Source organism: Thunnus thynnus, chromosome 3 (assembly GCF_963924715.1).
Source record: "Thunnus thynnus chromosome 3, fThuThy2.1, whole genome shotgun sequence".
NCBI lineage: Eukaryota > Metazoa > Chordata > Actinopteri > Scombriformes > Scombridae > Thunnus > Thunnus thynnus.
In genome coordinates this window covers 4,875,186-4,943,283 of record NC_089519.1, presented here as the reverse complement: position 1 = coordinate 4,943,283, position 68,098 = coordinate 4,875,186, and the positions used below count along the sequence as shown (strand labels likewise).

At 40.5% G+C, this 68,098-nt stretch overlaps 2 protein-coding genes and 1 long non-coding RNA gene across 3 annotated transcripts in view; all 3 read right to left on the bottom strand.

The window, feature by feature from the left end:
- LOC137175951 (uncharacterized) overlaps window positions 1-2,350 on the bottom strand; it is a 4,070-nt gene extending 1,720 nt beyond the window's left edge. The window contains exons 1-2 of the long non-coding RNA XR_010925759.1: window positions 2,242-2,350; window positions 1,924-2,003 (exon numbers count right to left, since the gene is read on the bottom strand). This is a non-coding gene — a long non-coding RNA (uncharacterized lncRNA). The remainder of the gene's footprint in view (window positions 1-1,923; window positions 2,004-2,241) is intronic.
- Window positions 2,351-7,546: 5,196 nt separating this feature from the next.
- smc3 (structural maintenance of chromosomes 3) lies at window positions 7,547-35,512 on the bottom strand. The gene is made up of 29 exons (XM_067581862.1): window positions 35,314-35,512; window positions 34,721-34,796; window positions 34,159-34,197; window positions 34,003-34,070; window positions 33,692-33,763; window positions 32,780-32,859; window positions 32,595-32,673; window positions 32,194-32,311; window positions 31,667-31,842; window positions 31,013-31,093; window positions 30,301-30,465; window positions 27,355-27,476; window positions 26,730-26,943; window positions 26,328-26,431; window positions 25,075-25,174; window positions 23,817-23,977; window positions 21,879-22,020; window positions 21,329-21,479; window positions 20,807-20,957; window positions 18,272-18,425; window positions 17,973-18,131; window positions 15,587-15,694; window positions 15,231-15,339; window positions 13,665-13,912; window positions 10,833-11,045; window positions 10,181-10,372; window positions 9,916-10,093; window positions 9,649-9,755; window positions 7,547-8,709 (listed from the first exon to the last, which is right to left on the bottom strand). Exons 1-29 carry the CDS (start codon window positions 35,326-35,328, stop codon window positions 8,638-8,640), a joined length of 3,654 nt encoding a protein of 1,217 aa, XP_067437963.1. The 5' UTR covers window positions 35,329-35,512; the 3' UTR covers window positions 7,547-8,637.
- Window positions 35,513-36,644: 1,132 nt separating this feature from the next.
- dusp5 (dual specificity phosphatase 5) lies at window positions 36,645-41,867 on the bottom strand. Its single transcript, XM_067581851.1, has 4 exons — window positions 41,433-41,867; window positions 40,412-40,551; window positions 39,502-39,721; window positions 36,645-37,073 (listed from the first exon to the last, which is right to left on the bottom strand). Exons 1-4 carry the CDS (start codon window positions 41,794-41,796, stop codon window positions 36,667-36,669), a joined length of 1,131 nt encoding a protein of 376 aa, XP_067437952.1. The 5' UTR covers window positions 41,797-41,867; the 3' UTR covers window positions 36,645-36,666.
- Between the last annotated feature and the right edge of the window lie 26,231 nt (window positions 41,868-68,098).

Sequence of the window (68,098 nt, the reverse complement as noted above, 5' to 3'; positions counted from 1 at the left end):
TGGTCTTGGATCAGCCGAGATCAAATAAACCTGCATCTAACGACCCTCCTCAGACGCTGGCTGGGCTTTCATGACCTGGCATGGCTATCAGGAAGGAAATCATTTCGATGATACCAACATTTAAACGTCATTTAACCAACTCGCTGAATAAAAGCAAGGGAGAGAGGGAGAAAGAGGTGAAATTTGTCCTATTCAATGTAATTCTCAGATTAGGAAATGATATATTTTTGCATGTTCATAGATTCTGGATTTTTCAATGAGGGAGAATGAGTAATCTAGATGTAATTTTAAGAATATAGCTACTTATAACTAGGTAATCAAACTTTTTTGTGGAAAAACCCTATCAGATACAAAATATTGTTCAAGGCAGAGTATTTGTATATGCTTTAAAATATGTCCTGCATGAGAAAAATCATACTTAAGTAAAAGTACATAAATGTTAGCAGCAAAATGTAGCATTAAAGTAAACTAGTGCAGTGCCCGTTCAAAACACGCCTGTTCGGAACAGGCTGATAGCTTATTATTTCTCTATATATATATATATATATGTATCTAGTGACAAGCGTATCAATTAAAATGATACGGATTTAATAAATTAAATGGTTTTAATCCAGGCAGAAACTTCACCAGTGAGACTAAACTGATGTTGAACCATAGAGGCAACCGCATATATATGCAATTATATCAATTAAAACGATGTGGATTTTGTAAATTATATTGCTGTGATGTGACGGTGTTTATATCAAACAGCCCACGCTGCACTGAGACACAAAGCTGAGCTGCTTGCTGTTCGCTTGTTCATTCTAAGTTTATACATATTAAACGTGTGTCATCCCCATAACTCTCATGGCAGGCTTGTACAGCTCTGATCATCAAGTGCAGGCAGAGCCCAGAAGCCCCAGCCTGCTGCTGCAGAGCGGAGCAGCTCGCTGACTGCTTGCTTATTCCAAGTTTATTAATATTGAACGTATCGCATGTCCCAATTGCACCAAACTCAACACTGCACTCCCCTGCGTCCCCAGCAATGCACCCGCCAAGTGTGAAGTAGATCGGATGAACGGTTCAAGAGATATGCAAAGGACAAACATACATAGATATATACATACAGACATACAGACAGACAGATAGATATACCTTGCTTTATATGGAAAGTGGTGGTTTGGTCCCTCTGACTGATGTATCAGTATATGCGACATCATCAGATTATTAATAGTGAAGCATCAGTGTTTCAGCAGCATGTTACAGTTGAGGCTGCTGGAGGTGGAGCTAGTTTGATCTACTTTATGTACATTTAGCTAGTTTAGTCCAGTGGTTCTCAACCTATGGGTCGGGCCCCTCCAAAGGGTCAGCAGATAAATCTGAGTGGTCGTGAGATGAGTAATGGGAGAGGAAAGAAGAAAAAACAAAGTTCTGATGCACAAATCTGTTTTCAGTTTTTGGACTTTTTCTCTAATAATTTATGTTTGGTGAAATATTGGATCATTTGAACATTTATTGAAAGGAAACCATATCAGAAGTTTAGAGGGAAAAATCACTGTTTGGTGCAGCTGTTAACAACTCATAGACATGTGAAATGTGACCCCAACTACACACTGCTTTTTGTAAGACGTCAAAAGCCAAAAAGGTTGGAAACCACTGGTTTCATCTTTAACAATGTGTTATATTTTAAAAGCTTGTTATATTATCCATTGTGTCAAATCGTCATCTGATAAGTAACTAAAGCTGTCAAATAAATGTAGTGGAGTAGAAAGTACAATATTTCCCTCTGAAATGTAGTGGAGTGGAAAGATAAAGTCGCATAAAAGGGAAATACTCAAGTAAAGTACAAATACCTCAAGTACAGTACTACTAAATGTACTTAGTTACTTTCCACCACTGCTGGAATGTGAGTTTGACTGTTGTTATTGAAATCTTGTAACTTACTGCTGAGCATGGATTCCTTCTTGAGTCTCTTCTTTGGGAAGCAAACACTTCACTTGATGACTTATTAAGATTATTTGAGGCTGCAGAGTCAAAAATAGTAACAACATGTTTTATGGTCAACCAGTAGCTGCATTTGTTAGTCAGAGATATCACGTTAGCTCACATTTGTTGATAAGCTAGCCATCTGCCATGGTAACGTGATATTAGCAACAAGTTAGCTAACGTTAGCTAACTATCACTACTAGCAGAGGTGCTGTGAATAAAAATGTTAACCTGAACGAGAAGAACAAATTGGGGCTTTATGGCAGATGTACTCACCGAAGTTATTTAAATATAATAAGTAGAGACTTCAGTTTTCTTGTCAATCGTACAAATTTTAACGTCGATGTCGAGACGTTATTTAGCCGTTGAAAGTGAGATGCTGCATTCACAGGACCACGGTCGTTTGTGTTTTTCATGTAGCAACATATTTTACCACATATTTTATCATACAGCTTGACACTGTGTAAGGACATAGAGCAAATAATCTTATAAATAATCTTGAAATATCTTTGTCAATTACTGTCCCTCTCTTTCTTACAGTGTTATTTTTTGTGTTTGTGTTTATTGGTTAATGTTCATGTTTATTGCATTTTCTGTTGACATATGGACCACATTTAATTCCCTGTAATTGCTAATTGACGAATAAATCTGATTCTCCTGAGTCTAAAGTAATCTGTAATCTAAAGTTTTATAAATTAAATAAATAAATATGTAAGTAAAATAAAAAATATTTATATGTTAAAGAAGTAAACATATATATTAAAGTAAATATATATATATGTGTGTGTGTGAGAGAGAGTGTGTGTGTGAGTGTGTGTGTGTGTGTGTGTGTGTGTGTCTCCAGATAATATTAGAGGTTAGTTAATAACTGACTTTAGATGACTTCAGAATCAGAAGAATCAGATTTATTCGCCTTGTAGCAATTACAGGGAATTAAATGTGGTCCATATGTCAACAGAAAGTGCAATAAACATGAACATTAAACATAAACATAAACCCAAAAATAAAACTGCAAGAAAGAGAGGGACAGTAACTTGCAAAGATTATTAAATATTATTTAAATATTATTTAGATTATTTAGAAGATTATTTATGTCCTTATGCAGTGTCATGCTGTATGATAAAATATGTAATAATAAAATTTTGTTTACATGAGAAACACAAATGTCCGTGGTCCTTTGAATGCAGCATCTCACTTTCGCTGGGTAAATAAGGCTCGACATCGAGGTTAAAGTTAGCACGACTGACAATAAAACTGAGGTGTGAGCTAACGTGATATATCTGACTAAAAAATGCAGCTACTGGTTGGCTACAGGCTACTGTTTCTGGAATATGAAAAAAAAAATTTAATGCTTTGCACTTACATTTGATTTACTTCTTTTTAATTCAAGAAAGATTTGGTGATGGGTTATAACTCCCCACAGCTCCTCGTCTTTCATCCCAAATGGTCACACTTCCCTCACATCATCATCACATTCACTTTTCACCAAGTTCTCAAAAAATTCACACTAATCATTGAATTTATCTAACCCGGCAATTCTACCACATTACCACAAGTTACTGTGTATGAGGGAGATCATTAGATGATAATGCAAGGAAAACAATTTAACATATGGTGATCAAACAACAAAAAGAAAAAAAAAACTTTAAAAACTAATTTCCCCCTTGGTGATGATTTGGGGGGGGAGGGCGGAGCTGTTCTCTTATATCATCCCCATCTGCTCAACACACATACACACACGAACACAGCAAACCCTAAACTCCTAACTTAATGAGTCAGATTATTTCTCCCCAGAGCACAACATGCTTGTAAAACCATAACTCCCATCAGTGGTCCTTTGTTTGGCAGGCTGCAACTCATCTCTCACCACTTTCGGGCTTCAGCGCAGGCTTTCGGACAGTAACATGTTTATATAGCATAGGAAACCCTAACACAACCCAGAATCACATGTCTGTGATAGGGAAAAGTCAGAGAGTCAAGCGTCGACAGATGACGGACAGACTGATCATCTGACAAACAGATAAAACAGACGGATATGGAGATGACTTTGGAACAGCAGAGAGAGAGAGAGAGAGCCAGTCACTCCGTCCGTCAGGCCTGCATGGCAGATGGACCACCATGAAGTGCAAGGACACAGCCAATCTGTTCACAGGGCTCACTCCTCCTCCTCCTCCTCCTCCTCCTCCTCCTCCTCTTTCTCCTACCCTCCACCGCAGTTAATAAGCACCTGTTAGACAACAAATTAACTTGTTGACTGTAAAAACCAGGACAGCTTTATGCCTGTTTTTATGATAAGGAGCTTATGGGTGCTGGTATTATCTGTTCATTACCGTGCCCCACGTCCTTATAGGGCAGGACGGACGGTTGAAAAGATAGGGTGTTTATTGTCTGAACATGGAGAGAAGAATACCAGGAGTGAAAGCAAGCAGGAGAGAGTGGTGGATTAGGTAGAGGAGGAATCGGTATCGACGAGAGAAGAGAAGGCATCATTATTCAAAACCACAACGTACAAAACATCTAACATGAACAGATTTCCAATAAAAATCAAGCTTGATGGAAACATAGTCCTGAATGATGCCCTGATGTATGCTTTTAATTTGCTTGATCATCCTACATTAACCTTATTTTATTGACCTCATTGTCTTCATGTAACAGCTGATTGATAAAAACCAATTTAGCTTTTAATCTCTGCAATAGCTGCAACAGTTGTCTTAATCTTTAAAGTTATTTACTACAGTGGCACTTGAAAAAATATATGGCAACAGTGGGGCAAATTTCCTGTAAGTGCGGCCATAATTCCCTCAGGATTGTTAAGACCAATTTGTTTCTAAATAACCTTGAATAGACCTTTTTCATGTAAGTAATAAAATAAGTAGTGGCTGGTAGTTTGTGCGCTGGCTCACTGTCACACCGTCATGACTTATAGGACACTTTGTACAGTGGAGCCATGGTTGAAATTAAAAAATAAATAGATTTAAGGTAAGAGGAGGGGCGAGCAAAGGAGACAGGAGCCGAGAGTAGACGAGACGAGAGGAGACGATAGGAGACGAGACGAGACGAGAGGAGACGAGACATGGATGGAAGGAAATTGAAATCTGCAGGAGATGAGTTTGGGGACGATGGCATGACCAGACAGACGGCAATATGAAGCGTAGGCCTTCCTGATCCTCCTCATCATCTGTCAGCTGACTTGGCGACAGATAGGGTGCAGGGTTGTTAAAATCTGGCAAGCGGAGCCACAGATCTGCTCTCTAGCGGCAGGCCCTGGCACAGAGAGGTGAGGTGTGCTGTCAATGTCACACCGGGCTCACTGACATGTCGGCGTCTGCTTTCTGACCAATGGACGTCGAGGTCAGCACGGTTCACATGTAGAGACAGAGTCAAAAACATGAAGTGCAGAATGTAAAAACTTGGTTGTTACAGAACGTTCTCGTATACAAAATACAAGAAGATTCATAAAATCCTTTAAATAACATCTCCTCCTTCTCCCTCATTAAATACACAGAAGCTACAAGTATTGTTCATTTCAAAAATTTGATGAAAACTCTTCCTCTTACCTAAAATCACTGTTCACTCTCAGTGTTTGTGTGCTGGAGGCCTCACATTTCCACACCACACTTGTTGTAAGTTACATACAAATGGACCACGATTGTTGTGATGTCACGAATCGTGCTCGTAAGTACTCGCCTTAAACTCAGATTTAAGGTGAGCACAGGAAAACTTTCCCCCTTCAGCAGATAAATGTGAAAACGGTCTTCAGACGTCATTTTTGCACAGTGAAGCTCAAACATCCAGCTGTAGGAAAAGGAGGAAAAACTGATTTTTTTCAACAGACAACGTTTGTGTAGCTAAATACATCCTGTATATCATTATCTCCTTTCTTGAGTTCATGTTTTAATCTTTTTTTGCTCAAAGATTAAGTTAAAAAATGGATACTAATATTCACTCGGCCTTCGTTAGATTCTGACACGTCTTGTAAAACCACCTTCTTGTCGCTCTACTGTGTACAAATGATCTTGCTAAAATGTACGCAGTTTTTAGCATAAGAAAAAATGATTTGAATATATTTCCACAGCTAAAGTCTCTCTTTGAACTGGAAAGTCTTGCATTGCAGTAATATCATTAACTGGTTACTGGTGCTCACTACCATACAGGCCTACTGGTCTCGGTTTGTTTTGTTCACCACAATTCATCCCCTTTCCTTCCTCTACTTTAATTTTAATTCTTTTAAAATCCTTACTTCACGTCGTTTTACATGTTCTGTAAAAGCACTCAGAATTGCCTCGTTATTGAAAGGTGCTGTGTAAATACACTTGCTTTGCCTCTCTCTCAGTCCTTCTGGTGTCTCTCTACTCTCAGCTAAAGGGCAAGTCTGAAATCCTGTAGTTCAGGTAGTTAAAAAATAGTGCCGTTGTGCAATAAACTAGAAGGGAAAGGAGCCATATAAATATCTAAGTGAGTGTTTTTCACAGTCTGGAGTTTAAGAAATGAAAATGAATGTTCTTTAAATTAGACACACAGTAGAGAAAAAAAATCTGAGAAATAAAAGCTTAGGAGTGAAATGGTGTGCGGGGTTGTTATTTCTATTTTTCACTCCAGAAGTGTTAATAAGTGTGAGTAGTGAAAGACGCTGTAGGAGAGCAGTACACCGGAGAGTTTGTGATGTTAAGCTGTGAGTCTCAAGATACAGTCGAAGCAGGGAGTCTTCAGCAAAATATCAAATTGTTTCGCCTCATCTCGCAGAAGCTGACAACTAAAATGACAAAATACAGTCTGTTTTTCCTTTTAAGATTTCACTTTGATCAGTTATTTGCCTCCCAGCAGTCGGCCAGAGACGTATTTCTGCTTTAGATCATGTCTAACAACAGCGCAATGACTACAAAATCGCTGTTGTGGGCATCCTGTTCTCAGAAGTTCAAAACCTCTGACGTACAGGACCATGCGAGTCCTGGCGACTGCTGTGGAGCGAGATACTCGGGAAGTCTGCGGTATTACAACAGGGGTCCACGAATCCATCTCAGGAGGTCACGACCTTTCAGATCCACTGCCAGTGCATGGTGATGTTACACTAGAATGGTAACTACGCATGTGTGACACGCGGGATCTCCCCTGGCAGACTGCGATTCAACAGGATCACTGATAGAACAAACAGAATATAACACAGGTGTAAGGGCTGAGTAATGTGTGGCAGATTCCTACCTTGATCCCAGACAGTTGCTCATGTCCACTGTGACCCAACACTCAATCTACAGTCTCCTTCCTTATCAAGAAGAGATATTACTGATCCAGTGAGGAATAATTGTAAACATGTATGCATGAAAATGTATAATTGTATATTCAGCTATACAGATATTAATGTTCAGAATAATAGGAGTAACTACATTATAATCTTTGCATCTTATTTTCATAAATGTAATGTTTGCAAGACATGTTGAACCAGTTAAAATACTCCAATCATGTGTAGCTGTGATCCTTTTTTGAAAAATGCATCATTTTGTGCCACCTGACTGTTATTTCTCTGTATAAATGCTGCTTTAACCGTGTGAGAAGAACATCAGTAGCGCAGCACCACCTAGTGGCCTTTTATTTTAAAATCCTTTATTATTTTTTGGAGTTTTCTAATTACATAAAAAGGAACAAAAACATGTAAAAAGCGTTGCAGATTTGAAACTAGGTACAAGATATGATGAGTTTCATTCCAAACAACATATCCACTGAAGAAATGAACAAATGATAAATTACAACTTAAAGAAAAAGCACAACATGGTTTAACTATCGAGTCACTTCAGGACTCAAATAGATATGGATGTTTTTTTTGTTTTTGTTTTTAATGTTGGAATTGTTGATTTCCAAAATAGATAATGCGTTTTGGAATTAAAACTTTCATATATTTAAATGACCTAAAACAGGGAATTACACAATACAGTAACAACCATAAAAAGGAACCACAACCTTTAAACATTTTAAACCATATGGCTGGTTATGACTGATACAAGTTAGCATTGTTTTCTCAGTACAAAGAGTTTACATTACAGAAACCTCAGAGTGAACACACTCCTTTTCCAAAAACAACAAAAATCCAGATCAGTTGAAGACTCTCATCTCCACAGAGCTTTAAGGTTTCACTTTAACAATCTTCATGTAAGTCATATCAAAACAGTCTGAACTGTACACAGGATGAGGTGCTTTCTGACGGTTCGTTGCCTTTAAGAGCGCCTCGGGCACTTCTCGTTTCAAATGAAAAAATTCCTCACAATAACACAAAAGGAAATGAGTGCTCTCTTCAGACAAAATGAGTTTCTGTCTGTGTAAAAAGACCTACACCTGTGTTAGTTTTACCAAATCCGGTGCCATTGATACATACAGAGGCATGGTTACACAGGAAGGGCGACATAATAAATTCATCTCTTCTTATGAAACCATGAAATGATGTCAGAAGTGAACTGTAAATATCAGTGATTTTGAACAAGGGGGGGTTTGTCTGTTTTTACTAGAACATGTCCAATTCAGAGATGGTCCAAGAAGCTTCAACTCGCTGCCCTGTTTATGTGTAACAGGACGACTAGAAGAGGCTGGCGGACTGAGGGAGACGTTTCTGTCTTTGGGCTCTGTGGCGAAAGGCTTTGAGCTACGCAGTGCACTGTAGAGGGGGGGTGGTGGGGGCAAAGACTATTAACCATGGGTGGTGTCATCCTCCACAAAGTCTTTGGCCTGCTCTGCTGTGATCACGTCGATGTGACTCACCTAAAAAGAAAAACACACACACACACAGTCAGTTATGTGACCAATCAATGCCTCCACTTAAGCCATTCTGACTAAGCAGTAATCACGGTTACTTATGAAACCTCAAAAGCTTGATTTACAAGAAGTAATCAGTTTCCTGTGAGCACGGTGGTCTCTTAGATAACAAATCAATAACAGAATTGTTCAATATTTACAGAAAGAGATGGAAAAAAAACTGTCTCTGACGTAAATCCTGATTTATTTTTTTCACACTTCTCCAGAAGGACGAGGATGACAATGCATGGGCAGAAATCTGAGCAGAACCTGGACTGTTCTATTTCGGGTTTCACAGTCATATCAAGCAAACATTGTTATGACTAAAGATCTTCGTTCCCTTTCACTCGATGTCTCATGACTGTGTTTGGGTTTGGTTCGTGTTGAATAATGCTGTGTAGTTTATTTTTAAACAAAATCTGCGACTGCATCTCTGGAGAGAAGTGGTGGGTCGAGCAGATGTAATGCTCAGGAATGTGTTATGCAGAATGTCAGTGAATGCAACAATATGGCTTTTAAAGTTTTTAGTTTTCTTTCTCTATAATGACACTCGCACAACTCACAATGACATCCTGTTGCCCCCAAAAGTTGATGGTTTTATACAGAATAAACTACATATTGCTCTCATAAAACCTAAAGTGAAGCAAACAGTCTCAACCTTCTTGTGTGCTGTGAGATTTTCATGTTCAGTTGGATATTTTGTGCAGCATATGCACTGTTAAACTTATTCTGAAACATCAGCTCAATCTGCAAAATGTGTAGAAATAAAAAGAGCGTTTCATTTTTGGAGAAACATCACAGCACTGTTAAAATCCTCCCACAGCCTGTGTGTGAGAAAAACCTCAGATAAGATCAAACTTGAGTGAGCCTTTAACAGAACTGGAAGACTTAAAGGGAAAACCTCACCTTGTTTCTGAATTTGACACCGTAGAACTTGTCAGCTGACTCCAGCAGCTCAGGCCTGAAGGTGGTGGTGATGAACTGGGCGTGTCCTGCCAGCTCAACAATCATGTCTGAAACGGACATGAAGCGACATGAAGATGAAGAACTGAAATCACAATTTTCTGCCAAGATTACCTCACTGACACAATGTCAACAGACCCCGTCATGTTGAGCCTCACCACTCAGTTCAATGTATTAATGTATGTTATGTATTTATGCTAACGCTTTTACCCGAGACAGCCTTCCTGTGCTGGGCGTCGAGGGCCTGGTCGATCTCATCAAACAGGTAGAAAGGGGCGGGGTCACACTTCTGGATGGCAAATATGAGGGCCAGAGCCACCAGAGATTTCTGACCTCCAGACAGCTGCTGCATCTCTCTCATCTCACCCTGCTTCCCTGTGAACGACACCTACACAGAACAGAGGAGGTCGAGTATCAGACCTGAGGCAGAAGTGTCCGGACACATCCATCAAGTTCAGTTACAACAAACTCTTACCCTGATGCCGACTCCAGTGAACTGGTCCACAGAAGGAACGCTGCTCTGTGAGCCGGAGCCCCTCTCGCTGTCTGCACCGCCCTCACCCTCATCCTGGGACTGGCTGCCTTCAGCGTCGCCCTTTTTCATCACCAACGTGGCTTTGCCTCCGGGCACCAGCTTCTGGAAAACCTCGCTGAAGTTCTTCGACACCTGGGAGGTTAGAAAATATGAGCGAGAGTGACGTTACTCAGATGTTCGTTAAGTGTGCGTCTACAGATTTATGTATTTAATAATCATTAAGTATATAAAAAAAGCTGAAATACAAAAATCTGATCATCTAAAACTTCAAAAAGGGTAAATAAAATGTTGCATATCAGCAGGCATCTGGTAAAATATTTAGAGAAGAAGCTTCAACTTGCTGTAATGTTATATTTCTGTTATATTATTAGATTGAGACAGAAGCACTTTTGGGAACTCAGTCATGAACAGGACATCTGGTACCAACTAGAAAACACTGCTGTGCCTTCAAAATATCAACTACAGGTAACAAGCTGCACTTATGGTCCTTCAAAACTCGGCCTGTCTGTAACACCCGTCAGCTGGCTGATACGTCCAACACTGGTTAAGTCAGTGAAACTGGATGTTCCCTTGAGTCTCAGGTGTAACGTACCTGTTTGAAGGTGAGCTGGATGGCCTCGTACTTGCGCAGCTCCAGGACATTCATGAGCTCCATGATGGATTTGTAGCCACGGTCCAACTCATCCTGACGCTTGATGAGCTTTTCCTTCTGCTCGGAAAAGTTGACAAACTGGTCCAGAGCTTTCTTGTTGACATGACTGTACTTCTTCAGCTCCGTGTTGCACTGCTCCAGTTTACGGAACAACTGTAGCGCAGAGGTGGGTGGGAGGGGAGACAAAACAAAACAGGAAAGATTAAATCATTGTTAGTCAGGCAGTCCATGAGTATCTTTATTTCTTTATCTTAAGCAAACTACTGTTCTGAGCCTTGTCTAAAATCTGCTTTTTACTGTTTTTTGTGATAATCATTTATTTCTTTCATTGTTATCTATGTTCATATGACAATTTTGTCTGTTTCAATAATATACTTTAAAAACTAAGATGAACTTGCAATCTCAATCTTTAAAACATGGACGGGAAGTCCTTTAAATGCTCAGAAAAGTTAAACATCTACAATCATCTGCTTAGGATGACCATGTGACCCAGCTCCACTGTGAGATTTGTCAATTATAATAATCAACTATTAAATTCTTTAAGGTAGACACAAGGAGCGGCATGACTATGTAGGAAAGAGGTCTGCACGTGTGCATGTTTAGTTGAACCACACGTTTATTTTGTACAAAGTGAGAAAATCTTCCAGCAAAATATGCAACATAAACCTGCAGAGCTGGAAACTTTCCTTAAACCTGCTAATATATGCAAAGTGTATTGATACCACTTATTGACTAAATTCAGATATATTCTGTATTTCAAGTATTTAAAAGCGTCTTTCCAGATTCTATAATATCTGAAGATGACATGACCTGATTAATTAGGAAACAGCTTAGTCTGGCTCAAAAGTGACACGCACTCTACAAACTCTTGAACTATAAACTCGTCCATCTGAATCACTAATGACCACAGGAACATGAGCAAGTGCCATTATTACTCGGCCCTCTCATCCACTTCTGCAATCAATGGCACCATCTTGCCCCCGAGCAGTGTCCCGCGGAGAAAGATTAACTATGTAGAGTGTTTATGAGAAAGTGTGAGGCTATTTTCAGCATTGTCAAGGGGGAGGGGAAGTGGAGGGGGGGGTGGGGGGGGCGCAAAGACACACACACACAGTACATGCTCAGACACTTATGAAAGATGCAGCCAGGTCCACTCAACTCTCAGTCTGAGCTCCCAGTGGCAGCTGGCTAAAAAAATCAGAGACAGAGCACTAACCAGTGTCTGAGTCACTGGTGAGTGGGTGGGATGTGATGGGCTCAAGCCTTATTCCTTAGGGACGCTGGGTCTATCTGTGTGTGTGTATGTGTGCACACTCATGGGTGTGACTCAGACTACGTCCACACTAAGCAGTCTCTGTCCACAGAGAAACACCTGAACAATAAAAGGCGGATAAAATCTCTTCTTCTGCGTTTTCCTTTCAGTCGGCAAACGACAAAACTGCACATCGCAGCCGACATCTGTGAGGAACGGGACAAACAGCCCTGACAAAACAGCTGTGTGATCGGCTGTAACGACATTTAAAATGAGTGATAACAGACAGAGTTAGATGGCAGGAAGTTGTCTTCTTTACTTCACTGCCACACAGCGGACTGTGACTGTTCAGCTACAGACTCAGCTGGTTAAACCTCTGTTCAGTCCTCTCTGGATCTCTGGGATCAGCTATACTGTGTTTAATACAGACTAATTAATAATATAGTAGTTTTCTTAATATTTACACATGTTTCTATTCTATTTCTACATGTTGCTCTACAGTTTTGGGATGGGGTTTAATAGCATTTATCAAATTCAAATCCACTTATCAAAACTGAATCCCTTACTGAATCTTATTAGGTTTTAACCTTTCCACATTTGCAAGTAACTAAAGGCTAAAATAACTCCAACTCAAAGATGTCAAAGGCAGCTGAATGCTAAAGTGTTTAGAAGCAGCCTAATTAATGTTCATAACCTGCATCTACAACCTGAAAATTAGATAAGAAGCATATTAAAGGAGGTGTTAATTATATGGATCTGACACATCCAATTAACAGCTGTACTATTAAGCTGATCAGATTAAAATGTTCATTTGATATGAATCAAAGTTTAACTGGAAGACGTTTCTCAAGAGAAGAGTTGCCTCCGTGTGAAACTACACAAACACACAATCCACTCGTGCAGGTGGTGTTACAGAGAACAGCCAAGCTTCATATTTTGGCTGTTATAGTATTAACAACATTTGATCTAATCTGCTGTTAGTGATTGCTGTTATTTTAACCAGTGACAGCAACAGTCGGCTGAAAATGATAAAACCAGCTACCTAAATGTTTTCTAAAAAAGAATGAGGAAAGATAAAATGTTCCACAAGAGATTCACCAGCATCTGGGGTTTAATAAATCCGGGTGTTTTGCTCATCGGGAATGAGATCCACAATGCAACCGGCTATCAGAACTCATCCCTACAGCAGACAAGTCAAAGTTAGTAACTAGCTGGTGAACACAGAGGAGCACTGAGCTGCTGAAGATCTCAGGAGTTTCTGGAGACCAAATCAGAGCCAAAAGCAAAGTGAATACTGGACTTCATTTGAACTGCTGCTCTGTGTCTGCTGGATGTGTAAATATTGTATTCAGGGTTGTTTTTAAACTTGTCCTGCTGCCCCCAAGTGTCCAAAAACAAAATAACAATTTACTTATTGCTGCTTTAAGCGTGTGATATTTTGACTTCTATATGAGGATGGATTTACGGTCTATAGTATGAGATGTTAGTATATGAGGCTGTGTGTGTGTTCCTGTGTGTACCTGTTTGAGTGTGAGGGTCTGGTACTTCTCAAAGGCCTCCTGAGGCAGAGAGCCCAACTCTCTGATCTTCTTCATACACTCCTCCTTCTTCTTGAGCAGCATGCCCTGCCTGTTGGTCATCTTCTCCAGCTCTTTAGTGTCGTGGTTGATCGCGTCATTCTGCTCCTTCTCGATATTCTTCCAGCGCTCCATGCTCTTTATGTGGTCCTTGATCTCCGCCTCTGTCTTGTCGATCATAGAATCCAGATCTGGGGATAGACATTAGAAGAGGAGGTGATTGATGAGACGTTTCAGTCCAAATGAGATATTATTGCATACATATTGTGGCTTAGTCCCTGGTTCAGAAAAAGCCCATCATAGTCTTAAAAGTTACTGAAATAAACTTTTCCAAAGTAGACCACGAAAAAACAGTCAATGCTACTTATAAAACGGTGTGGGTTTCATCTTCGTCGAGGAGCCGCAATTACTCCTTCGTCTACTAATACGGAGGCTATTTCTCTCACTTTGTTAAAAGAGAGAGACAAAAGAAAATCTGATGATTTTCTGAATCATATATGAAAATGACATGCAAAGAGTTTCCAACAAAAGGACTGAATATAATATTCACTTAAGAAGGTCATGCTGTGAATGTGTCATTAATAAGTTAGTGAGAATGATCAAATATGAATCCATGCAAATTAATTCTATTCAGGAACAAGTGCTTGCTGACAACTGCATTCTGTCCGCCTCATCTGAGTCACAGCTAGAACATTTATACAACTGTGCGGCCAGGCTGTCTCTAGAAGAACATATTATACAAAGCGTGAGTCAAACGCATCTCAGCGATTCTCACCATCTGCTGGACGTACCGACCTGAAGAGGCAGTCTGCAGTTTTGTCGATTGAGATTATCGACTTACGGCAAGTTTTGGGCCCCGACAGATATTATTAAAGATAACAGACAAAATTGTTAAGCTTTGTTTTGTTAGTTTCCTGAAAAGTTACCTAATAATGTGGTATTAACAGGTACTTAAAAGGCTGCTACATACAATCCAAAAATCATTATATTTGCCTCTGTTCAACACATTTTGATTGTTTTTCCCAGCCTTCATGTAAGTATTAGTATAAATCATAAGTTACTGAGCTTGTACTCATTTTGCCAAAGATGAACCCAATGCATTATGGGTAGAATGCAGTGACTGATCTGTGAAAGCTGAAAAGTGACTGATACATATTAGGTTCAACCAGAGCTTGAAAACAAAAATCATATGTACTCCAAATAGTTTTTCAGGTTTTTGGTGATGTCAGTGTGTTGACCCAAAAATCAAACTGTATTTATTTGATCTGCAAAACAAACCAAACTGAAAGTGTGATTACTTAAGAGTATGAATAAACAACTCCAAATATGTTTGGTGTCGACTCACTCTCTTGTTACAGCTTGCTGATTTTTGACTAATTCATGACGCATTTGCATTTAACTTAGACATACACTTAAGACTCTGAGCTACCACCAACCATGAAAGTGTGTGTGTGTGTGTTTCTCTAAACTTTAGGTAACCACCACCTCACTGTTTTGTCTAATGCGTACCTTCTGATCGAGACAAAGTATCTTTGACACGTTTGTTGATGCCGTCCAGCTCAGATGTTGTGGCTGTGAGCACTGTGCCTCCTTCAGTCTCTCGCAGCTCGTTTAGCTCCTGCGTTAATGCAAATTAGGTCACATCACAAAAAAAAAAAAATAAAGAGGGTCATGCAAATGCAAACACCCCCTTCGTGACATGCATGAATCAAAACACCCACAGTACACGATGTCAACACATTACTATGTTTTTTTTTCATTGAATCAGTTTGAGAATTCAAACAAAGTGCAAGATACTACACGATTCTTTCAGTAGATTATATAAAAAAAAACTTATTTCTAAGGAGTTTAAAGGGACAGCGTACCTGCTCCACTTGGTCAAGACGCTTCCTTAAGTTCTCATTGAGATACGTCTCCACTCTGGTCATGATGCCCTCCAGCTTGATCCTCTCATTCAGCAGCTGTCTGTTGTCCTGTGGATGGATAACGGGGTCAACACAACACACTGAAACTAATGCTCATGTAACACACTAGTACATTTTACAGCTACTCAGTATTTACAAGCTCTTGACAGTTTTCTTATTTACTGTGTATCAGAGGGAAGAACCTGCCACACAGAATGACGATGGCAGAGTGATAGAGAATTTCAAATGTTAGTAAGGAAATATAAAAAGCCAATTTTGAATAATGTTTCTCCCATTGATACCACCAGACAACATGTGGACTGCCCTAGTGTGACGAAAACATCCACCTTCTGCTCTACATGGAATAAAACAGCTACTAAGAATTATAATTACTTTAATTAATATCTGATACATCTGTAATTATTCACTGTGATGCTGTCTTTGCCCAAACATGGTACACAAAAATCCCCTGTGTGTGCATTCACACTTGTCCTGGCAAATGCCACAATAACATTAAGGCAATAAGGCCCTGTTCACACCTGGCATTCACATGCGTCCTGAGTGATCTGATCACAAGAGGACAGTACGTCAGTTCACACCTGGCATTAAAATGCATCTCCACATGTGTCTCGAGTGACCACTTGTGATTGGATCTCACGTCCTGCTCTATATGCAAATAAACACAGACATCACTTTTGTTTGCAAATGAGTTTTTAAACCAGCAGGAGGCAGCAATGCACTTTCCGTGCTTGGTCTGCTGGAAATTAAAAGAAGAAGAAGTTTGCAGAGACCTTGGCGCACAGGCAAAATCAAAACTCTTCGGCCTCAATGGAAACCAGACACATGTTTCGTGTGTACTCCATCCACGAGACCTTCTTCTTGTTGCTTCACACTTGAATATAACGCCGTTGGCACGTGAATAAGTACGTACTTCCACTTACGCATAGGACATCAGTCCAGTAGGCGGTCTTTCAGTGTGGCCCAGAACACATTCACGTATACACCACTAAAAGAATGTGGCCATACGCAGCCTAGACCACCTCCGAATGAGGTCTGAGTGATCGGATCTCAATGCTTCCTCAATGTGTTCACACTAGACTCAGTGTTAAAACTGGGTGGAAACAATTCGAGACTTAAAAAAACAAAAACAAAACAACAACCCAGCATTACAGAACCAATCCAAAGCCTTTAGGGCGGCCCTTCAGATCGGGGCGGTGACATGCAGTTCACTACGGAGGAGAATGGGTGGAGAGCATCATTTCCTGTTAGGCGTGTCCTTGACAAAACGTGAGGGATGTAGGTTTGTTAGCGGCCGTTCTCACTGCCCTTCAAGCAACTAGCTTGCATTTAGAAACCCCCAGACGATCGGTAGAAGGGAAGCTCATTCACACCTGTACTTAGAGCTGTCCACTTGACCCAACACACACACATATGTGAATGCCAAGTGTGAACAGAGCCTAACTCATAAACACAAAACCAAGTGTTATGTTGCGAGCGATATAAAAATTCAACAACTGCCAGCACTGCAGAACCATACATGAAAGGCTCCATGTTGTGGGGGCGGAGTTGTTGTGCAACCATAGCGGGAATAGCTGAGAGTTCATTGAGGTGAGAGCTGAGAGCAGCTGGCAGTGAAAGAGAAAGAGGGGGCAACGCTGGATCACAGGAACATCCCACACACAGCTGCTGCCTGCTACTCTCACCTCAGTCAAGTCATTTGAATACACTAGCAAGAGGCGGGGGGTGGAGGGAGGGGTGGGGGTCAAACAGAAACAACACAATGTAGGTAAAAGCTGCATTCTCTGAACTACATATGAGCATGTGGAGGGATGTGTACGCACCAACTATTTCAGCTCAACACTGTGTTTTCTAAAAAGGTTTCTGATCCGATCTGTGGTGTCTGAGATACCGTGTGTAATGAAAGAAGGAACAAACAGAAAGGACACATCCATCAATCATGTCCCACACTGAACATTATATTTTATCGTCCCTCCAACAAACTGTAATGTGATACAGCTAAATTGGATTTTGTTATTCGATCGAGTCACAGAGCGAACGTTTATTGGCTGCTGCTGATCTTTTGTCATTTCAGCCCACTGCTCGCTAGCTACAAAGAAATCTGAAAGTTACTATCTACAGTTCCATTTAAATACATTCGCCTTGATGATCTAAACATACGTATGTAGCACTTCTCCTTAATAGAGAAACTAGATCATAAAAAATCATTCCAAATGCAGCAGCTTATATTGATCAGTTAGTATAAACTGTGCCACAAATCCTGTGTTTAACAGACACAGATCATACGTCTCAGCCCCTTCCTCCTCCTCCTCCTCCTCCTCCTCCTGACCTGCTGGAGCTGACGGATCTCATCGTTGAGGTCGTCGACACGCCTCTGGTCCTCCAGGCTGAGCTGAGAGAGCAGATCTGTACCCAGCTCGGCCTTCAGCGACTCCCTGGTGGACTCCATGGCGTGAAGGCTGGCCTCCAGACTTTGGAGACTGCGTTGCTGGAGAGGAAGAGGAGGGAGAGAAGATAAGACGGTCAGTGGAAAGCAGAGAGGTGAGCTAGAAACAAGCTGAACCTTGATATTAGATCACACAAATAAATACAAATTAGGATATTGTGATAATATCGGCGCATGATCACCTTGGGCATGAACGTCTTCTCCGACTGCTGCCTCTTCTCCTTCAGCATCTTCATCTCTGACAGAATACTGTCTCTGGACGCCTTAAACTTCCTCTGTTGTGTCTCGATCTGCTGCATCTGGTTCATCAGTTGGTCGATCTCATTGTTAATACGTAGAGGTGGCCGTTAAGGAAATTAATATGATACAGTGTCTACAGGCTACAGCTGTCTGTTGTACATTGCATTTACCTCATGCAAGGCTCATATAGCTGAAATTGTGCATATTATAAATCATGCCAAGTACAGACTACAACAAAACAGCATTACACACCAATAAACAAAAACAGAAGCAGAAAAGAGACTGGCTTTTGTTGAGGCTCTTCCCGTTAACAAATAAAAAGTCATGGGCTTTTTTTTTTGTTAGAAGTGAAAACAAAAGGGCTTCAATGATGTGACTGGGTTTCCAGGGGAAGTCTGTGTCATCACTGATATCAAGGCGGAGGATTAAGGAGGGCTGCACATACTCATCATTAAGCTAATTTAACAGACAGGTTTATTGATCCTCTAGGACTGCAACTCTCCTCTGGCCCCTTTGAGGTTTAACAGGACACTGAGGCAAATCAATCCGCTGGTGGTTTTATCGATTTAAAAAAGGGGCCACCGAAAGTCAGAGGACTGCCCTGCTTCGTCCGGATCAGACTGAGAAAACAAGACGATTTGAGACCTTCTGATCGTTTTTCTTGAATGGGAGCGGCTGACATCAGGTTACCCGTTTCCCCTGACTTAAATGATTTTTTAAAAATAGATGACCACTTTAACTCCTATGAATAAAATATAAAAACAGATGCATTACACATAACCAAGTCGATAAGAGTCGTGGCAGTTATGAGCAATCACAGCACAAGTGCACTTACTGCATTACCTCAACACCGTGGTGCTGGTGGCAAAATGAAGATGGCGACTTAAAATAGAAAGGATGGGTTGAGGTGCATCAGCGTAATCTCATGCTTATCGACAGGGGCAAAAGGTAGAGAGTGAAAAACAAGAGGCTTTTAAATAATTGATCTGTTCTGTGACTCATTGCTGCAGGAGTGAAGGACGAGCGCCGTGTCATCGGCTCAGTCATCCGTTTCCCTTGCCTACTCACACACGTACGTAATCGCCAGGTGCACATATTCACCCGCACACACAGTACCTGCTGTGAGAAGTGCACACACAATCACACAGGTATGCAAACACAGATAATCATACCGGAAGTGACCGTATCTATAAACATGCGGTACATGCAAGCACAAATCCTCTCTCACCCCCCCCCCCCTGTTCTTCCTTCGTGGGCTGTCCTGCTCTGACACATGTGAGTCATGGCTCTGTCCAATATGACCCGACATCCTCTAATCCTTCTTGACCTGCTAACACCCTCTCATAGCAACCGAGTCAGCCTCCTGCCGGCTTTGAGGTAGCTACATAACCCAGATGTGTTTAATCCATCTCTAAAATACAGACTCAGCCGTGTGACATCACCCTGTAATTGAGTGAGGGCGGCACTCAAGGGCGTTTTAACTGTTCAAACAGAGTTCCTAGATGGAGAAAACGCTGCTATGAACTGCAGGGTAGTGTGTGAATTAAAACATATTTCTACCAACAGAAGAGGATGTCTGAAGGGTTTTTCTATACGATATTGATCCGTGCATGTACATGATGTTTCCTCCTCAATCTCTCCAAGGGAGGAAACGCCTTCCTGGAGCTGTTGCACAAGCATTTTTACAAAATTAATGTCAATATTTCATATGGTGAATTCTTCCTTTCTCAAATGTTGAAACATTTCCATCAATGTCCTTCTTCCTGTATACCCCATGAGGTGAACACTAACAAAACCCAAGAGACTTTCTTATTTACTAACTGTCTGGTTTTCATATGTGACTCAACCCATTTTGTTATAATCAATACGTAGCCCCACGTCTGACCTCTGCGCTCCCTACATTACACCGTGACTCAGACTTCTCACTGCAAAACTTAGGGGAGAAATACAAACATAATTTTTTTCTACCTGTTGTCTGGGAGCGGTTTGCATCTACAAAATATTCTTGTGATCTAAAAAGGTGTTTACTGTCTGCGCAGGATGAGAACATCTTTCCTCGAGGCAAAACAAACATTTGAATCCAGTATTTCCACAGACTTTGCTCACCTTTTCATCAACAGCACTACAAACGCAGCTCCGCTGTACTGAGCTACGCAGTCTGTGGATATCCTGAATTTAAACATTAGTTGCACCCTGAGGAAAGATGTTCTCATCTCAGGGATGCTTTTCAAATACCTTTGAAGATGCAACCTGCTGGATAACAGGTAAAAAAAAAAAAAGATAACGTTTTTATTGCCCCCCTTAGCTTTTCCCTGAAAAATGTGAGTAACATACGGAGTGTCTGCAGCACAGCTATCCATACAGAAACTTATCTTAACTCTGATGCTCTGACCTCTCAATAGAGAGCATGTGGAACCAACATTTAACACTTAATAAACAAACCGATTATACAGCATCTTATAGTAGACAGGATATGTTCGATGTTCCTGCGCAGATTCTCGTTGAGTTTGGCCTCCAGCTCACCCAGCTCCTCCTCAGCCTTCCTCATGTCCTTCTGCAGCTCCAGGCGAGACTTTCTGGTATCGTAATAGCCTCCTGTCAGAGCTCCACGGTGGCTCACCTGGTCACCTGAAAGTTCACACACACACAATGTAGCATATGTAAGAGATAAAAGGCTACTGCAACACTAGTATTACATACAGTCCTAAAAATAAAACCTGTGCTATGTAGAAAAGGCACAAAGATGCAGAAAGTTCCGTGTTACAAAGGCAAGAAACACAAAACCTCAATCAAGTGACAACTCTCAAGATGCAAATAACTAGTAACAGATATCCTTTCATAAATATTTTTGTTTATCCATATTAGCAGATGTTCATCGATTCACTTTTGGTCTCAAACTCTCATCATTTTTGTGACGAGAACTGTCCCTCCTCCCCCCTGTTGCTCATTTTATTTTTCAGTGGTATATATACTGTAGTGTGTATTTCAGGTGGGCTTACCCTCCAGGGTTATGCAGTCCATGGTGAACGCTCTGGCCAGCTGGGTGGAAACCTCCATGCTGCGACAAATCAGGGTTTTACCAAACACGTGCTTGAAGGCTTTGTCAAAGTTGGGGCTGTAGCGCAGCTTGCTAATCATGGGAATGGCGTCCTTAGGGGGGCAAAAACAGGTTGATATGAACATAGAATCAAATACTACACACTGTATTGTCAAACAAGAACTAGCTGTAGTAGAACGGGGAAAAGTAGAATTTATCTATGTTGTGATGATGAAAATTTAGTTTGCATGATTGTTACTCATCTGTATGTTTTAAAGTGTAATGAGTGCACCTATCGAGTAGTAAATGCAAATAAATATTGTCCCTAACAGATAAACCAGAGAGGGTCACCAGCCACAGCAGCTGGTAACTGTTGACAATGTAACATTTATAGCACCTAATTGAGTTATATCCGGTATAAATACATTTATATTAAACCTCATAACTATGCCTCAAAATGCTCTCTAATATTCTGAACGATGCAGATGATGTTATATACACAAAGTCCTCACATTGGTCTCAGGGTAGGCGGTGTCTCTGACGTCCAGCTTGCTGAGGGGCAGGAATGTAACTTCTCCGGGGAGGTTCATTTTGTTGAACTCCATCAGGATTTTGGTGCTGACTTCGTCAGTCTCCACAATGTGGTAGAAGAGTCTGGAAAAACATCACATCATGAAGATCATGAAAATAAAGAATGGATGGGTTTGCAACAGTGTTCATTTAGTCCTGTGTCAAATATTCTTGTTAGTTTTTAATCATATTTAGTCAACCTCATCCTGTTTTTTCTAGTCAAGTTTAGTTGTCTGGACATTTTAGTCTTTTTAGCCTTCAGATTATATGGAACATTTCAGTCAATCTTGTCGAACCAAAACCAATATATGTTTTTGTCATTTTAGTCAAACTTATTTCAAGATTTGATCTTATTATTATCTGATGAAAATGATTGACTGATTGAGAATGCGGCTGGTCTGATGGGATCAATTTAAGGAACAATACATCCAGACATGGAACACGTTCTGATTTGCATATTTATTTTGAACCGATATGATTCAACAACTGCGGCCAAATACTCTCTGTAAAACTACTATAAAACAATGAGAGCTGAACATAAAATAAAACATTTTGAAACCAATTTTTTGGTTGCCCGAAGTACAAACTTACCTTTCTGTTCTGAACAACAGAAATAAAAGTAGTTAGCCTAATAAAATTGATAAGAAATAAAAAAAGAAAAAAAATGTGCCCCATGGACTTCATAACAAAACAACAAACAAAACTGCTGTCTAGCAAGCTAGTTTACATGGCATGGTTTGCTAGAATAACAACAACAACCATGATAAGGAAAGGTAATGTTATACACTGCTATTTTTATCAATACAGCTGTCCACAGAGACCATGTAATGGCTCGCGTTTCACTTGGACTATATACACGTAAACGTGACCTGAAGTCTATTTTCCTCCATAAACATAGATGACCTACACTCCACACTGCACCTGAACGCCTCCAGTGTAAACACACAGAGCACTCATTACTGCTGCTGCTGCTCTGTTAACACCTCCTGAGAGTCTATTTTATTTTGTCAATGAAAATAAAGAGAAGCTTTGGTTAAGTTTTTATTTTTTTAAGCAGCATTTTAGTCTCGTCCTTTTTCATCAACAATATTGCATATTGATACTCGTCATCATCTCGTCTTAGTCATGAAAAAAAAGGTTGTTGTCGAACATATTTCCAGGAAAAAAAACCTTATATTCAGACCAATATTGTTAACTTTTCAGATGCATTTATTCCTGTAGTAGTTCTTTTCTTCACAGCCTCTGCAGTCTAAATGTCTGTCTTTATGTCTTAGCACATCATTCTTTATGTCAAGCCTGAGAGGATAATTAATGTCCTATCTCTTGAGCCGCTCACTCAGCGGTGATCAGCTAGACTCTGTGGTGGGCGTGATGTGATTGTGTTACCGTGGTAATGTGGTAACCGCAGCAGCTCTATATGCAAGTACATTCAAACTGGTCTGTTAACTTACAGTTCAGCATAGAGCTGTGTGAATGCAAGTGTTGTTTTGAATTGATGTCCCTTATGTTGATGTCTTTGAACTGTTTGTTGTACAATCTAATGATACTTTAATTTTTGTGTGCTTTCATATGTATTTTTATTGCTTCTATTGTTCTTATATGTTGATGATGATACTGTAACTTTCGTGTGCCTTTATATGTACTGTATTCAGGGCGTCCTTGTAAAAGAGAGCTTGCTCTCAATGGTCCTTCCTGTTTAAGTTAAGGTTGACATAGGACAGCTTTGTGTTAGCTTGCAGCATGTGAGCAGTGGAGGTAACGGCCACTGTTGGTGCAAAATGTTCACACCCACCACAAATGTTTGTTAGTCACATTTTTATTGAAAACAACAACAACAACAACAACAACAACAACAACAAAAAAAGAAAATCAGTCCTCACCTGGTACCAGCGGTCACCTCCACGCAGGTGTAAAAGGCGGGCTCGCACTCAAAGTTATTCATGACGATGCCGTGGTAACCGTTGATGACATGCTGGTTGATGCCCTTCCGACGGAAATGCTCGAGGACTTTGTTGATGCTGTCGATACCGTTCAGAATGGCCTGGAGGAAGAGGAGGAATACTGAGCACTTTATTTAAAAAACAAACAAACAAACAAAAAGCTAAAAAGCACCTACACTTGATCTTATTTATTTACTGACATGAAGGATATATAACTGAAACTGCAATTGTGAAAATCTCAAAATGCACTACAGCATTTTATCAACTAACATAATTGTGTTTTAATGTTATTTAGATTTTTTTCACATAAACAGTCACGACTTCTTCTAAAGCAGAACACTGCTGCAGCGGGAAATAAGTTTTTCCACTTGCTGCCTTTTATGGTACTTCCTATTGAGAGGCATTGGACAAATACAGAGAGAGAAATCTTTTTCTATTTTGACAATATTGTGCAACACTATAAACTGTACACTATGAATTTAAAATATGAGAGAGGGCAGACAGAGCCCATCAAAGGCTGGAGACAGGATGAGTCAGCTGGGACCAATGAAAGAAAAATAAATGCGGGACATTTGTCCATGAAGCCACAAACAGCAGCCTTTCATCTCAGCAGAAATTATTCAGAAGTGATATTTGATTGATGCATCTGCCCAGAAGAAACGACTGGCAGTTACTGGATGGGGCAGTGAGGAGTGAGTCATATGTAAATTTAGCCAGCTATGATAAGGTGCCAGTAGCGAGGCAGATGAATGATTCCATTTGATATACCTATCCTGACAACTGGCTGAGTCACAAAGTGAGTCTTTCGCAGTATTCAGGTGGGCTCAGAGAGAGTGAGGCACTTTTTCACTCGGCGGGTTTGATTTATCTTCATTTCCTGCCTATTTCCTGTCTCACAGTATTTCAGCAAGTTAAGTGCATGTATGAAGGTTTAATAGACGGGTAGCATGACAGGCTACTTCTGAGTGCCATCCACAGAAAAGACTGGTGAGTATGTATACATGAGCGTGCTAGTAAAAGGATTAGTGAGTTACCAATCATTTATCACAGCTTTCAACCATCATCATCGACAAAAAAAAGGGGAATTTATGTGTCTGTGCACACATACAAAGACAAATACTGCAGACGGAAGGGTTAGGTATCCCGTAGTTCCGTTATGCAAGTCAATAATTATGCAATCATGCACAAAGACACGGACCTTGCCGGTGGCCGCTCGAAGGAGCTGCTGTTTCTTCTCCAGGTCCTCTCGTTTGGCTGCCAGGGCCTGCTGCTCTGCGTTCTCCTCACGCCACAGGTAGCTGGACAGACACAGACAGTCACACACTGTTACACTTATGTCACCCGAAACACAAAAAGTCAACTGCAGCCATGATACTGACAGGAACAGGAGTCAGTCAGTGATAAAAAAACAAACACATGCATGAAAAAAGGGGAGGTGCACTCTACTAAAATTGTAACATCTTCTTGAATATTTTCATGTAAATAATGAATGAATAAATAAATACAAACAAAAAAGAAAAGAATGAAAATCTCAGGTTTAAAATCATGTTGATTTTTTGACTAATATTGACACAGCTAGCTTTTTATCCTCACAAATAAAAACTAAATATCTTAATTCTTGTTAAATAATCAAATTTAAATAATTGCAACAATTAAACTGCCAAAGCAGTCTCCCTCTTGTTTCAATTAGGGTAATTTCTTCATAATTTTAGATGATACATTACTAACAGCTTGCAGCTGTGGTGTCTGCATGTTGTGTTCCATCTATTAAAGCCGTCATTATGCTGCCTTTTCACCCACTACACCCAAACAATGGATCACAGTGGAGGCTGCAGACAATCATATAACATATTCATGAAAATCACTCACTGAATTAGTTTTACTTAGTGATGATAATGAATGTTTTTTTTCATTGGATTTAATGGAATTCAGTTTTTTAAAAAAAGATCATGACCTCTTTTTTTATACTAAAATGAAAACACACATTTTCCCTCGAGTGTGTTACCTCATATAATACTCGGACAGACCTGAATAGAAATGCTCCGTTTGTCGTGTTTCAAGAAGCAGGGAAGCATCTCTCTTGACTGTCATTTCACTACTAACCTGGAAGACGTTTTAAAAGCAAAAAAGTGTCCGGCAGCAGAGGCCTGAGGCATCCTCCTCCTCTGCATTATATAAATACACCTCACTGTTTGAGTGGACATGGAAAGCCCGGTGACATTCACAGCAGACAATACTGTGGTATGTAAATAAAGGTTGCTAGGCAGACATGGCATATTGACTTAAAGGGAGGGTGGACAATTTAACCTTTCAGTTTAATGCAAGATGCCGGCATGACTCACCTAGAGATATAAATCAAGTGATGCTATACTATGGAGCTAGTAAAAAAAAAAAAAAAAAAAGCATGAGCAAAGGTTGAAATTTAAATGTAATTAAGTCAAAGTGGCTTACTTTCTTTCGCTCTGCAGCTCATCTTTCCTGTTCTTCACTTCATAGTACTTTTTGTCCAGCTCCTCGACGCGGGTCTTGACCTCGTTTAGATCTTGATCGAGTTTCTAAAAGAGAGATGAGTTGAAAGTGGGTCAGACATGCTCGGGGGTTAAATCAAAACAGCAGAAAGCTTTTACAGTGATTGCATGAAAAATACAAAACATCACAGCATCTCAAAGTCCAGTTTTTACAACCCACAACAGCAACCTCGTGTCATTTTGATAGCACGTACTAGCAGCAGTAATAATGAAAGTAATAGCTACAAAAAATACCTACTTTAACCAAACTAATCCCCCCAATCTACAAATCATCCAAGTATTAAACTGAACAGTGGAGAACAAGTGCTGTGGTTCCTCCTCTTACATTGTACTGCTCCAGGTTCTTCTCCTTGTTGGTCTCTGTGTCCTCCAGGTCTTTGTGGATGGCTGCGATCTGTCTCTTTTTATCATTGATGGCCTGGTCCAGAGACTTCAGCTCCTTCTTGATCCACTTGTCTCTTTCCTCTTTGGAAGTGAACTGACTGCCGCGACCCTGCTTGGCGTACAGGTCTGTTCTCTCCTGCGTAGCCTGGGCCAGTCTGAAAGTAGATGGCAACAAAGAAAGAGTGAAGATTTTGTGAACTAAACCACAAGTTCACACAGGAAGCCACATCAATAAGTCACCTTTTTTTTCTATTCATTTCCTGAGAAATTACGCGTCTAAATATGTGCACGGTTAAATCTCGTCAGTCAACAGTTATATTTCCGTGATTTTGACGCATCTGCATGCTTCAAAGGAACTCAGTGTCCCCTCCTTGCAAATCAGGCTTCAAAATGTTTGTAGCACATCTGCACCAAAGTACTTTAAGAGAATCTATATATATCTTATGTGCATTCACCTCTTGATCTCTCACTATCAGAATGTATTCATAATGTGATGACTGACTCATCAAGTTATCGCTAGTCACCAGCTGCTCAAGGGACCGTAGCTGTGAGTGAGTCATCCCTACCTGGAGATGCCCCGCTCCTCTTTTTCTTTCACCATGTTGAATTTGGGCTCCGTCTCCTGCAGCTCCTTTTGCTTCTCCTCGATTTTCTCCAGCAGCTTCTGACGCTCCTTCAGCAGGCGTTTCTAGAGGAGCGAAAACAGGCAATTTTACGGCACATCTTCAAAATGTAGAACTTAAAAGAGATAAGGAGGGCAAGGAAAGCAGAGAAACAGAAAGTGAAGATGAAACAAAGTAGGTTAAGTCAAGACAGAAGGTATCGAGGAGGGCAAGTGCTAAAAAAGACTTTTGAACAAAACTCACTGTCAAAAGATATAAGGTGCTCTGATCACCTTTGTACAGTGTGACCTATATTTATTTGTAGTTTATACCCATATCTATTCATTACATTTGCTCACGCTACCTTATCTTACTCTACTTGATGGTGAAATGTAAAAGGTTGAGTTTCTGCACAATGTGTGGGCTACAAATAATCTTGAAACAAAATTATTATTGGAAATACGGTGGACATGTCCTGTACTGCTCAGATGTCAATCAGTTTAAATCTTAATTACAATTCAAAAATGTTGTACTAAAGCTGAGAGCAGATCCCATAAAATCTCAGGGTACTGAACGGTGCAGGCTACGTATACATTCAGGAGAAAAGGAGTGTGGAGATTCACTAATGTACGTTTTTTTTAAAAAACCCATTAGTATTATTAGTATGTATTTACAGTGTGTATATACATATATATATATATATATATATATATATATATATATATACACACACACACACACACACACACACACACACACACACACACACACACACACACACAGTCACATCGTATGTATAAAGCATAATATGTAACAATGTACTCAAAATTCCAGTCCCTACTGAAGCTGATTACACCGTCAAGCCATTAGGAACCTACAATCTATTTGGGACGAGTGCAACACTCACTCAATAATAACAGGCTGTGAATCAAGGAAAAATATGGCTATAGCAGAGTGTAAGCAAAAGTAACAGGGGTGAAAATTTGGGAATCTTGCGATTCATTTCAATTCCGATTCTCGGTGTCTGAATTGATTCAGAATCGATTCAAAACCAATTCTACATATAATGAATAAAAAAGGGGGCAATATTCTAAGTCTCTTGCTCCAGTATACTGTGCACCAAACCATTCACTGGTCTCCTTGGTCCACTGAAATACAATATGAAACATAACTGGCAGTTAAGATAAACAGTTAGGAGCCTTTTCATTTTAAAAAGTAAACTGCATTAATTAATGAATTTATGAATCTGGTCTCCTGCCTGTATGTGAATAACAAAGTGGGAGGAGGAGTGCTCCGCTGTGTTGTTATTAAGGTTATGTCTCCAGCAGTGGAGAGCAGCCTCTCTGTTGCACCTTTAGCTCCAGAGAAAGACATCATTGTCCAAGATGCTGAGTGGCCACAGGGTTTTTGAACTGAAACGCACTGTTCAGATTTTTACTTTAGTGCTGGAGTTCACTGCTCCACTCCACTAACGTTAGTCTCTGGGTGATGGCGTAGAAAATCCACAATATATTTCATATTCGTTTCGCAAAAGGTAATTATTGAGTCATTAAATCACAACAACGTCTGCCTTTTTTGAAGATTAACTAGGAGATAACTGCATGTTGGCGCTGTAGACTGTCCAGGTGAGTTCCTCCTTTTTCACTCCATCAACATCACATTATTAACTAACATCTAGAAAATCAGTTTTTGACATTTGAGAATTGATTCAGAATCATTGCAGATAAGAATCAAGATTTCGACCCCTAAAAACTTTCACTGTGTAGAATTCACCCATTATGAAACATTCATGCCTACTTTGTCTCAAGATTTTAAAAGATATTTTTGAACCCTTCTGCTGAACTTCATTAGATAAGTACATCGTTATAGACACCGATAGAGATCACCTCAACAGCAGAGCTGCCCACCGGCGACAGACTGTGACAGTCAAGGCCGCCTCGAACCTGATCAAACTACTATCAGCAGATAGTGACGCACTTCTGCTTTCCTTGCTTTTCATTTTGCTCCAATAACTTTTGGTTGATGCTGTTCCAGTTTCAGCCAGGTGGACTTAATCCAACCAGCAGCCAGCATGCTGCCTTGGACCCATCATGGTCCTCACACAGACTGAGCCAATAAAGCTGTTCTGTATGATTATTCATACTCACACGTGCACACAAACACACACTGAACACGAGGCCATACGGACAGCGAGCCCTGCCAGCTCTGTACACACAAGCTCATGCCAGGAGTGATGTATAGTGGGACTGCTGGCAAGAGTCTGATACGCAGGCTGGTGCTTCCTCTGTTTTGGTTCGTCATCCCAGTATTGGACCAGCAAATGGTTCTACTTAAAAATTCAGCACTAAAACTGTTAAGTACATTTGGCCATACTTCTAGTTTTAGAGGGGAATGGGACAAAAAAACCCCACACAGCTTTTAGGATCTGTGCTTTTTGATTAGACGGTGAATCTACTGAGACAATCAACAAAAAAATGAATCAGTGACACTTTTGTAAATGAAATAAAATAAACATTTGCTGTCATATATTTTAGGATTTTCCTGACATTCTGTGTTTTTATATGACTGTAAACCGAATACCCTGGATTTTATTTACCGTTCAGTCAGAGAAAACTATTTTAAGCCATCCCTTTGGGCTCTGGTCATTTGTTTTCTTTTATTTATTTATTTTTTTACTACAAAGACTAACAATTAGGGGCTACAGAAGACTATACTATATATTATTCTTGCTGAGTTATTTGAAAAGTGAATAATTGTCAACATTTACCCAACTTTCAAACGGATTTGAGCGGATGGGTGCAAAGAGAAAACGACTACCGTCCCTCTATGTACAGTGCTGTAAGGGGAAGGGGGAGTGTTGTTGGTACAGCATCACGAGTGCAGAGTGACGCAGATGGGAGGCTTCCGTACCCTCTGCTCGCTGTTGCCTGCCAGCTCATCCTGCAGGTCCTTGGCCTTCAACTCGAGCTTGGTCCTCTGCTTGATCTGCTCCTGGCGCTCGGCCGACAGCTGCTCTCTCTCCTCCTTCATGGCGGAGATCTTGGACTTCAGCTCCCGCACAACACGCTCCGTCTCCTACGGAACAAGAGCCAAAAGGGAGAAACAGGCCGTGAGATTTAATTCAAAACTACGACAGCTTATTTCCACGTCAGTGAATAAATGACTATCCGTTTATTTATATTCAGATCCACGACATGTCAGAGCGGTTGGGAACATTAGCGGTCTCAAAATGTTTTAATTGTATTCGTTTTCGATGCTCACTACAAGAAATATTAACAAAGATCTCAATGACACTATGCAAATTTAATATCACTCAAGTAGTTTCTGTATTCTATTTCTGTTTTCTCATGCCTGACATTTTGTGATTCACTGCTTGCGTAATGAGTACATTAAGTCTTACTATGATCACAGTCACAGTGTGAGATATTCAGAATAATCAGGTTTTGAAAAACGACTAAATTCTACGGTATAAATGCGACATTTTACTATATGATTTTACATACTGTATTTCAGTGCATATTGTAACACCTCGTTAGAGGATGATGCTGTGATTATCATTTTGTCAATGTTCATTTTCATGCACCCTTAATCACAGCTTTACATCTGTGATGGGTTTCTTTACCTCGACTTTGTCTCGGGCATCTTGCTGAGCATCACGCAGCTGTCTGGATTTGTCTCCGCAGGTCTCTCTTTTGGAGGACAGCTGGGGGAAAAAAACAACAACACACACACATAAAATACAAAAGGCTTGGTTTTGAAGCTGTATGCAACAGAAGAAGTACCTAAATGCTCGGTGCACAGGCCGCAGTGACCTAATTCTCACTTTCATTCATAACTGAACAAGATTCACTCACTTCTTCTAACATTTTTTAAATGTCTCATATATGAAAATGCTCCTATTTACATATGTGTGCCATGTATGAAATGCTCATTAGACAAGCAGACAGTCGAGCCCACCCGTCTTTATGATCGTTGCCATAGGGACAGCGCTCAAGTAAACAATCTTAAAGCAATGTTGTGACTATGGATGAGGTCACCTGGACGCTGCCTGAATAACAGAGTGGTTCAACTCTTTTCCTTCAGATTTGTTGTGGCACTTTGAATTATGACTACTATCTCCTCGGTTGATCAACTTTGTGTTTGTCAATAAACCTTTTTGCATGAGACATCTGTATCTCCTCGAGTTTCTGGATTTACATGCTCAAGATTTCTATAACACCTGTGATCAAAATGCTACTGGAGTGGATAAATTCAGATTTTTGTAGGACTCTTTTACCTCATCCAGCTTGGCGCGGGTTTCGTTCAGCTCCTGGTTGTAGATGGTGTACTCCAGGGCTCTTCTCATCTTGTCCCACTTCTGGTACTGAGCCAACTCCTCCTTCTCATCCTCCAGGGTGTGCAGACGCTCTTCAATGTACTTCAACAGCTCATTGATCTTCTCTCTCTTCCCCTCTGCCAAACATACACAACAGGTTGGGTTGTTTTTCCAAATGCAAACAAGAGATGATTTAACAGCTGTATGTAATTGTGTGTTGTTCACTATCATGTACACTGAAGATGGAATAATAAAGACAATAACATCATTAAGACTTGTTTTTAAATGACATTATTTTTCAAATTAACCACCTCAGGTGCTTTTTGTTACTGTGCAGTGCAGTGTGCACTATTTACACTGTACTTACTTAGCCTGCAGCTCATGAAACTTACTGAGTAAATATAGAAAAACAGTGTGAAACTTTTTCACGAACACTTCAGTTTAGTCAAAATCAAGTAGACAGTATTTTTCAAGTGGAAAGCTCTTACCCGTCTCCTTCATGAGCGAAATACTCTCCTCTTTGCGCTCATCATACACTCGTGTTCCTGCCACCTCTCTCAGCAGCTTCAGACGCTGGGAGTCGGGCGCTGTAGCCATTTGGTTGATCTGCATGAACCATCGCAATAACGAGTGAGACAGAATACCTTGCTGTTCGGGTTCCCTACTTGACACAATACACTTCACATTTAGTGGATGTTCATTTCTGATTTTACAAATTAACACCAATCCTTCTATCAGCTGATGTTGTACTGATGTGATTTTAACAGGACAGGCCAGCTAAAGACATCCAGCACTCTGGTCCTAAGCCCTGCTTGCATATTACAAAGCACAAACCAAAAAAAATGGTGTGTTAAACAACTGTGAGGTTATGCAACCACTCCTTTCTCACCTTTCCTTGCTTGACAATGTAGTAGGGGTTACTGCGGGAGAAGCCGGCACTCTCCAGAAGGTTCATGACATCATTCTTACTGCAACAATCACAGACGCCATCAAACAAGTGATTACATGGATTCACAGAGTTGTCATTTCCTGTGATTACAGGGACATGGACAGTCGGTCCACAGCAATACTTACGTCACCATCTTCTTGTCTAAAAAGTACTGGTCCTTCTTTGCACCAATGACACGACGAAGGGAGACTTCTTCTTTGTCGATCTGGAGGGAGAGACATTTATTACTGGTCAGGAGGAGAATCACACACTGCGGCAGAATTGGCTGGTTATGTCACAGTGTTAGTCAGCTGCATGATTACAGTTTCACACCTAGTTATAACCAATCTTTGGATTTCTAGAGTAGAACAAACATCCTGCCTGTCAAAATAATAAGCACAGCATGCACTGAAGCAGGCTGACCGTATTCAGAGGTCATAACCGCTGTCAGCAATTTAGGACGACAGTTCAACATGACATGTGTAATACTGTGCTGCGTCAGCGGGTAGCCTCGGCTAAGGATGCACATAAAAGCAGTTGTGAAGGCAATATGAATGTCTGGTACTTTGCCACATTTATTGACTGTACTGATGTGTACTGTTATGAGAGTCTTGGTATAAATGCAGTTGTAAAATAGGCTATGCTAAAGGCCTCTCTTAAAAGTTTTTCCCCTGTGGATAATTTGGTGGGTTTGTTAGGTGTTAAGTCCACTTGTTATCATGTTGTTAATTTGGCATTTGTAGGTGTTGTACCAGAGCCAGGGATCAGCAGTATAAAATTATATTGGACAGACAACACCATGAACTTTTAAGATTACAGGCCAGATGGCATGCCAAATACACCAGTGCACTTCCGGCCTGAGTTTATAATGACAGCAAAAATAAAACAACCAAGTATTTATCACATTCACAGGCAGGAAAGCCTCCTGCTAACACAGGAGACAGAGTATTATTTGAGAGGCTTATTGAAAGGTTTCAACAACACCAAAGGGGCAGGGGTCAATCCTTTTGTCAGACATTACAGTAATAGGATCAGAATGAAATTTTTGTCATTCCTACCGGCAGCCGGTTGTCAGAGTTGTCAAATATAATCTCCACAAAAGCCGAAATGACACGAGGACCAGTTCCCTCCTACAGTGACAGGGAAGTGAAATTCATGTACATGTTAAGATAATGAATATGAAGATATATGTTAATAACAGATACAGTATGTAACTAATGCAATTAAGACTGTTGTAATCCAGCAGTTATTAGGAATTTACACAGGTTACATGAGCAAAAAGTTCAGTATTTTACAACCAATGTGTCAGAAAGCCATTTTCATAACAGTAGCCAAATCTGTTGCGTGTCTGTCATTTGCCTGTACTTACATGGAGCAAGGCCAGGCGCTGCTCGGGTCGAAGGTGGCTGAACTCATCACTGAGCACAAACTGGATGGCTAAAGAAACAGATGGGAGTCATGATATTAGACAATGAACTTAACAAGAGAAGATAATGTTTGACTGCTGTCATTAAGGCTCACTTACCATAGAAAAAGTTACTTTTTCCTGACCCATTTCTTCCAACTGTAACGGGAAAAAAAAAAAGCAGAAAATGAGGACATGACGACATACAATATCTTCACAGCCACCCACATGAAATTTTGGCTCACTATCTTTTTCTGGCAGCTCATATAGGTGTCTTCATCCAAAGTGCACACCCAAGCACATGAACGCTATAACACATAGTCAAGTCTATTTTATTTGTATAGCACATATAGCATATATAGCATGCACAGTGGCAGTTCAAGGCACTTAGCATCAGCATAAAAAACAATTGATCAACATGATAAAATTATTGAAAAGCAGAGTTTAAATATACAGAAACCTACTATATGTATATAAAGTAACATGTCTTTTTTATTTTTATTTTTTACCATTTATTATTTATCTCGGCGCACCTTGCATTCTTCACTTCTTTGCACTATTTACAGAAAGTTTCCCTTCTGTATAGAACTAAAGTGAGTGGATCTTATTCTGGGGTAAGTTACAGGTAAACGATAAGCAAGTAACATAAGCAATAAGCATGTGAGGAAAAGTTGATACTCACCGATGACATTGTGCTTTGGACTGAACGGGTCCACCACAGTTTGGTCCCTGTAACTTCTGAACCCCTGGATGATGACCTGCACAGGACCCCGGAGACAACCGTGAATACACAGTCCGTAACACCGTCATAACCACACACGAGTTTATATGTTACTACCACTTCTCCCCTACACAGACACAGGGCCTTGACTGGCGGTCACCGTTTGGGGATCATTTCATACACATAAACCATTAGTTAGACAGCCACAATAACGTCAGAGCGTATCTTTAAATACGAGAAAGCAAGTTAACTACATGATGCCGGTGCAATATTGACACAGAAACGACTAAATCAGCTAACGTTAACCTCACGTTAGCTTGTAGCATTAGCCTAGCCTCTTAAAAAGGGGGACGGGCAATTCAATTCAAGATTAATCCACGTAGCGCTAGTTAGCGTTAGTGAGCTATATATTTAGCTTATGCATGATCTTACTTAACTCTGCGATTCAATTAAAGCTATATTCCGTGCTGAAACTGTGTATTGTGAGCACAATTATCACGTTAAGCTAGCCTCATTAGGCCAGTCTGTAAGTAACTACGGTGTCGCTCGCTTACCTGTTTGATGTACATGGCTGTCTAAGTAGGCCGTCTCCTTGGCTGAATTTGGAGATAAACTCCCCCTCCACTAAACTGGAGAAGCCAGGAAGTTAATAACGCAAACTTATCAGAAAATATAAGAAATCTTTGCATTCAAAATTGGTGAAACACTGTGCGGCAAAACAGAGAATAACATGGAAAATGGCGGCGGGGGCGGGATGTTATGGATCATACCATGATGTGAAAACAGGGTGGTAGAAATAAGCATATACTAGATAATGTATGGTTGTAATAGAAATTAGGTGGCATTTGAGAAGGAAACTATACCGTGTATTAAAGAGCGATATGTTAAATCTTTTTTAATTGTGTTTTGTGCGTGAACATAAGGTTTGGCACATTTGCTGTTTACATGCCTCCCTATTTCTACAGTTGGTACAGTCTATCTGTCTGTCTTCTGGGCGCCAAAGACCGAAAAGAGCGTCAACAGCGTTATGCCATGTTGACTGAATTATAAAGTATAAACTGAACTTCTGAATGAATTAAAACCGCCGCATGTCAATATTAATAATAATCAATGTATATGATTTTCTTATGCCGTCTTCAATACAAAATATCACTTAACTTATAACACTCAAGTGGGCATTTTGACTTAATTTCTTTAATGGTTGCACTGGGTCACAATAACTTGATGACCTAGATTGACTATAAAATGACCTATAACTATGACACATAATATAAGCAATGCTGTGCTTATCTAAACCTGCTCCCTGTCACCAAAGGCCAACTCAAAGTCACTGTAGGTGTCACTGTTGCGTCTTCTTTATGTTGTCCTGCCCTGCCAGAAATTAAACTCTAATAAATACATTTTTAATTTATATTGATGTTTGTGATATTGACTTATCCACTCGAAGACCCCATTTGATTTTTCAGTTATACTATGCACATGAGTCAAATGATTGCATGACAACAACTTTATTTTGGAGGTGAAAACATTTATTAAACACATATTAACATCCACATTATTGAAAAAAATCAGACAGACTGTAATTTTCAAATAAATTAGGTTTAAATGCCTGACTGTATTTGTGAATAGGCAAATAAATCACAATATCAACCTAAGGCATGTATATTGCAGTTTATCACTGTGCTGTGTTGTTTCATCACTGCAGTTCAGACGACAGGAAAACAGCATCGACGTGAGGCCCACATATTTCATTGACCTCAATGTCCCATGAAATGAATACTACAACTCTTCTGTTGCTGATCTCCAGTCTATCTGCTCTGCTGGTTTCAACACCAGGCACACAGAGCGCACTAAATTTTTATTTTTATTTTTTTTTCAAGTAAGACTACAAGCAGTCACAGTTCATTTTAAGGCAGTGCAGTTATTGGGCTCAGTTTGAACTGGTGGTGGACCGGGGACTGCAGGCAAGAGGTAGGGAGGGCGAACACGGATGGCTCAAAGTTTTTGGTGTTGAAGGTGGTGGCGAAGTCGTTGGCAAAAAAGGAGGCAGACTCCGGGGCGCAGGGCGTGGCTGGTTCAGGTGTGGCAGCATAAACCGGGGCTGTGGAGAGGACCTCTGACTCAAACTGCAGCAGCTGACCCATGAAACTAAAGTTGGGTGAAATGACTGCCCGGCGCTGCTTGATGATGTCGAAGGCAGCATCCAGTCTGAGCTGCTGGGTCCTCATGATGTATGCCATGCAGATGGTAGGGGAGCGGGAGATGCCTGCTTCACAGTGGACCAGGACCTTTCCCCCTGATTGCTTCACGTGATCTGGAAAAAAGAGAAGAAAGGGACAAACCAATGTTAATGATCTGTGATGAGCATGATTTGAATTGTTGCACAATATCAGGTAAATATTGCAGTGATTTAATTATTTTAACTGTATTTTTAATATTTTAATTCTATTAGAAAATAGTAATGAATACTGGACATATTCATATTGACAGTTTGTCAATTTCAAAGCAGAGGCATGATGTCTTTTTTTATTTTTTGTGTATATCTGTAATTGATATTTTTAAAAAGTCAAGTTAAGGTGGTGGAGAGGTTGTAATGAATCCTGGGGGATTATATTTGAACTCTGCAGCTAATCATTGCGTACTCCTTACTCCCACTCACTAATTAATGTGGACACTTGTTTACACATCCTATTTAGTTTCTTTTTCACACACACATACACTCACAGCGGCAGCAGCACAATACCGACAAACATGAACATCACCCTTGTCAGAACTTCTCATTTGGGCAGAAATGTATACATATCCTCTACCAGTTTGAGTTGTGCACATGCATACACTCGTGAGGTTTGTCTGAGTCACAGCTGTACATGAGACCTTTCTCCTACACTGTTGTGGGGGTGCTGGGTACGGCTACAGAGTTCACTGTGGCACAGAGATGTGTGTTCTGATTTAGAGCTGACTCACACCTACACGCATATCTGTAGGTTCTAATGCCTACACAAAAAATTTGTTTTCTGTCATCTGTATTAGGGTCGCTCCTGACATATTTCAAGATTTTACTCATAGAGCTACTGCAAACACCTACGGGTCTCCTTTTCTGCCTGTCTCGTGTGTAAGTTTGATCAACTGCAGACACCTACACATGTGTCTCTCTATTAAATAGAAACATTGAGGGCCACTTCTATCTGGTCCTGAGAGGCCACTGCAGGGAGAACAGCTCTGATCCTCGATACACCACATGAATGAATCATGAACATCCCATCTGGAGTGGAGGATGCAATGAAAGAGGGAAAAGAGCTGGGAAAAAAAAAAGGAGTGACAGCAGTAGTGGGTGTTTTAATGACCGTCCTCGAGCGATGTGCCGCCGTTGGTTGGAGATGTCATGGCACGCTTCAGCAGCTGTTTTCATCCAGGTGGTCAATAATATCTATTATCTCCTCCGTGACTGTAAATCACTTCTCAGGTCAGAAAGGTTCTCTGATTGATTTTTTGTTTGGGCACAGTGAGGATTTGTGTGCAACGAATTTCTAATCACTTGGCATGGCTGATGAATTTTGGAGGCCCTCCCTAAATGTAGGCTAAACCTTTCCCTGGAACAATTTGCAGCCTTATGTAATGGACAGGCTTACACAAAGACACCGTAAATGTAGGCTGCATCCCCCAAACAATCCACAATACCAACAATAGCAGCCACCCCAATACTGGTCAGCCAAGCTGTTCGTGGGTGAGCTTTGTCCTTGGTTATGCTTGGCTATAAATAGCCACCAGCACACTGTGCACATCTTTTGCTGCTGCTGTTATTATCCCGGCAGCTCTCTCCTCTCCCACACACTCTCTCTTCTGCTGTAACACACTCACTGCCCTGCTGCCCTCAGGTACATCAATGATTCCCACCTGCGAGCAAACCAACAACTGTGCTTTCTCGTAGTGTGTCAGTCAGCTTGCTTTTATCTTCCACCCAACCCTCATAAACAACTCTGTGTGTGTGTTTGTGTGTGTGTGTGTGTGTGTGTTTGTCACAGTCACCCCCCCAACCTCCTCCACTCAGCCATTACTAAACACGGACAGCTCACTCACTTGTCACACTGACTGGCCACACCCGGAAGAATAAGCCACTGAGATTAGGCCTGGGAGGCGATGACGGCATGGGAGCGTCTTTTTCAAGTTAAGACGGGGGCAGGAGGGGAAGGAGGGAGGGAGGAAGGGAGGGAGGTCGGAGGGGGGGAGGGGGAGGGGGGGGAAGTGAGCAAATCCTGAATGAAAGCAGACAGGCTGGATATGTTGGTGGGGGATTGAAGGCAGGCGATCAAGTTAAACTGATTACAGCCGGGTTCCTTGGCAGCAGGCAAGAGGCGGTGATAAAGGGGGCTTATTTGAACACGAAGACGCATTTCAAGAATAAACACACCTATGTATAGGTGGCTCTCTCTCCATCACCTAACTCAGCCCGGGTATTTTTGTGAGGCTTCTTTGGGGGGGATGTTGCACTATAAATATACAAACGCTAAAGTTGATGTTATTTCCAGGAAAAGATTTGGTGGCAGTGTATTTATTTCCCTCCCCTAGCTTGTTTGGGTGAGTGAGCTATTTTTGGTACATTGAGCCAAGTGAATCAGCTTCTTCATAAAATAACAAAACAAAAATTCTGATTCAGACATAACCCTCTGAATGCCTCGCCTGTACATCATAAGTTGTCCAAGAATCATCCCCCATAAAAGGAGAAGACACAGTGTTCAACTTACCAATAAATTCTATGGCCTCCTGGAAGTGAGAGCTGATGTCGGCCATGTGGCTATCCTCCACTGGGATCCACTTGTAGTCGTAGTGGCCCTTGGCCGGCTGCAGGTCTCTGCGCGACACATTGAGCAAGGCCGTGATGTGAAGGTCGCTGAGATAGTCCTGTCTGGAGGCGTGGTAGGCACTACCGAGGTAGAGGAAAGGCAGGATCTCTACAGGTTTACCCTGATAAGGAGAGGAGGAGAGAGAGAAAAGATACATGAGACAAGTAGATAACACAAGACATAATACTGGACCCTAAACCTTAAAGCATTTGCCTTAACCCATACATAATACACCCCTGAGAAAATGCCCTTTTTGCCCCCGTACAGGCCGTAACATCGAAGCACCTGCCAGCTAGAACATTATGTTCATCAGCAGACAAAACACACAACGCTTTCTTGCAGCTGAAGGGATGGATTCCCCCTCCCCCCACGTTATATTAACTGTTTAAGTGAAATAATCCACAATATGTCAGCCGCAGACACAATAGAGTGCTCTTTTAGATGTGAAACGGGCAGCCACATGCTTTCTATTTGGGCAGTTGAGGAGATAGAGGAAAGGTCAGAGATGAAAGAGTGTTTTTCTCTATGGGGCGTCCTGATGTCAGCTGGGCAGCATTGAGTTGCTTTTCCCTTTATGAGCCAAATATGTGATGTCTGGGGAGCAGTGAAGGTCAGAGAATATCACAGCTATGTATGTTGGGAAACTGTTGATGCCAAATATAAATCACTCTGATGTCAGCAGGGCTTTGCTTTCTCTCTCTCTCTCTCTCTCTCTTTCTGAATGAGGTTAAGAATAAAAACTGACAGTGGATGTGTACCCTGTGTGGGAGGGAGAGGGCGTGTATACTGTATTGTAAGGGTGTTTCCATACCTGATCATAATCTGGTTTGTGGTGAGAAAGCTTCTCGCTGTGGCTGTTGACTCTTTTCTCGGTTTCAGTTCCGCTCTGGTCGATGGTTTTCACCTCAGTGCAAAGTTCAGGATATTGAGAGTGGAAGTTCTCGTATCCTCCTGAGAGAAGAGAGGGGGAGAAAAAACATGAGCACATATTCTGAGAAATAAGCTTCGAATAATTCTGCCTCTACCCCAAACACACAAACACACAATCTTGTGAAATACCAGCGTTTATGAAACAGCCTTAGCCCCGGATTATAACTTTTATAACCTGATTATAAGCGCGTAATTAATTACAGGAGCCCGCGGTTGAAGGACCGGTAATCCTTTTAGGCCAACATCCTGTGGATGCAAAGGTGATAGACGGAAATGGAAGTGTTTCAACACATTATCACAACCCCGAGGATTTATTTTTGGCTAAAAAAAAAAAAGAAGGGAGATTTAATTTTCTTTCTTTCTTTTTTATCAATGAAAGTCGTTGCACTACCAATTTGCCTGCGTCTCTGCCGCACTGACTCATCCGCTCCGTTGACGCACGCAGGACATTTATCTCTCCAAGAAGTGAGAGAAAAATGTAGACTGCTCTTAACATAGTTAAGAAGGGTCATGGGAGAAAGATGGTTTCGGTTTAAATATATCTGGATTATTAGGAAAAGAAAAAATACATTTAAAAAGTATGAAGGTTATGAAGTATATTTACATTCGCGCTATAGGGAGAATAATAAAAAGCCTGACAGTTTTTAGAGAATCCTGCCTTTTCAGTTTGTGGGACAGCCATGAAACCACAAACGAGACAAAAACTTTCAATTTCAAATCATGTTTTTCATCTTTTGAATAAAAAATGACACTTCAAAGTTTTCTAAAATGAGAACTAGAGAAGTAAAGACTAGTAAATCGTCCTGCTGGCTTTCTTAAAACATGACATTAAAGGCAGGAGGGTCTATTTCTGAAACAACTAAACAAACTGATAAAACAGTTTAATTTTCCAAAGCTCTCACCTTTCAGGAAACAGATGTTTGCCCCGCTCGCAAGATGTGAGAGGGTGTTTATTACTATTTGTGCTACACTGTCCTTTTTCAGTTTTTGCCAGTGGGACGTCCGGTCATCCAGAGCTACGATAGCCGATATGCTCCCCTCTCGAAGCCTGAGAAGGGCTCTCTCATCTGGGATGACAAACTGCAGTGGCACCGGCCCTCCTCGAGACCTCCGGACCACCACTGAGTTAAGATTGACATTGACAGAGTCTTTGATGTTGGAGTTCGTGAATGAGAAATAAGGTCGGCAATCCACAATAAGGCAGCTCGCGTACTCCTTCCTGATGATCTTCCTCAGACGCCGGCAGTCTATGTTGGAGACTTTCATTTTGACACCTGGAAGTTGTTTATTATTATTGCCTAAAGAATTAAACTGGTTTATTCCTAAACGACGGATACGGGCAAGAGATGAGCCCCGCTCGCGTCTGTGCCTACATTTCCTCCAAGGGGATTCCGGCCGATCAGTTTTATGTGAATGGGACCTCCGGCGCGTGACGTCACGAACCATATATGGACACCGGCGAGGTGTGATCGCAGCACGAAAACCAGCCCATGAATATGACTGGACTGTGACTGTCACTGTGATAACTCCGCCCCCGGGTTTTGCACATAAAAATCCCACTACTGCAGCGTGTTTGATTCAACTATTACTCACGCGGTGTCCTCCACCGGCACCTACACCTGTCCACTCATTCTCAGCTACCGCTATTTCTACAGCAGCTGGACATAAAAAAAACACCGTTTTGAGAAGGATGACTGCACTCGATTGAAAACACTCAGAGTTACAGTAACAATGTTGTAAATTCCCCTGACCCACAATAAACAAACAAACAAAAAAAAAACCCCGCGTGCAATATGTTTTGGAAGGATGCTGACCTATAAAACGCAGCCAGAATGACACATTTCTGTAGTAAAAATACAGCAATACAGATACTATATGATGAATGATGAAGAGAACACTCACATATATGCACATACATGCACAGACACACTTAAATCCAAATGAAGGAATATCATACCATACAACAGGCCTATATATGAAATAAAGCTGTAACTGATGATTATTTTCATGACCTATTAACCTAATCTTTACATTATTCTCTCAACTGATCGATTATTCGTTCTCTCTGGGAAATGCCCCTAAGTCTGAGCACCACTCCAACACCAAAGGTGGGAATGTTTGGCATTTTTTTTGTTTAAAGAATGATATAAACAAATAATGAATTATTGGTTGCTGATTAATTTTCTGTCAGTCAAGAAATACACACACACACACACACACACACACAACACACACACACACACACACACACACACACACACACACACACACACACTTATGGGGAATATTACATCATTAGATTATTAGATATTATATCATAGGAAATTATTAACAACATATGCACATGAAACAGTGCAGTTCTATGGAAAATGCCATATAACATCACATGCTCACATAGTATAAACTCATCAGTGAGTAACACACACACACACACGCTTTAAATCTCCAAAGGTGATTTTGTTTTTGGCAAGGCTGTCTATGAATAATCTTCCATGTAGTACTCAGTACTTTCAGGTAGAGCTCAGTAGTTAACAAAAGCAAACCTCTAACCACCTCTGCTTAGTCCCATGTATAGCCCGGTGAACCTGCCTTATATCCTTCGGCATGTAAACCTAATCCCCCAAATGAATTAATGGGTTTAAACGTCACACTGCGTGCACTCACATGACGTGCAATCAATCCTAACACGCAGCTCGGGACGGTGTTTGGGTTTTGTTCTGCATGTGTGTGTGTTTGGATTGAAATATGTAACCTACACTGACTGGAGCCCTTCATCCAACTGAAACTATGGGAGATGAATAACAGGCCTTTTTTCACAGCGGACATTTTTACATGTCACAGTAGAAAAAGCACAGGTGTAAATAATAAAATGAATGACGGCTGAGTTACACTTAGCTGCTTCAGTTTCAAGGTCCTGGTGTTGTGACTGTTGGCTAACTGTCACACTTTTATGATTTACTGGGACATTTGAATAGAGCAGTCGTCGTTAATGTTGTTACCGTAGTAACACCTGTGCTTTTCCTACTATAAATCCTATTATATGCTGATAAAAACTATATGCATACCTGTATACAGCATTTGTCAATCAAAAAGCATATGTAAGAACAAGATTCTCATTAATCTGGCAAGAATCATATTTTTGGTTAATATATTTGTCACCTTAATGAGTGTCCATGTTAAATTAAGCAGTCATTACAGTTGCTTCTTGGACTGTTAATGGTTAATCTGACATTACATACATTTAGTGCACATATGCACATATAGTTTTCCTCCTAAGCGATGCTTCAAATGTACACACAGTGTAAACAAGCCTCTTTGGACAATGAATGCAGCAAATATGTGTTACATCATGTTGTGTCTGCTGCATGAATGCGTGGGAATGGTAACAAGAGCAAATCACACACAGAGAGAGAGAAAGAGAGAGTAGTAGTGAAAAAAACAGAAATCTGACAAATGGAGAGATGCAGTGACAGACGCCGGACAAAAAAGACAAAACAAAACAGTAACAAACAAACAAACAAAAAAACAGTAGATAGTCCTCCCGCACATGAAAGTTCAGTCGTGGAGAAAGGGCTCTGCGTGTGGCGTTGCATCCGGCTGGCTGCCTGTATGTGATTGGCTGAAAAAGAGAGGGAGTTGAATTGATGAATGAATGAGTGCTGATAGATATATAGATATAGATATAGATAGATAGATAGATAGATAGATAGATAGATAGATAGATAGATAGATAGATAGATGCACTGTGGCTCAGAGGGGTTGAGGTTGGATGGAGAGTTTCCTGGATGGCGGCTGAGGATTAGAGGGACAGCAGGCAGCGTGCCATATGGTCCAGTCTAATCTGGGCTTGTGACATCATGGCTGATGAGCAGGGAGGCCCACCATCCGTTTCCGAGCCCTCATTTGATTATGGGGTTTGTTAGTGTCAGCTGTAAATAACAACAGTGGACCCAGACGAGCCAGATAAACAAGATGTGTATGCCACTTGCCTCTCACTACTCCATATATCCCTTCACCCCAATTCCCCTCCCTCCCTCCCTCCCTCTCACATTAGTGTTCTGAGCCCGTACGTATCTCTCTAACAGGATTGCTTCAGTATATCAGTGGCTCTGTAGTATAGCTAATGCATTTAGGAAGCAGGCAGGCAATTTTAAAGCCAGCCTCAATCCTGCTCTCACAGAACCCCGTAGTCAGCCGGTCAGCTATTAGGACTGTGTTGTGTCGACCGTGACTGCGTTTATGACGCCATATTTCCACAAAGTGTGTCATCTGCGTGGTGATGTCATTGGGTCAGAAGTGCAAGGGGACAGTTTCAAATTTCTGGGATTTCTATATTTATTCTTCAAGTTTCAGTTCATTAATCCGTAAAAAGCAAGAGAAATGCAGTTCTCCCATCATTATGATCCCACGCAGATTAAAAGACATTAAAGTTAAGACAAAACATGAAAAATACACAACCACAGAAACACAGACGAACATATCCTCCTCAAAAAAGTAAAGCAGGAACAAACATGATCGATTGATTGGTTGATCAACAGAAAATGAATCTGCAATTGTAATTTTTAAAGAGAAAATTCATAGGTTTCAGCTTCTCAGATATAAATATTCTTTGCTTTTCTTAGATGAATAAATTGAATATCTTTGGGTTTCAGAGTGTCGGTTAGACAAGCAACACTTTACGACATCACTATGGGCTCTGGGAGCTGATGGGCTATTTGCTGACGTTCTATAGACCAAACAACTAATAGATTATTCAATACTGTGAGTAATTGTTGTAGTTGCAGCACTAAAAGGGGGGAAATACCTTTGAGTTTGACAGACCAGTGTACTCAGTTGACCCGAGAAGGACTCATCTTCCGTAACATCACAGTTGACTGAGTCCGCTGTCAGCCCAGCTGTCATGCACACACACAACAGTCATATATAACATCCTCAGTGTTTCAGCATGAACAATTTTAAATTGGCTCAAGCAATAAAGACGTGGTTTCAAATGATTTATCACAGGATTCAAGTCAACTCGTCCTTAAAAACCACTGCCAAGTATTTTTAGTGATTTACATTATCAACAACAGAAGCGTATATCATCTGATAGAAATCTGAAAGTGCTGTGACAATTGACAAACTTGGTTTGCATATTTGTAAAATGAGAATCATGCGGTCTTAACTATGAATTATGTGTGAACGTGTCATGTGATTACATTGTCCGTAATACTGATCTTACATAATGAAGTCTCCTGATTCATAACATCATGCCTTGTTGTTTCAAACTTTACCACTGCAGTCATAAATGTGACATGAGATGAGTTATTACTTCCCCCACAATAGCCTCGTGTTTGACAATGTTCAGAGATGAATGGAGGACAAATTAAACTTTTTAGACGTCAATAACCTGTTCAGTACATTGTAGGAGCTTTGTTATAATGACATTTTAAAGTTTACTTTTTGGTGCACCTGCTTTCCACCGACCGGCCTCTTGCCCTAGCCCACTTCTAAGTAAGTAGTTTAACAATTTCCTGTGCTTCCAAGAATTACCCCTGCAACTTTGACTCACAGAAGTCATATGTTTTGCAATGCTTTCTGCATTCTTTCAGGCTGCTGCCGGTGAAAAAAAAAAACAGTTCTATGACGGACTTCTTGCTGTTTTTATATTGAACCAAATTCTGGCCCTTGAAAGAACCGCTTTGTCTTTTATTTTAAAGGAAACGTCCAGCACTGAGGTTTACTTCACTGGACCTTTCTTGGATTTTGATATAAAATCACACAATCTACATTTGCCCAGTTGTTTGCAAGAATAACAACAGCACAAAAAGCTGAAAAAAGCTGAAAATAAATGCCCGCAGAGGTAAATGCCCACTGTACTTTGCACAAGATGGCAAAATACAGTGCCAGTACTATATGTATGTCTAAACTAACAAACAACATTTATTTCCTTGCATGTTTTTGCTTGTTTTGTTGGCTGAATTTCATAATGCAGCCAGCTCTATGTATCTGTTTTCATGCTGCATGCAACTCCTGTCAGTAGACTTTCTATTTACACCAGACAATAACTGCTGGCCAGACCGCATTAGTACGGTATGTGAGTACGTCAAGTCACTTCCTGTGCAGAATGTCCCGTTTTCCATGTGACTTATAAAAAGCACCCAAACACAATAGGGCGCCTTCGCAGGGACATGTACCCCCGCTCCCCCTCCCTCTCCCCTCGGCTGCACAGGTGCATCCTGGCTTGCTGACGGAGCCTCCAGATGATGATGCTGTTTCCCAATAAAGCCCACATTACTCATTTCGATCACCTCAGCTGACCACTGAGTACAGCAGACTGGAATTCCACTTGGGTAGCAAAAAAATGACTCAAAAAAAGAGTTTTGGTGTAAAAACACCATAAATAGTTCTTACATTTGTTGGCAATACTGGTGCATCTCCAGCAGAATTAGAAAATCATCACAATATATTAATAAGTATAGTTGAGTTCTGGCATCTTATTAAATAGGAGGAGAGAATAATGATACAGAAGGAGGTGAGCACATTTTGTTGTTGGAAGACAGCAGTAAATGCCACAATAAGGTCATACAAAAATAAAATCTATAACACTGTTGAAACAGTGGAATTTACTCAGTTTTATTTTTATAGAGCAAAATCACATATTAGTTTCAGACAGCTATTCAGTCTGTACAACATAGGACAACCTCTATTCTAAGATTTAGATGAGGAACAACTTTAATAAGAGTAAATAACCTCTTGAAAAGCAGCAGAGAGCTTCCTCCTCCAGGGCAAACATGTATATGTGTCACATACACAGAATAGAGAGAAGTAGCAGTGATACATTTACAGTGTTGAGAAACAGTCTTACACCATTAAGTGAATTAAGTACATAATGTACTAAGTAAATATCAAACATCATAACGTAGGTGGTCAAACGTGTTGTTAGCAAGGATGATTATGACCATTATGGGTTTCTCAATAATATGATTAGTAAGTATTTCAGGAAATGCTGATGACATGTTGTCACATGTCTGTTCTTGCTTATGCACTGAACAGAGACAGCAACAACAAATGTCAGTGTTTAGTCAGTGAGTAACCAAACACTCATATAATATCACATCCATTGCACCGGCCAACCTGAGCCTGCCAGATTCAATATAAAACAGGAATGTTTGGTATTCTTGAGTTCACGTTGTGTGATACAGTATGATGCCGCAGATGACACATGCTGAGCACACACATACACACACATGCACGCTTCAAAGTCTTGACTCACCCCCCCTCTGTCCCACCCACTGCCCACCGTCATGTCAAGACTCCTCGGGGCGAGCCAATCTCTTAGGCAAGACGGTTGAAGAGAGAGAGAAAGGGAGAAAAAAGAGAGAAAGAGAGAGAGACAGATTCAACAGAAGGGCAGCTCACTCTCTTCCTGCCCTCAGTCACTGTTTGAAAGAAAAGTCACTCCGGGTCTCTGGGTGTAATTTCCATTGCGTAAAAATAGTTGAGGCCTCAGGTGGGGACCAGAGTACTGTGGGACTGTTGCTCTATGACGTGATAAACATAAAAAAACACAAACCCACCTGATCTTTTTTTTTTTTTTTTTTTTTTTTTACCCATGTTGTTGTTTTGTGTCTAGATGTTACATAAAACAGGCGGCATCTCTGGTTGTCAGGATGCTGTACAGCAGAATTTCACACTGTACTGTATGAATCACCGCCGTGTGACCTATTATTGAAGATGTGTTTCATTCAGGAGCCCATCACACTTCTTAAAATAACACAAGTGCACATGCAGATCTGTGAAAATCACCACAGCAGATGACAATCCAGGAATGATGACTGTATGCTCTTCACCTGCTTCACAGTCATTCATATCTGAGCTGCTTGCGGTACCGTTTCCCATCAGAACTGCTCATAACCCCGTTATATCATTAAAGGAGCCTTAAGAAAAATGTAGTCTTTAATCCAGCTCCTTACCCAGAAATGAGTAAGTTATTTACAGCAGAGATCTGAGCAGAAACATGTGGTGAAAGAGTAATACATCACCACAAAAAAATAGTGCAGTCATTTCCTGTTTTGGCTTGTCAAGAGAGCTAATTAGCATTTAGCACATAAAACGTGTTGCGGTACTCATACCACGAATACTACCAGTATTTATTGGCAGCACTGTGCTCTGTTCCTCTTGAGAACAGGGTTACAAGAATTTTAAGCGTCTTTAAATGCTGACTGATGAGTAATATTTGTTCCAGTACAGTACAAGCAGTCAAGAGAGTTATGACAGAATCATCATCATTGGTATCAGTCAACAACCCTGTTACAGTACACGCTGTACTGTATATTATTGGTAATGTTGTGTAAGGGGAAGGTAGAAAATCTTAGATGCACATAGGTAGGGTTGTGCACATGTTATTTCATTTTTAGGCCAAGTGCAGGACAAAATATTCAACATAGGAAAAGTATCTACATTTAAAGCTCACAAAAGTTTATTATACTCAAAAAAAGCAATGTTTCGACCTTTTTTGGGTCTTTTTTCAGCACATTTAAGGTTTGGGAGCTTTCCTACAAAGGTAATCATTGGGCCTATAAATTTACCAAATGAAGACAAATTGAAAATTAAGCTTTAATTCTTGTTTAGCCAACAGAGGAACATTTTTGTAAGAAAACGGATCTTTGCTGTATGTTTCGTATCTCCGCGTTCTCCAGCCGCAGACATCACGGCGCTGGAATCAGTTCACACGGCCTCTTCTCGTTTCGACGGGACGTTGAAGTCGAACATCTGAGCAGAAATGCAACTTCAACGAAGCCACACAACCTCAGTAATGAATCAAGCTGAGAGTATGAACACAGACTCAGAGTGTCGTCATACAGTCGCCCTTCTGTCTGCCAGCTCTGCACTATTCTAACACATCCTCAGCAACATATATAACAATGCCTCTGCAAAACTGTGCCTGCTCCTGCACCTTTACACTCGTTTTATGTCTATAAATATACATATATGTCACTATATTGTTATTTGTCTTCACTTCCGCTGAGGACAGTGGGTCACAGAAGAGGACGAGGAAGGAAGCAAAGGATAAATAAACACAGAAGCGGCGCTGAATACATACAGTATGTGTATGTGTTTGCCTCTCTGAGGGTGTTAATGTTTCTTTCAGGAGGCAATAAATATCACTTAAAGCCTTTGGCAGTGAGTCAGCCATTGGATCATGAACTTCAGAGCCCTGCAGAATGTATCCTAACATGCACCCTGTACATCAGACTTGTGTGCATGAAGAAAAAATAATCTGGGTTGTATGAAATCAGGAGGGGGGAAGTATGAAAGCCTTTAATATCGTGGCCACTGTGAAGAACTCATTCCTGTCACAGTCGCTGTTCACTTTTATTCCCGCATAAAATTATGAAATACACAGTAATAAAATAAGCCGATACAGGACACAGGAAACACAACAAAAAACTAAAGTTGGGGACTTTCAATGAGCCACATCGTTGCAGAACTAGTTTCAAGTTTTCAGAAAGAGTACCTGTCAACATTCAGGTGCAGTATTTCCTGCTTCTACATCTTTGTTGGCACTCTCACCTAACAAAACCTCAGGAAAATATTGAACTGATTTACAGGCGATGCAGCCTCCAGCTTGTACTGAGCATTTCCTGATGCCCGGCAAACCCGGCCTTTATTGTTCAAGGAAGTACGTTCTCTTGCAAGCTCGAAAAACATTCCTGCAGACAATTGAATGTTTTCATATGCAGCCCTCTGTGTGTGTGTGTGTGTGTGTGTGTGTGTGTGTGTGTATGTTTCAAGTATGTTTCAAAAACTGTGCGAGCAATTTTAAAATCATTTGGCTTGTGATCTACCTGAAATGACAAAACATGTTTTCACAATCATTAAAAAACCTGATTCAGCAAAGCACAGTACAATAAATGTCATTGTACAATGCCACGACTTCCTGACAGTTGACAGTAAATAAGGCTGATGTGTTTGTATTTCAGACATTAATGTGGCTCGCCATCTGAAAAGTCCAACACAGGGAAATCCTCACATCGGACCCTGCGGTGAGAGCAGAGAAACAGCAGTAGATGATAATAATAATTTTTAAAAAAAACAGGCTTAAAACACATAATGCACTATAATGTAGCAGATAAAGTGTTTATTCATGTATTTGTTTATTGCTATAACTCAGACACCCATAAGTGGAGGCTGGTGTGTAAACAGGCAATGATAAGATATGACATTTATAATAAAACACAGATGTAATAATATAAAATGTGTCTTCACAGGAGAGGTTGCTGATGAATACTGTAATTCATAAACAGCTCATTCATGAGCTCATAAATGCTAAATAGGGAGACTTAAAGTAAATTGTTAACCAAAAAAACTGAATACAGAGATGATAATACAAAACTAAGACAAAACAGCAAACAGGTAAATATACAGCATCTTCAAAATAAGACAGACATGTAAATGAGAATTGTTTTTATTCACATTTACAGACAGGAGTTAGTGTTTCAAAGCAGTTTTACCTCACAACAGGGTTTAATTTTACTATCTAAACATGGTAGAGTTGACAATAGGACTGTGGCTTATCATGGAAACAAATATGTGACCTTCATGGGAAGCCGTGTCAGAAATCCTCCCCTGCACAGATGCACCAAGATAACAGATTTTTTAATATTATTGAAAACCGGAACTTAAGAGTCACCCTCTGTCTGTCTGCCTCCCTCTCTCTCTGTTTCACTTCCACTCTCTTCTCTCATCCCCCTATCATCCAGACGGTTTCCCCTCCTCCACTTCATCCCCTCTCATCACCTGTGTGGGAGGCACAAAGCCAAATCCACTCAGCTGGAATTAAACTCACTGGGACCTTACAGATTACGCTGCTCCACTTTAAACACACACACACACACACACCTGCACACTAACACATATGATCACGCACACTGACACAGAAGCTCTCCCACTCAGCAGCTGGAAAGACAGAGGCAGGGATGGAAAGATGTAATAGATAGGAGCGCTGGGAGAGGCTGGCGACTGGGGAGCACCTACGTCATAGGAAGTAGGCACACACACACACACACACATGGTATATACAATACAAATACACACATACACTGTTATCATTGGGGGCAGGTGCCAGTGTGTCAGAGAAAGAGGAAAAAACAGAGATGATAGCTTGGTGATACACACAACACCACTGGCCTGTTGGTGACAGCTGTGGCTCTGCTACTCCGCTGTTTAAAGGACAATTATAATTACAACACTTTTACTAGTCTTTTATGTTCAGCACCTCACTGGATTTACTTACATACAGTACATTATATGTTAGTTTATGATCTCCTCAATTTCCCGGAAGGAGGAAGTACCTGCTGCCGACAGCGGCTACACGCTGGCTTTCTAGAAATCTTAAGTCCATCATTTTTTTCAACAAGTCATTATGGTCTCAATTGCTAAATTCAGGCCCTCAAATAAATGTGCTGCTGGTCCTTTAGGAGGTTATTGCTCTGTTGATTGGAAAACCTCGACTAGGCTTTGATGTCTACAGTGTGGATGTTGATGGACAGAGTTTGATCGCCTGCTTTTCTCCTCTGTGTGGCAAAGAATCTGACTTTGGGATGTAGTCACACCTCCATATACAGTCTATATTTTAGACATTTGAATGCTAAAAGCCGACTTGTTTTCAAACACTCAGTGGTATCTGTGATTATGTAATATGTGCTGTGGTTACATTTGCATACTGAAGCTCAGAGTCAGTAGATAAAATGGCATCACTCACCTCTCTATGATGATTTTCTCTCTCTATCATTGATCATCAGTGACAAATGCAACCCTGTTTCCTGGAAATGTGTTTTCCCAGTTACAGTATGTGGTAAGAAACCTGATTGCTACCTGGATAATGTTCATAGGCATTGTTTTCTTTTGAAACGCTTCCTCATTTGTATCATAACCACAATACAATTCCTCCGAAACATATCTGCTTTTGCAATTTAGTTGTATATGAATGTAATTTCTAAATTCCTAGGAGACAGGGTTGGTAAAACAGCTGTTCCAGAAAAAAAGCCCCGCCTCTTTAATGTTGATACTAGTAAGTACTAGTCCAAAAACCTGACGATGTCTACTTCCAAATAAAGGACACACACCATCAAAAAACAAAAAGTAAATAAAGTTGGAAGTTACATCACATATTAGGGTGGATTTTTCCTTTAAGGTAAAAAGATGCTTCAGAAGGGTAAAGGACAGTTTGTGGACCACCTGCAGCAAGACTTACACATACAGACTTAAATATACAGAAATGACACCATGACAAGAATTAACATCTGAAAACTTTAAGATATAAATAATAAATATATAAAGTATGAGTACAAAATTTTGTGTCAGTGACTGGATTAAAAATCAGTGAGACTTGACTCTTCTGACCTGCTGTGTTTGACTGATGAAACATTCGTCATTAGAAGGAACAACTCACAGTCAAACAAAGACACCGTATTACATAACGCACAATGACAGATTATCAGTGGGTACACACAGGTCCTGTGTAATTTCACTGTCAAGGCGGACCATGCCCTGGTGGTTTTTGTACAAATGTAAGCCATTCTTCTTGTGACCAAAGTGGTTCGTGTGGTCGCATTTGAGCTGAGTTTTAAAGATGTCATATAGCACACTGGAGGATGGTCGTGGGTTTATCGTGAATGCTTGGTTTTGACATTTCCTCTTTCTACACCAATAATCTTTCAGAGGGGCTGAGGTAGGGGACGGGCTGGTGACTCATACGTCGTCTGTTTCCATCTAACCTCCCCCAATCTGGGATGGAAGGAGGGAAGGATGTGGGAGGTTTGACTCTCAATTTCTTTTTTTTTTTTTCTCCTCATACTGGTTGTAACTCCCCAGGCTGCCACCTCAACCAAGTGACTCAGGGAGGAGAGTTCGGCGGGCTTGATTGAGAAGACACAAAGGTTACATACTCTTTACTGCTGTAGGCATTCCTCCCCCTCTCCCTCTCACCCCTTCCTTCCTCCCCACAGAGCTATCAGATAGAGCGAGAGACTAATTTTAACTGGATAACCCACTGCCTTGATTACGAGGAACCGCTGCGTCTTGATAAGGCTGTGTGTGGGTGGGGTGGGAGGCTTGTAGCGGTGTAGAAAGAGGGGCAGAGGAGGAAAGATAAACGACACTAGAATCGGTTGGATGAGAGGGGGGCAAACACGACACGTTATGATTGCACTGACAAACCAAAACTAAAGAGAGAGAGCATTCTGGTGAGTTCCCCTGTTCACTTATGTATTTATTTCAACAAGTCCTCCAAACTAATAAAAAAAACCACATTGTTTGTTTGTCCAGGTTCTCCAGAGTGACACGTATAAGCTTTTTCTTTTTTCGACACAACCATTGACATCTCAAGGTTTGGTTAGGTTTAAGCAACAGTTTGGTTAAAGTGGCTCTAATTCTAAAGGGAATTATCACCCGACACTGCAGCTCCCCTTGGCTTTACAGAGCTTTATAGGGAGTTTCAGCTCATTGTTTACTGTTCTGGTTCACTCTCAGCGCCCTCATGGTGTCGTTTGTGGCCGCAGCAGGCAGCTGTTTTCAGAGAAAAAGCTGAAAACTGACTAAAAACCACTACCTGCTGAGCAGCAAACAGCAAACAGACACAGTTAGGGACTAGCTGGTGAACATAGTGGAGCATTTAGCAGCTAAAGAGCCAGATATTTCTTTCAGGAGTTGGTAGAGAGCTAAAGAGCTAAAGGAGAGTGAATGTCGGCCTTATGACATAAACATGTCTCCAAATGAATGATAATGTTGCAACGTAACTGCTGGATGTGTAAATAAGCAACTGTCTGCTAACTCAAGCACAAAAGGTGATAGATAATATGTCATGTCGTGTTCAAGACAATAGTAACCACTTGGTTATGGTTAGTGGTCAGTCGACTCTCTGTAGGAAACAGGAAATGAACAGCGGTCTTTTGTTAAAGAGACCAACAGACAAGAGTCACTACGGCCTCCAGAGGGCTTTGTCACTTGAAGGTAAACATAATGTTTTGGGGAATTTGCTGAAACAACTGATGCTTTTTCGTGGGAGGGCAGTCACATCTGTCCTCTACCCTTTATCCATCACAGTAAGGTGACAGTTACAGTACTACAATACAGATACAGTTCTGACCATGATAATGTCCTCATGTGTCACCAAAAACAGAGGGTAGGCCTATATAAAATGATGTAAATATCTATAAAGAAAGAGCGTTTCGGTTTGGCTGCTAATTAGTAGCATTTATCAGCTATAAAAGTGATCTGTCAGACAATACTTTCTCAAGAAAATGAGACAGAGGCTAAAAAGGCCAAATTGTTGGTGCCCATATTTTGTTGTAGTAGCAAAAATTATGCACTATATCAAGGAACATAGTCTGGAAAATCATCAATAAATCAACAAACCAAACATAGACAAACTGCTTGGACAAAGAGGAAAGATCAGTCATATGAGAGTAGTGTGTACAGAATACAGTTGAAATCATTCATGGTGGACAGACATTAAATGATTGTTTACATTTCACAAAGAGATGCAAAGCTTTTTGCTGCATACGCCCTTGAGAGCAGAACCAACACGTCTTAGTTTGAAACTATGCATATAAATATAAAATTATGTAAAAGTAGAAATTATTCAGTAATACCCATGACCGAATGAGTCACAGGTGATGGAGCGGTCTGCGTGGGCAGTGGACAATGTCCAACCCAAATAACATCTGGGCTGATTTCTCACAACGTTGATACTGAGCTGATAGTGTGTCTGCCCTGACAGGTATTGCAAGTTTTGGCCTGATTTAATGCAATTTCTGTTGAAAGGGAAATCTTGGTTTGTGGCGAAAGTCCTGTAAATGTTGAGTCACATGTATTGACCAACATGCTTATTCATTCCAGAAGATACACTGTAGAAATCATATTTATATACGGAGGTTATCTTGCACTGCTGGGAAGTATATTTTTGCTCATGATATAAACAAACCTCAGAATGACTGACTGGTATCATGTCCATCTTTACTTACAGTAATGACTTATTGATTTGTTAAACTGGGTGAAGGCGACGGGGGAATACGGAGATCAGTGTGTGTGTGTGTGTGCGCATGGTTTGTTTGTGTGTTTGTAAGGTGGCAGGGGGGGTTATGTGAGGATGTTTGTGTGCAGAGGCAGATTGGCATTAAGCTGCTGTGCTGTCATCAATGAGAAAAAGACATTAATCCTCCAGAATCCTGCAGGGGCAGAGAGTGGGTCAAAGATGCTGGAGCTGAAGAAGTGTGGACTCTGTGTGTGTGTGTGTGTGTGTGTGTGTGTGTGTGTGTGTGTGTGTGTGTGTGAGTGTGTGTGTGTGTGTGTGAGTGCCTGTTTACGCCTGTATTGGATAGCTGTCAGTTGAGAGATAACAGGAAACGAAGGGAGAGAGAGGAACAAAAGTCCCCCGGGCGGGTGGATGCAAGCCGGGGACATTGCGATTTGCGATCAGCACATTAACCCTTTAGACCATGGGCAACCCATGAATGTCTACTTGAGTGTGGAAAGATCTATCAACAGTTAGATCGCAGGTGTTTAGTCTTTTTCTTCTGTTATATGAAAAAGTTTTCAGTACAGCTAAAAAAAATTTCTACAGCCTCTATAACCTATTATTTGAGAATATATTCAGTATATAAATTAACTCTATACGTGTATATAAATGATGACACTGTACTATATTGGCAGTTTGTATACAAGACATTAATGTAATGGAGCACACTGTTGCATCAGGCAGACCACTGCAGTCACGCTTGCATAAGCGGTTTGGATTCAGCTGTTTCATTCATGATTCACAATCACTGGCTCACTTACAGTAAGCTGCTTGGTCCAGCAGCTGAGTAACTTCCAACCATATTCATGCAGGTGTAGAGCACAGCCATTATATTACTGACACTGCTCATTACTAGCCTGCTGGTACCGTCATGCCAATGTCCATTACTTCTGCAGCTTCCTCCACCACCCAAACTTGTTTGTTAATGTTCATTTATGTTTATTTATGGAGGATTAGTTGTTTGTTCTTAGTAAAATCCCTGCAACATCCAACTGTATAACTGTTTGCTATGAGTAGTTCATTCATTGATGTGTCTTTACTGAGTGAACTGGTTTTGTTCTTATAAGAAATGACACAAAAAGTGTGATAATGAATGTGAAACAAACTGCTATTTTAAAACACACAAACAGAATCCAAAACTGAAAACTTGCCTAAAAGGATCTGTTACCTGTTTTTTTTGCCATTGCACAACTTTTTTTTCAGTTTCTGTTAAGTGTTGCATTGTGGGTAATGGAGTCCACCAACAACACACTCAAAAATTAGTGATACAAGTGCGTGCTAGTAGTTTTCCCAGTGGCGGTACATTCTCGGAACATGATTACAACAAGTACAGAGTATGCATGTAGGAAACAGAGTCCTGATCAAAGAAACAATCAATTGGTCAATCCATCAATCCACCACAATTGATCTGGTCACACTAATCAATAAGTCATTTATCTTCTCTGTCCACTGCAAGGTCTTTAGATTAACCATTGCATGAAAAATTGCTCAATTTGAGTGTGAGGCTGTTAAAATGAGCAATGAGAGTGGAAACATATAGAGGACGGCTGTCAGAAAGAAACACTGAGTTTTTCATCCGACCAGTAGTATATAACAGTGACTGAGAAGGTGATCAAAATGTCCTGGATGACTCAGCATGGTGGAAAATAAATCTCATTCTTGAGTCACTGAGAAAGAAAGGATGAGCAACAAAAGTCCATCACAACCCATGGATAGAGGGCCCACACAGACATACACACTCAGAAATATACAGTACAGAGGAGATAATCAGACAGACATATCTTCAGGGAATACCCTCACAGAGTCATTTCCGTTCCTGCAGAAGGACGGCGGTCACTCTGCTCCCTTTGATATCGAGGCAAAGAGAGGGCATCAGCAGCACAAAAAGTTCAGACACGGGAGGGAAAGTCCTTCTTAACACACAGTGACACCATTAAAAATCTGCTCTGGGTGAAGTAGCTCTCAATTAATTGCCCAGCTTCCTGGTTTGAGGTGAAGGTGTTAGTCCTGCAGAATAAAAAAGGCTTTGACTTAGACTGAAATGGCTTAGAGTCCCCATTTTGCAGCAACATCCGACTTTTAAACAGAACAAAATGGGTAAAAAAAAGGCAGAAATACTACTTTTACAATCTTTTACAGCCTCATTCGACCGGTGGAATGCTGCCCTAACACGTCACAGCGTCATGTGTTCGGCGTCACGTCAGTAATAATCTTGATCTTAGGATGCCTATTGCTGGTTACCACCCCGCCTACACAGCCTGAACAAGTTCAGACACGTTCTTTGAAAGTTTCTGATCATTCCCAGGAAGGTATGAAATCACTGACGGAAGCAGAAAAAAATGAGGCAAGTTGATGCAAAGAAAAAACACTAAAAAAGAAACTTAGATGGAGTATGCCAAGATAGATGGAGTATGCCAAGATAGATGGAGTATGCCAAAGGTGATGATGACTAAAGGAAAATGAGCATCCAAGGACACATTTTTCCCCTAATTATTACTCAGAACATTGCTTCCTTCTCCCAGTAATTTCCAGTATTGTTTGTTTTCCTCCTCCACATTCAACTATTTTCCTCGGCTCATCTCCCTCTGACACACATCACATAAAGGTCTAAATGAGAAAATTACTGAAGTGTCTCATTCTGAGTCATATATTGTTGGATTGGTTGGATCAGAGAATAGCATCTAACTGGCAACTCAACAGAGTGGCGACTGGTCAGCTTTGATCTGTGAATTACTGGTAAATTGTTGCTTGGATAATTTGTTTTTCCGCTCTACCAGCCACTCAAGCAGCTAGCAAATCATCATCTTGTGTTTGTTTTCATATTGTAAAAATCAATTTGGGGAAAGAAAAGATCACAAGGTAATTTCCTGTCTCCTGAAAGTCAAGGCTCTGACGCAAACTAATGGGCATTTAATCTTCTGTAGCTCTGCTACTGATGGAGCATTTTGCTACGATTCCTCCCTTGATATAAGTGGAGGTACATACACTCAAAGCCAGGTTATCTCTGCTCTTTGTTTGTCTGAGTTTTACTGCCCTAAATGTAAACGTAGGAGTCTTGATACGAAAGGCTCCGTGGCGTCTGTTCATTAAGGAAGCGATCAATGCCCTGGAAATGAGCCCTTCTACCTGAATTCAATCAGTGACGGAGCTAAAGCCTGTTATCATGAAGTACCTCTGGCATTGATGAAAGGGGACGAGGCAGGCAGACGTCTCCAAGCTGAGAGGAGTTGGGTGGGGCTGGATGCTAGCGAGGCATTTTCCGTACAAATGGAATTCCTAGAGAGGATCTGGGAGCAGGAAACCAAGATCAGCGATATCCCAGAATTCAGTACCAAGTCAATTAGTTAAATGATTTTCTAAACACGGGATGGAAATCAAATCTGACACCAAAATAATATATAAAATGGATATAAAACACAAAGTCGGCAAAATATTTTTCTATGTGAGGTATAAAACACAAAACAAAGAGCAGGACGTCTCTTCAGCTTTTTATGTTCAGTGTGTAAACAGAAACTTTATTTTGCACCGAGTGTTCAAAGAACAAGGAACACCTGTCAGGGTTTGAACAGCCGTCTAGTTTCACAGACATTTCTACACACACACACACACAGATGCACACACGTTTCCTGTAAGTGTGCTCATAAGTAAGTCACCAATACTTCCCTAATTCTAACCTCCTGACCTTAAACACTTTAATTGTGCAATATCCATTGTTGCATATATTATTGAATACCTACCTATTGTATGTATATAAAATCATTTGTTACATTACCCATACAATATTTATTCCAGCACTCTTTGTAATCTACTTTTAACTCAGTACATCCTGTTTACAGTTTTAGTTTGACCTGTGTATTGACTGCCTATGTTGTTGCCCATTTGTTGTTCATATGGTTCGTGGTCATTTGTCCCATTGATTGAATGGTAACTGAATGTCAAGTAGTAACCTGTCTTTATACATTTAAAATTAGTTTATTCTTTCATGCCATTTTTTTGCCAAATGCTACATTGATTTGTTGTAAATGTATCTATATGGTATAATAAGTATATTTTTTAGCCCATTTATATGAAGAATGTTTTTTTCTAACTTGTCAACTTTTATTCTCTGCTTGTCTTGTTTTTATACTATTTTATTGCTTTTGTCCTCACTGTGTGACAGCAGGAATCCTGTTGTAAAAATGTGATATTTTTCATTGCTCCGCTGTTTTTCCTGCTAAAAATAAAACAAATTAAATGAAGTGAAACGAATGACAACCCTATTTTGTTGTTCTATTTAGAGGAATCCACCTCCTGGACCTTCCCACCTTTATTTTTCTCTGCAATATATGAACGTCACACTACTTCCTGTTTTGGAACTGATGGTTACTATTGAACATAACACGCTAACGCAGCATTAAGGTATATTGATGTATTTTGTAGGAGACAAGGTTGAACCATACCGTCATACCCATTCACAAATACCCTCACGCACACCCAAAGAGACTAATGCGACTTTCAGGTTGACTAATATGTGAAGGAGACGATTAGAAGAAAAAATCCTCCACAAACACAAACAGTCGCACGGGTGAAAGATCTTTATGAACAAAATGAATGAGTCAGACAGAGCAGTGACCACCCCCACTCCACCAACACTCTTGCTCAGCGACAGCTGATGCCTTAAAAGCTTATTTGATTCCATTCGATGGTAATTACCTTTCCTCTTGACTCATCCTCCCAACTTACACTTTGTTTCACCCGCCGCTGAAAACCTGAAAAATGCCAACTCAAATAGCCTTCGCTCTTCACTCACGACCCCTCTTGCTTCCCCCTCTCAAGTCAACTTCACCTGCTGTGTGCTCCGCCTCGTTTGTGCCTCGCCAACTCTACCTGATGTCAAAAAGCTAATTGACTATCTCTCTCTGCTGTGACTGCACCCGTGTAAGCAACCTTCTCCCTCCTTCCTTCACTGCATGCAAACACACATCCAGCTTTTCCTTTAGCTAGCGTCCATTTTGTCTGGCAGCAGGGGTCGGGCATCACCCAATGAGTCACCGTCACGCCGCCTGCCCGCCTGTCCGCATTTATACTCTTATCAGCAGCTGCCATCATCAGTGTGGTAATGATGCTGCTGACCTCAGCGGTGATGACTGTCTGAGGTCACGTTGAGCTTCCACTGAGCTGATTGCTGTGTTTTTTAGTGTGATTTCAGTGTCGACGGGGAGGGGCTGTGTGAGAATGTGGCAACAGTGTGCGAATGGATGAGACGCAGAAGATTAAAGTGGTTCTTCCTTAATGTGGTACATCTGGTTTAAGCATCTGTGAACATCATGAACTAAAATTAAACCTGTGATGAGAACTTTGTCTCAAACTGTCATCCCTACGCGGACTTCCAGAGACAAACAGGAAGCATAAATATGTTTGCACTTTTCACAGTTTGTGGTTATGTGCACTATTTGTTGCCATCTGTTATTTTCTTCTTAGTGCACCTGTTAACGTTTTTTTAATTTTTCTTGTTTGAGATCCGGAGTTTCTAGGAATTTTTAGAGGTGTTATTTCCAACACGTTCTCACTCTCAACTCGTCACATATCGAAGCTCGGTCAGGACGCCCTGGTGTCATTTTCAACGTGCAATATCACGTATATTTTAGGGTGTGACAACGCGGTGGTTAAGGTCTGGTTAGGTTTAGGCACAAAAAACACTTGGTTAGGGTTAGGGAGAGATCATGGTTTGGGTTAAAATAAAAAATAAAATAAGAACGGCAAGGTGTCGAACCATGCTCTCTGCCGACTTTGCTGATTTCCAACTTCCTGCCAAAAACATTGCAAGCCCTCCACCTCCTAATAAGGAAGTAAGTCAGCTTATATAGATGTCATGTGAAGTATGTCACTTCAGAAATCTTGATATGATGATATGATATTGTTGAAATATTAATATGCTCCATATTACAGGTGTAGAAATGTACATAACGTATCTGTGGTTTGCTGCCAACGTTTTATTCTGGCGACCAGGCTGAAATTTGTCACCTTATTTAGACGTCATCGGTCTCATGGCGTCTATTTCAGACGTTGTGGGAGCTCAACAGAAGTCTATCGGATTACCCTGCACGTTAAAAAATGACGCTAAAGGGTTACCCGGTAAAGTGACGCCACGGGGTCCTGACCGAGCTTCGATATGTGATGAGTTGGGAGGGTTTTGTGGAAATGTTCTGACTTGGTTTTGATTAATTCGTGTAAAGTCAGATGACTGTCAAGTCTTTTTATTCTGCATCACGAGATACATTTTAAAGGGGAACTCCAGTGATCAGATCATGATCCAGGATTGTTAAACTTGACGCAGCAGAGGTAAAAATATTCTGACTGTTAGACTCCAATAAGACCAGATCATACATTTCCCATAATGCAACCCAACTGTTTTTTTTTCTGTTAGACTCCTCCACCCGCACATGGTAAAGGTCACGTCTTTGAAGTCCACAACCTCAATTTGTAACACAGGCTTTTGTTAAAAAGTTGAAATGACCCCCTGATGACATCACTGTAACATAATCATACAACCTCTTTAATTTAACTCAGAAATGGTAATGAAATTATAATTGTATGGTGTATCATTCAAAGTACACAGTATTGTTTATGCACAGTACACAGTTTATACTGTGGAGGGACATACAAACTGCTTTCTGAATATCTGCTTCTGGATCTTTAAAAATGCTTCCTTCAACCTTGAAACTGACTAAAGGGTAAACTCAAACTAAAAACTGAATGCCAGCAACAATAAATTAATAAATAAACCCAATAAAAACTACAATGTATATTAACTATTCATTACATTACTTAGATAATTACCACCGTGACATGACAGAAAACTGACATCACTCAGTTCCTGTGTACTTGAACAATACTGCGGTCTACGCTGCTTTCCTTTCCTTGTAAAACGAGGTGGTACTTCCTGTTTGTGCGGTGAATTCCCCTGAAGAGAAAACAGATGCAAACATGTCTGTCAACTTTTAAAAAGGGAGAGGATGACCGTTGAGGATAATTTATGTAACTGTTATATTTTACCACACTTCTGTTTTCACAACTGCTTTGGTCATCAAAAATGTTGTAAGATTTGAGGTAAAAAAAAAGTTTGACCTTGAAAGAATTCTTATAATTTCTGAACAGCGAATTACGGTAAACGACTTGTGAAATTCCCATGAAATGAGCATTAAACTCTGAAATGGAATTTAATTATTAATTTGATTAAATTCCTCCATGAGATAATGTAGGAGCAAAAACAGGAACTGAGTGTATGTGAAGATAACAGATTAGCAACTCTGGTGGTCTGGTTCAACAGTCTGACAGAGGTTTTTGGTCATAGTTTAATATAAGCAATTCACACTTTATACTCACATTACACTGTAAAATATCTTTCTGTAATTCTGTAAAATCAGCTAATCTGAAATTACATTTAATATTTGCAGTCAAAAATACCTTGTTTTTAAATATATCGGTAATAGTTGTGTATTATTGAAATGAAGATCTTAATAAATATCTGAAATGCATACAGTGCATACAATGTTTGGTATCTCACTCTGACAATTTTGTTTTTGTGAGAAAGGAAAGGAAACTGCTTTTAATTAACCTGCTGCAGAACAGCAACAGTCTATTTTGCGTGAGTGTAAAGTGAACACAAAACAATTATACAACTGTTTCTGAACAACATGAGTTCCAACAGTTCGAATAAGAAAAGACACTGTGGTTTTAGTGACTGAGAAAGTGAGTAAGTGAGATATTGAATGCATATTTGAATGAGTGACTGGGTGTGTGTGCGTGTGTGGGTGGGTGGGTGTGAATGAAAGATCAGACAAAGTACCACTTGTGTCCAGACATGTGGATTCACTGATCCTCTTTTTGACCATCTTCCTGCTCTTCTTGCTCTGCACCTTCTCATGGTTTGCTTTTGTGCTCCTCTCAGTATTAATGTCTAAAAAAAAAAAGTGGAACGACAAAAATATTCTTCTGTCAGGTCACATCAATCTATGAATTTGACATATCAAGCCAGAGCCTGTTCAGTACAAAGTAGTGGTGCAGAATATTGAACCATATGATCGTCACATTTCACTAAGCAGGTATGCATCATTTCACACCAATGATCAAGTTAAAAGGAAGAATGTGACGGAAACGAAAAATCAGCCGTAACAATATTAATAGAGGCAGCGGTTAAGTTTTGTAGTTGCTGTTCTGGTGTCAGAGGCAGCAGCGGTTATCACTAGGTTACTGGACAATGGTGATGTGTGAAGGAAAGTCAAGCTGTGTGCTAGAGTATGTGTGAAAAAGCTCCTACGTCTGAATGAATTCCAGCATGCACGCTGCATCATGTTGATACCGAAGGTTGAAATTGAAGGAGGAGGAGGAGAAGACTACGGCAAGCACAAGCACAAAGGACTTTCTTTCACACAGCACTTCTTTTTCTAAGCTCATCCTCCATCACTGGTTTATCTGTGTCATTGGACCTGAGAAAAAGATTACAGATTAGATTAGGTTCTAGTAAAGCCTTGTATGGTACTTTTTGCCAACGTGGAAAACACCAAGCACCAGGTTAGACTTATTACCTCACTACATTAGTATAGTTAAAATATCTTGCAGCCATAGCAACAGTGTTGTTTTAATGTTAACATAAACTGAGACAAAATGCTGACATGCGCTAATTTTAGCTAGCTAGAGCTATAACAGCTTTGTTATAACGCTGTTCATGGCAGAAAATTCAACTGGAGAAAGACTAACAATCGTTTGTTTTACTTCCTTGACAAGGATAACGGTATGCCGTTTCATAACATTTTGATGCTTTAAAGCAGAATAAAAATGGCGACTCAGCGTTACCCAATGCAGGTAATCTGTGACAAAAGGCTGAACAGGTTGTAGCGCGGCGGTGTCTTTGTGGCAACAGAAACCGGCCGACAGATGTACTCTAAAGTTGAAATAGACAAAAATAAAATGCAAGCTGCAAAAACAAACTTGTGCAAGAAAATAAAAAGATCTTGTTAAGTCGGTTAATTTTTAAATTTTAGATCCTAATCCCAAGATGCTCAGCTGTTAAGTTTATGTCTTATTACTAAGTTTACAGTAAATTTCTGTAAATAATGACATTCTCTTAAAGTGCTACAATCATGTTTTTTTCCCAGATTGCATTGCAGTTTACAGTATGACACTGTATGACATTAATCCAGCAGAGTACTCTTCAGATTTCACTGTAAATTTACATCAAAGATTTACAGTCAAACCTTAACCATAGCGTTGTCATAATCAAGACTGTCCTCCCAAGAAAAACAACACAATTAGGTCGTAATGTCAGTCACTCAAAAACAACATGTAGCAAAACTGAACCGGACAGAACAAAACTGAACAAACAGAGCAGTTTGAACAAAGGATCTAACAAGACTGAAAACCAGGACTTTAATACAAACTGAGCTGATGAAACAGCAAGGAACATGTGGCAAGACAAAAGGGCAGGCTGGGAGCTGATTGGCTGGGGACGACACAGGGGGCGGGGCGGGGCTAACGAGACTGAATGCAGGGCAGGTGTGGAGGGAAGAGCGGGCTGAGGAAAACAAGGAAAAACACAAAAGGCAACAGCTGCTCTGGGCTGAGGACGCATCAAAAACAAAAGTTAATCCATGAGCCAAATAAAAGTCCACAATACAACCGTGCACAATCCTCATTCATCAAACTGTCTCAGAATTACATACATATAACTTAAATAAGTACTCAAGTCATTGCAAATCAAGGAACCTTTATGAAAAAACTAGAAACAAGAACCAATGGTCTGCATATTAAGGCTGCGTGTCACATAAACTGGACTGAAAGACAACTGTTGCTCTGAGTTTCAGTTCACTTTCGCACTATGAGAGTCAATATGACAAGCAACGGTATCTCAAGTGGTCCTTAAATATAATCTGCAACCTCTCTTATCTGTCCTGCTCCCACTCAGTCCAGTTCAACAAACAGGGAAAACGCCTGAGGGCATCTGGTGGACTGGTGGAGGGACATAGAGCCAAACTGGGACAGAACCATGATGTATATGTCGACAAATTTCCTCATTCAGAGGAGGTGAGGTGCACGGGCGTTATAACCCAACAGTGGACTTTGTCAAAGGAGACCGCTGTTCGTTTCCTGTTTCCAACTGCGACTTGGGACAGTTTTTTAAAAACCGTAACTACAATTGTCCCCTAACCTTAACCCCGTGGTTATTATTGTAGCCATGACGATGAAGGTCACCTAGTAATTTTAATCTGCACCACATGTTTTCCTAACCTTAACAAAAGTCAACCCAAACCATGATCTTTCCTTAAACCTAACCAGAACTTAACCACAGAGATGTCGGATAATAAAACATCATTACATTTTAACAGTGATGTGTAACGGTTTTGGAAAGCACAGACAGACAATGTCCTGCCGCTTACTGCTGATAGAGGCACCAGAAGAGAAAAAAACCTTTGTCGTTCTGGAATTCATGGTCAAACAATATATTTGGTCGTGTAAATTGGATGACTTGTATATATGTGTCGTCCTAGATGGACAAATTGCATGTATTTTTTAATTCAGTCATTCAAAAGTTCTAAATAAACATAGTTTGCATACTTCCCAGCATAAATTGTGGCTAAACCCTCCAGAAAGCTTACTTTCCTCTCAATTGAAGAAAAGTTACATGATAATAAAGTTTTAGTACACTGCACCAGTACCATACACTGAAACTAGATGCATACAAGATTGTCTCCATGTTAGCTTGAACCAGGATTGTTCAGGATCTAACATGTGTTTAAACAAAACTGTAGATTCAGCACTAATGGCACTGATTAGAAAGGTCGTCCAAATATTGCACTGGACAATGTTTGGCATGCCGAAGGAAACAGTTTCCTGTTGGCCCCCATAGTCTTCCTGTCCCCAGTTGGGCAAATGACAAAGAACGAGCCATGTATTTCCTCTGCAACAGGAAATGGACCCGCTTTTGTCAGGAGGTTTGAGGCTGTGTGGTGAACTTTGCAGATATGCAGCCGAATGCATGGATGACTGGCATGTTATAGTGACTTTCATTTATTTTAGGGAAGGTTTTGCTTATCCTTTTCAACTTCATATTGACAAAAATACTCCTACTGCAAAGGGCCTTCAGCTTTTAGCCTGACCTGCTACAATGTGTGTAACCGTAGGTTAAATGCTCAGTTGATGTTGAAAGAGAATTCTTTAGGAAGATCATTAGATGCACTTTATACATGACAGTTGTTTAAAAGGAAAATCCCTAGAGTCACATGAGATCAAGTTAAGCCAAAGGTAAATAAAGTGTTTTCATGTGTCCGTGTTTCAAGTAGCTTTTTCTGAGGACATAAAGTCAAAGTGAAAGAGATACAGAAGCTGCTGCACATGTGTTTAAGTGGATGTGGTCAGATGAATCTCACCACCACAGGGTGTATTTGAGTCATCATGTCAGGCTCAGAGGTCTGGTCTGTCAGCATGAATGGTGTTTCTGAAGAGGGAATGCTTCGTTCATACCACAACTGAAACTGTGGTGTTTGTGGCAACAAAACTTCTGTTTGTGTGCGTGAGGATGGGGTGTGTACACAGGAAACTAGTCTGATTAGGAAATGAACAAGAAAGGCTATGCACATCACTGTATGTATTGCATACATCAGTTTGTTGCTTTATGTTCCCGGAATATCTGTCAGTCTTTTGTTGGTATTACACCCACGTTTTCTTCTCTTACAGTGAAAGACAAATATGTCGTTCGATGACCAGGAAAGACTAGCTTCCTGTGGCGGATCCTGTTTCATTGGAAGTAGTGTCACTTCCTATTGCACTCTTGCTCAGTCGCAGTGGACTGTTAAAATTATTTTAATATGCAAATTCTAACAATGGAGACCAAAAAGTCATAGGTAGTCACACGGGTCTGTGTTAGAGTTTCTGAATGAGTGATGCAGCCTTGAACAAACATTAAACATCACATGACCTGTGCTTGTCAACAGTCATTGTACTTTTGCTGAGTTTTTCCCACAGTGAAACCACCAACAACTGGCTACATAACTTGTTATCAATATTCCAAACTACAAATCATTATTTTCTGTCACGTGTTCTGGTCTTGGTGGAGGCTCCTTTAATGCTCATGTAGTTCAGTTCAAGTTCATCACTGTGTTAATGCCCAGGCCTCAACATTTATATCCTGTGTAGCCATGGCAACATGCTGAAACAGCTGAAACCACTTCTGCTAAATTGTTTGAATCTGACACTTGTGGAATTAAACAATAATTATAAAAAAGCTGTTTTAATGATTTTCAATGTCTGTCTCCTAAGAGTGATGTTTATATGCTGGTAAATGGATTTGAGGAAACATATTTACTGTCTTACCACACAGTAAGTTTGTTAGTAGGGAGGTGGTCAAGGTGGATGGTGGTGTACAAAGCACAGGACTGTGACACCAGACAGGTTTGGGTTTGTGTCAACCGTCTTGCATGTGGTAAGGTTTGGGTTACAATAACAGTTTGGTTGAGGTTGGAAAGGATTGTG

Bases quoted from the DNA above. Each gene is read 5' to 3' on its own strand.
- smc3 (XM_067581862.1), bottom strand. The intron at 33,764-34,002 runs GTAAGTACAGGC...CTGTCACTGTAG, and splicing joins AGCGCCTGGCCTTGCTCCAT to GAGGGAACTGGTCCTCGTGT. The intron at 8,710-9,648 runs GTGAGGTTTTCC...TTTTCTTTTTAG, and splicing joins GTGTCAAATTCAGAAACAAG to GTGAGTCACATCGACGTGAT.
- dusp5 (XM_067581851.1), bottom strand. From the start codon at position 41,796: ATGAAAGTCTCCAACATAGACTGCCGGCGTCTGAGGAAGATCATCAGG. The intron at 40,552-41,432 runs GTGAGAGCTTTG...CTCTTCTCTCAG, and splicing joins AAACATCTGTTTCCTGAAAG to GAGGATACGAGAACTTCCAC. The intron at 37,074-39,501 runs GTAAGTTGAACA...TCTTTTTTCCAG, and splicing joins GGAGGCCATAGAATTTATTG to ATCACGTGAAGCAATCAGGG.